This window comes from Nyctereutes procyonoides, unplaced genomic scaffold, assembly GCF_905146905.1.
Source record: "Nyctereutes procyonoides isolate TBG_1078 unplaced genomic scaffold, NYPRO_anot_genome, whole genome shotgun sequence".
Taxonomy (NCBI): domain Eukaryota; kingdom Metazoa; phylum Chordata; class Mammalia; order Carnivora; family Canidae; genus Nyctereutes; species Nyctereutes procyonoides.
Genome location: NW_026575141.1, coordinates 4,054,752 through 4,112,672, shown reverse-complemented (window position 1 = coordinate 4,112,672; position 57,921 = coordinate 4,054,752). Strand labels below are relative to the sequence as shown.

Below are 57,921 nucleotides of genomic sequence, written 5' to 3'. Positions count from 1 at the left end.
TCTTTGAGGGGTAGCTATTTAAAATCCTTACCAACAGGCAAAGCACTATGGAGAAACACACATAAATATATTCAACCCGCCAGATGTCTCAGCTAAATGCACAGCGATTCTAAGAGGTTTGGCTACAGTGACTTCCACGTATATACAGTAAGTTCTAACACTCTAAGGGGGTTTGGTGATCGGAATGCAGAGGAGGAACAAAGGGGGAACTACCATTGTTTTCAAAGTAGAATTGAGTGGGGGAAATCTAAACTCCTGACTAGTCAACTTTAAAATGGCATAAACAGAACTTTGTTACAGAGAGAAATGTATATGCGTCATAAATGGCTGAAAATCTTGTCCATGCCAGGAGAAAGTGGAGTGTGGAAAAATTTGCATTTTTTAAAATCTATGCCGTAAAGAAAATAAAAAGCCAGAGCATTCTGGCATTAGCAAAAGGCTGAACTAAGTTCTCAGGCAATAAATTTATGGGGAAACATGACAGGCTCCTCATTAAAGCTATGTGTACGTTGGCTGCATTTTATACAAGATTCTTGAATCTTGTGGAAAATTGGGCACGGCTTGACATCTGAACAATGTCCCTGGTTTGTTTGATTTCTAAAGCATCGGAATATGTTGCACTTTGGAAATCAAGTAGAGAAGAATAAACACACTAAAACAGAACTGGGCTGAATCTGAAAGTTATTTTTCCATATGTCTCTATGAGATATTCATTACCTTTATTTCTCTTACAAACACAGCCCCCCACGCTAGAAATACTGCAGTACTTTTTTTCTTTTTTTTTTGGTGGAGAGAAAAATAGTCCTGTTAAGGCAAATCTTACCCGGCAGCAGGAACCACCTAAGGATAGGCAATTTTCAGTTGGCTTTTCAGAAGCTGGTTGCCATGACAAAGGGCGCAATTTATTCCTTGGTCCCTTATCACAGCTGCAGATCACAGACCATAAAAATTAACAAGGCTCTTTCCCTTTGCCTGATCATTTCGGAGTCCCTCATCCTTACCTGCGGTCTTTTGTTCCCCCCAATTAAATGGAATGAATGTCAGTCACCTAGCAATTCAATTAATGCTGATTCAAAATTCTGGCCTAAACCAGAATCTATAATCACAACCTCCTAATCACAGCTCAGTCATGAGAATGAAAAGTAAGCAGGAAATTGCACTAATTACTCAATTAGACTAATACTGTATTTTTAAGCTGGGGCTCAAAGGGACTGTCAGCCCTGATGGAGGACCGGGACACGTCCTCACCTTGTGGGCCGGCCGCTGCCCAACTGAAGCTATGTTTTCAAGTGGCCGTAATTCCGATCCATCTAGGATGGACCGACCGGATGGACCAACTGAAGCCGGAATGGAAGTTTACCACCAATGAACTGACAGCAGACGAGGGGCAGGTGTGGGGGGGAGGGGGGCAGCGGAGTGGGGGAAGGGGGAAGGGGGAGGGCTTCCCGGCCCTTCACAGCCCCACACAGTGGACGGGCTTTCCTGGGAGGGGCCCTCGTGCCCTGTGTGAAGGCAGCTGAGCACACATCGTCAGGGTGCTGGTTCAGGAAAACATCCGGGGAGGAGGAACACTTGAGGAGGGTGAGAGTCGCTCAACCAAACCTGAACATTGAGCAACGCTCCAGGCACCAGCCTCACAGAACCTTCATGAAACCCAGAACAGTGAGTGAAAAAGAACTGGTTGGGAAGAATGCACAAGATGTGAATGAAGAATGTATAAAACAATGCTGGACATCAACCAATACAGGCTGGACCTTATTTTAAAAGAAAGGCCTAAAAAATTAGACTCTTTTTTTTCTACTCAGTTTCAGAACTTAAATATTCTGTAAACAACAAGGAAGACACTAGAGCCTGTCATGCCTCTGGTTTTTTGTAAAACTCCTTGTGAGCTGGATGCAGGAAAGGAGCTGGACCTGGGCAGAGGGAGGAGGGCCTGTCACACATGGCGTGCGTGGTCTGTCCTCTGCAGCAGTTTCTGAAAATGACCAACTTGGGAACTGCTCAGGGATTCCGAAAGGAGAAGAAAAGTATTTATTCATCTAAGACAGACAAAGTCTTTACTTCCAGGGTTTGCCTTGCAGGTGGCCACTGCTGAGTGAGCGGGCATTCGGGGGGCCGCCAGGGCCCCCGGCCGGGAGGGTCTGACCGCTGCGGGGGCCTGGAGCCTTGGAGTCTCTTCCGGAGGCGTTAGCGTGGCTCAGCCGGCCTGAAGGGAGCAAGAAAGCAAGGCGCAGAGCTGCAAGAGTGACTCTAGGCACAACCTGCCAAGTATACTTTTAAGCTAATGAAGTCTTAGGGTACAACCACTTTTAAGCTAATGAAATCCTATTCAGCGTCTACTTTAGGCTAAAACCTACTCTTTATCCTTGAGATCAACTTGAAGGTGGGGAATGTGCAAGGATGAAAGGAAGCCTAGAGAGCTTTTTTTTTTTTTTTTCCTCGCTCTTGGTTATCCCCAACCAACCTGGCCTGGCCTTCATTCCTTCTTGGAGCCGGTTACAGGAGGGATTAGGGGAAAGAGAAAGGAAAGTGGTGTGCCCAAGGGAACTCTGGGTGGGGTTTCAAGGTGCCCAGAAGCCGCAGAGGGGAAACAAAACTCATCGGAGAGGGAATCTGGGCACCTCAGTTTAGCCCCTCAACTCTGCCTGAAATACACGTTATCTGACTGATAAATCCTTTCTCTTTCTCTATGTGCAACATCTAATTCTTCCCACAACCTGGGGTCACCACCTCGGCTTCCACCTCTCCCCACATAGCACCTGCACACTGCCCCTCCCCCTGCAAATATTTTAAGAACCTGAATATAAGAGATCAAACTTTTCACATGATGAGGTGATAGTCAAAGCTGCAAATCTCCAAGTTCTACAGAAAACATTATCTCTAAAGGTCAAAATATCTTACTAGGATTGTCCGTAGGACCCTGATCCTCTTCCAGGTAATATTCTATCTTTTTTAAGTCTTCTGGGGTAAATCTCCACTTGTTCTCAGCTGGTGGGGGTGGCACTTTGGGGCTGGATCGTTTCCGGGCAGAGCCAGGAGGAAGGGCCTGCTGGCAAGATGCTGGCAGGGAACCCGTAATCAGTCCTTCTGGGAATTTCTGAGCTAAGACTTTTAGACCTAGGTGTGGAAGAGGATCAGAAAAAGCAGCATTAACATGGTGAGGCTAAGGCAAGACCTGGAAAGGAAGCTGCATGTCTCCTCATCTTTGGTCTTCGGGTCCAAGCCAACGCAAGGACGTGAAATCTTAACTGCTTCACCATTAAGCAAATTACACCAGAACATGTCAGTGGTTAAGCGGGATTCTGAGAATTCCACCAGAAATCCTTTTGCTCCACTCTTCAGCATTACAGCTTTCTCACAGAGCCCTAAAGCAACAGCATTATTTTAGGAATTAAAAACATGTGCTGTTAGAGCTAACGGAAGTTTCACATAACTCCTGACCCCTTGCAGCCAGCATGGTTTTCACTCTTTCCAGAATTCTAAAATCTGAGCGTGGACAGGAAAAGGGTGATAGGGGAGGGGGTTGAAGGATTGTGAGCCCAAATATCTGTCCTGAGCAGAATATAGCCCACTCACCTCCAGAAAGCATGAAGAGGTTTTCAAATCCCCGCTCACACATGGTGGTGGCCGCCTGGCTGGCCAGCCTCTCGTCATCGTCGTACAGAATGATGACCTTGCCATGGGCATTTTTCTAAGAGTTACATGAGTTAAGGTTGGACTACATTAAACTGTGAGACGGCACCCCCCACCCCGCCCCTTCGCCCCATGGAACAAAGAAATGTCAAGGTTCACCTTCCTGAGTTCAGAGAGGATGGGACAACCCCACTCCTTACCCAGCACACCAGCAGTTACTGGATTTTTTTCCTGTCATGGAAACCACAGGAGTTGGTGGGGTTTTGTTTGTTTTTATTTTTTTTATAAACTAATATCATGGTCCACGATGGCACTAGTTCCACAGTTTACACACTTTAGCTCTTTGATTCTTACGACCCTGAAAGGTATTACAATCTCCATTTCACAGGTGAGGAGACAGAAAACTTGTTTGTCCCACGTCTCCACTGCAGCCTTATTTATGATGGTAAAAAAGGGAGAACCACCTAAAAGCCCATTAGAGAGGAAGAGTTTAGTAAATCAATGTGGTATATAGTAAGATAAGAGAATGCACTACATCAAAAATGGGGTTTACAAAGAGCTTGTGTTAGCATGGGGAAATATGTTGTACTGAGGAAAAGTCAAAATGCTAAATTATATATACAGTATGATTTTCACTTTGTTAAAAAGAACACAGAAGACAATCGGAAATAAAATATGTGAAAAACATAATTGGAGTTGTTCAATTGTGTGATTATCAATCTTCTTTTTTCTGTTTTTCAGTGCTTAAATTATTTTCCATTTGTGTAATTTTTAGGAGAAAAAAAGTAAAATTTTAAGAAGGAAAATACTTAAAACAGAAGTACAAAAATTTACTACTTAGGTCTTACTTGGGAAAGCTTTCTGGAGAGAAAAAATCTTAGAACTAACTCTCAACAGATCACAGCCTTTAACCTAATGTTTTTTTGGCCCACTGCAGGATGGCTTGGAAGCATCTGCCAGGATGGCCAGGATACTCAGCAATAGCTGAGAATCCAAATTCTAAAATATGCTAAGTGAGCTAATTAATAGCAAAGGTCCTTTAGAGAGGTTTTTTCCTTAGGAGCATGATTCATGATAAGTTTGACTCTTCAGGTCCTCAAACGACCCAACTCCTTAAAATGCAACAAAGGATACATATTCAAGAATGTCATTTGAATAAGGGTTCATTGTTCTAGACAGAGTTGCAATTGGATAAGTGTAAGCTGCAAAGAGAAGAAAAAAGCTTAGGAAGTTGGTAGCTCTCAGTACAATTTGGCTCCAAATTCCTGAATGGTTTAAAGTCTAAGAGTTCAAAGAAACATATTTGCAAAATCAACGCACCATAAACCTAAATACTTTTTGGACAGAAAAGAAACAGGATGCTATGAACAAAATACGAAGCTTCATGTCATCATTTCTGACATTTATTAGCACTGGGCCCCAGAGCCACCTGAGAATGTCGCCACCCTCTTTGAGAGCATTTCCGTAGAGCCAACTTCCAGGTTCCCACGATGCATCCGGCTAACATAAAATGTCCTTAACTGCTGACTCTGGGATGTGGCTCAAGCCTGCCTGGACTCCAGAACGGGCTCTGTTCTTGGCAGTGAGACACCAGAACGCCTTCCTCTCTCTTACCTCCAATAATGTGGCACTGCTGGTAAGAATCTCTGTCTCGCACATCTAGTAGCAGGAAGGGGCAGTCGGGATAAGGTTTGTCTTTGGTGTTGGGCTCTGCTTTCTTCACTAGCCCTTTGTCTAGATCCAGTTCCCCAACACCACTGATGACGCTGCAAGTGAAAAGGAGATGAAAAGTAGATCGGCAGAAACTAGTTAGGGGTGAGTGTCTTCAAGGTCAAATGTGCTTCTTCAGAATAGCCAGAGAGTGCTCAGTGTCTTTTCAGAGGATACTTCAAAGAAAAAGGAAAATGTATATGGTGTCTCAGTTCTGCCTCTGAATGCTCGACTGTTGCAGGACCGTATGGATTCCTATTCTATCACACTGGACCCCGAAGAAGGGACCCACGTGTCCATCCATACTCACCTTTCAGAGAATGTTAGGTCATTAACATGGCTGAGGGGCAGAAACTATAGGACACATGCCACCTCCAGCAAAAAGGACAGCATTCAGCAAAAGAAAGAGGCCAACAGTTAATCTAATGGAATTGTAAGGCATGTAAGAAAGCAGAGCAGAAGGGGAAAGAGTAAGGGTGACAGGACAAGAAAAATGAAGACTTCCTATATACATTATGTAACATAAAACAATGATAATGTTTTGATGTGTCTCATATACTTACACAGCTACCTATCCGTATTTTGAACCTTAATGTTTTCAATGGTTATCTGTACTTACTCCCAGTTTATAGGTTACAGTGTGGAGGTTGAAGAGGCTTTTAGATTTGGTGGCATTCATATAATGAGACAGATGAAACAAATGAATGAGTTTGCTACGACAGTTCTGTTTCAGAGGTTGTAAAATTGGTTGCCATATTAAGATTACAGGCAAAATGTGGCAAAAAACATGAATTGAAGGAGTGGGTGTTATGAACAAAATGGCAAATAGTGAAATATCTGGATTGGAATAGGAAGAAGATGCCTTTCTCAGGCAAATAGGAAGACATGCGTGCCAGACCACACACTGGTGGGCACCAATGGCTGCACACCCAGCACTGCAAATCCAATTCTGCATTTAAATCTGAAAGATGCCATAAAGTGCATATTTTATTGAACCAAAGGAGAAGAAAATCTACTTCCTATGAAACTGCATCTTTTTTTTTTTTAAGATTTTATTTATTTATTCATGAGAGACACACAGAGAGAGGCAGAGACACAGGCAGAGAGAAAAGCAGGCTCCATGCAGGGAGCCCAATGTGGGACTCGATCCTGGGACTCCAGGATCACGCCCTGGGCCGAAGGCAGGTGCTCAACCACTGAGCCACCCAGGTGTCCTGTGAAACTGCATCCTTAATGGAAGTCTTGTTGGTCTGTGTCGCTAATTCCAATTTTAGAGTCTTTGCATCAAATAGTTATAAAAGAAATAGTGGTACTGATGATAGCAATTCTTTCTCTGCAGACACAGTTTCTCTGGTACAACTGTTTTGCCAGTAGAAGGGACAGTTGTGTGCCGAAAATCAGCACCATCTTATAATCAACACCTAATATCTGTGAGAAAGTGTTGCATTATAGTCTATGCAGAAAGGACCAGTCACGACCAGTTTGAAGACGGACACCAAAGGCTGCTTTCATGCTCCTTTGCACCTGTGCAATATCAGAGCATGGCGTATGGCACTCTATTTTTCTTCTGATTCCAGACAGGGTAATTATAAGCTGCAGCAGACAGAAAAGGGGGCGGGAGCGGGAATCAAAAGATAGTGGTTGTAAAGCTAAGTCCTAATAGCAAACCTGCATACAGAAGGCTGAGAAGGATGGAGTTAAGGAGTGAAAATTAATGCTCTCCTATCAATGTATTCTTACCTTAACTAAGATGCTGTGAAAAGATTCAGATGGTGGCACTTATATCAAGAGAAGATAGAAGGGCTGGGGGGGCGGGGTGAAAGTGTGGGACTTGACTACTGCCAGTCTGTTTTTAGAATGATTAAATCACTGAAACTGGTATTCAGATGCATATGAAGTAAAATGCTGGGAGAACACAAATTCGATCAGCGTACCTCTGCAGGGTCGAGCGACTGGAATCTCCAGCTCCCGCACTGGTTATGAACTGCACGGGGCTTGGCGACTGCTCCCCGGGGCTCCCTTTCCCATTGGTCCTGGCACCGACTTCCCCATCCGGCTCTGAAGTAGCAGAGTCATTGTCTAAGATTTGCAAGTGGATACATAAGTAAATTTGACCTCAGAGTTTATTCACTTTGTGCAGCAGTCACGATTATTAAATTGTCCCAGAAGTTCTAACAGATAATGTGCTCAAAATGTAGTCTGCGGACCCCAGGAGTCCCTGGGACCCTTTCAGGGGAACCCGCAAGGTCTCTTTACTGTGCTGATATCTGGATTACAAAAGTACAAAAGTGCTTTTGTACAAAAGTAAAGGTGGCTAAAACCGTGAGCGCTGCCGCAACAATCAGGGAAGAGGCACCAAGTTTTATTAGTGATCGTCATATTTTTCACCAACATGAACGTGCTCGGTTAATAAATACAGCAGTCACATTTTTAAAAGTCCCTGATGGAGCCATAATCATAATTCTATTAAATCTCATCTTTAAGTACACATCTTTTTAATATTCTGTGTGATGAAATGGGGAGTCCACATCCAGCAAGTCTGCTACATACCAAGAGACCTCTCGATGTCTCAAGGGAAGGTATTAGTGTGATTATTCCTGCTTTTGCCCTGAACACCATTTTTACTTGGAAGGAAAACTGACAGAAAAATTATAGTTACTTAGACTTGTGCATGTGGCAGACATTTTCTCAAAAATGATCTAAGTGAACTGTCATTTCGAGGAAAACAACTGATGGTATCATTGTAATGATTCAATTTTGAACAAAAATCAGAATTTTGGAAACTGTGTCTGCCATCAGGAGCTTGACTGCTTTCCTTGTACTTAATGACTTTTGTGATAAGATAGGTGGTTAGATTAACAAATATGATTTTTTTGATACTGGGTAATGAATGAAATTTGTCAATGTTTGGAAGATCTTCATAACTTGGTGAATCAATCTCTTCCAAGTGACCGATGAATGATGTTATAAAATCACGCATGGGTAAAAAGATTAATTCAAAGTACAAGACAGACCAGTGGGCTTAATTTAACAGAGGTATGAAACGTGCATTGATATGGTTTCAGATTCTGTTACAAGTTACCTTTAAGAAGCTACAAATTGTCAAGTTTTGGTGTAGTATCAAAGAGGTGTGTCCAAAAATTACCTGAAAGGGCTATTAAAAGATTATCCCTTTTTCAACTACAGGTCTGTGTGAGGCCAGATTTTCTTCATGTACTTCAACCCAAAGAGCATATTGCAACAGATTGATTGCAGAAGCCATGAGAATCAGCTGTCTGCTATTAAATCAGACACCGAGATTTACAAAACAATGTAAAACAATGCCAGGCTTGGTAAAAAATTTTTTTGTTTTCGAAATACGCTATTTTGCATAAAAGTGTTATTTATGTTTGCAAAGGATTTAGTATAAACAAAATAGTAAATAAATGTTTTTAAGTTCTCGGTTAAAAATTTTAATACCCTAAGTATTAATAGATATAATGCACATAACCCAAAATTCTTTGAGGTGCTCAATAATTTTTAGGAGTGTGGAGGGAGACTGTACCAAAAAATTTTGAGAATTTGCTGTTCTAACTGGTACCGTAAGAGAAGAAATAGAAATAAAAGACCTAGTTATTAAAGAGGATACTAACATTTATTTTGCATATGATATACCTAGAAACTTCAGGAGAATCCTATAAGAATAAGGGAAATAAGTATGTGGTTAGATAAAAAAAGAAATACTAACAGGCAAACTATATTTCCTATACGCCAATTAGAAAGGAACATGATGAGCATCTCATCTACAGTAACAACTGCAAATATATAAGATATGCTCTCCTCAAAAACAAGCCTATTAAGAAATGTAAAGGACCTGTAAAAATTTAAGTCCTTTATAAGTCTTATAAAAATTTTTACCTAAGAGATATTAAAGAAAACTCAAATGAAGACAGTGATGTATCTTCACATTCCTGACTCGGTGATTAAAAGTGAAATATTAGGGATCCCTGGGTGGCGCAGCGGTTTGGCGCCTGCCTTTGGCCCAGGGAGCGATCCTGGAGACCCAGGATCGAATCTCACATCGGGCTCCCGGTGCATGGAGCCTGCTTCTCCCTCTGCCTATGTCTCTGCGCCTCTCTCTCTCTCTCTGTGACTATCATAAATAAATAAAAATTAAAAAAAAAAGTGAAATATTAATCCTTTCCAAACTTAATTTTTAGCCTTAATACATCCCAATGGGATTTTTGAAAAGTTTAAAAGGATTTTAAAGATGAGAAGGAAAAAAAAAACTTTTTATACACACACACACACACACATACATACATGTGGGTAATTTGGAGACTATGCCTTAGTGAATAGTAACATATATTGCAAAGATAAATGATCAAAAACAATGCTGGGCCATAAACCAGAACAATGGAATATAAAAGACAACACAGAAACAAATCCCAGAATATATATATAAAAAGCTAATACATATGTTAAAGGTAACATCATAAACCAGTGGGTAAAGGGAGAGTGACTGAATAAATAAATGGTGGTGGGATAATGTGCCAACTATCTAGATTTGAAAAATCAAATTTATAAAACCCCTTCACATCATATACCAAAACATTAATAAGTAGATTGATGGGGGGGGGGGGGACAACAACAACAACAACAAAACCACCAAGCAAACTAATAAAAGAAAATATAGGTGAATAATTTATCTTATTTTGGATTTGATGGGTCTAAGGCAATAAAGGAGAACACAACAGGAAAGGCTAATAGATTTAATCATGTAAAAATGCAAACCTCGTGTATGTCAGAAACCAACCCAAAGAAAATTAAAAGGTGAGTAACAAATTAGGAAAAATCTCTATGACCTAGATGCATGAGAAAAGGTTAATATACTTAATTTAGAAAGAGGTTTTTTTAATTAACTAGTGCTTTAATTGAAAAAAGATCATATGCACAGTAAAAATGCAAAGATAAAAACATTAATATAGAAACCACTGCAGACCCGTAGGCCCTCAGGCCTCCTCTCCCAAGGGAACTACCTTCACTTATTTCTGTCTCCTTCCAGAAATAAAACAACTATGGACTTTTGCATATAGTTTATTTCCTTCCCTTTTTACATATCAGGAGAATGCCATTCATACTGCTCTGGTTTTTTGTATTGTTGTTTTATTTTTACTTAATGATAAAGCTTGAAAACTGTTCCAAATCATTAAGTAAAGCTTTTTCTCATTTACTTTCAAGGCTGTATTGGCTTCCACTGTTTAAGGATATCCTAATACACAGAGCTTTTACAAATCAGTAAAGATGAACGTTCCATAAGAAAAAAAATGGGGAAGGACATGTAAGGTCTCAGAAGAAAAAATAGGTATGACCAATAAACACACACATACACACAGCCCAATTTCACGATCAGGAAGATTCAAAAGAAAATTATTAGATACCACTTTTCATCTATCAAATTGGCAAACACTTGCAAAAATGATAATTATTCAGCATTGGCTAGGATGGGGAGAAACAGGTCCTCTCATTTATTCTCTGGGAATGCAAACAGGAAGAACCAATCTGGAGATAATGTGGAATCAGCATCGAGCATCTTAAAATGGTTCCACCCTTCGACCATCTGCAGCAATTTATCTTCAGGGAATAATCAGAAGCACAGAAACGTGTATGTATTTACATTACAGCATTGTTTTATAAACGTGAAAAATTTAAAAAGCTATAATGTCCAATAGGAGAATAATTAAATTATGGTATATCCAAAGGACAGGCATTATATGACAACACAACCTTCACAATTCGGCTTGTGAAGTCCATTTAATGATATGGGATAGTTTGCATGATAAAATGCTAATTTGAAACAGCACAATTCAAAAGCATACACAAAGAGTATGAATTTGGGGGAACACAGCAAAATGTTAACAGGGATTATTATTATAATTTTCTTCTTTATATATTTTTTGCAGTTTTCTAATTTTCTAGAGATACACTTTTAAGTCAGGAAAAAACAATACACATTACAAAAGGAGATTTTTTTATTCCTTCAAAAATAGCCAATATGCATACAATCTGTTCCACAGGCATTCCTGAGTGAGTTATTATTCTGTGTAGAGCACTAGAAAAACACTAATATTACTCACACATTATGGTGTCCTACTTTACAAGAGCCTATTTTGCTGTGCAAATTCATTTCAGAAGAGAAAATTGCATGTGCCCATATGTTCTGGTGCTGCAATTGCAATGAATTAAAGGACCAAATCCAGGTACTTATATAACCAGGTTAAAATTGGGAGTAGTTCTATGAGGAGACTCAATTATCTCTGTTACAAAGAGCCCTTACTTCTCTGCCGTGTGAGAGGCATCTGTCAAATATAAATTCCTGTCTTTGTCAGATGCTCTTTATCCTCCCTAACAAAAACAAGCCAGGGAAATGACAGCTAAGTCGCACAAAACCAGGGTTTGGACTTCCTGAGAAACTTGTCTCGAAATCAGAAGTCAAATTCCTGGCCTATATCAACCTTTACAAAACACATGTCCCTTCAGTAAAGAGCCACGCATTGATGGCTGAGTACCTCAGGATAAAATAAAGACCTTAACTCTGTGAATTCTTTTCACGACAGTACTAAGAGATTTTTTTTGGCTCAATGTTTCAGGAAGGAAAGCTGGAGCTAGAAGCCTACCTTCCTAGCCCCATCTCCATCCCAGCACCCAGGCCTCCCCTAGATGGCCCACCAGGCTGGGTGACATATACCCCAAACTCGCTTGGACCTTTACATTCTCTCCCAGATACCTTTGCTCAGGTTGCAAGAACCTCACCCTTAACCTGCACCTGTAGAGATTCTACCCTCTTTTATGCCCCAGTATAAAAGCTTTAAGAAAGCCTACCTCAGTTTTATGCCTGGAAAGTACCTTTCCAGCCTCAGAACTCCCACAGTAAAGACTTTGGTGGTTACTGGACACCTGTAGATCTGTATCCTGTGCCCATTCCTTACTGGCTGTATCACCTTGGGCAAGTAATTTAACCTCTGAGGCTTGGGCTTCTCATCTCTAAGGTGTATTTTTCTTCTAGAATTTTTCATAAGATTAAATAAGAAAACTCGAGGGAAGTGTTTAGCATATACATTTGACAAAAGATAGGTTCTTTCCAGTCCTCCATTATGAATTTCTGACACGTTTGTGATTTTTGTGCTTCTGTTATCATTTTCCTCAGTCAACACACACGTGTGTGCACGAGTGCACACGGGGCTACCAACTCTGTGTAAGCAGAGCTGTGCATTATTCATTCACCTTTGTAGTCTCTTAGCACTACATACTATGACCTGTGTGTATATCCAAGGCACTAAAAATATTTGTTGGAAAAGAAGTAATTAGTATATTAAACACATCAAAAACATTTAAAACTACAAATGTTAGAGCCAGAAAACCAGATGGCTTTTGAAAAAGAAATAAGAATTAACAATTAAAGCACCAGATAGCATTTCTCAGAGTAGCCATCTAATTACAAATAGATCCATCAAAGTCCCAATTCCCTGTGAACACAACAGCAAAGACAGACAGGGTGAGTACTTCAGTCAAATGGTCAATTGCTTATTTGCCCCACATCCTCAATTCTCATTACCTTCTAGCCTTTGAATCTCTTCAGCTGTCACTTCCAGTGTTTGATCAGATAGGGAAGCAACTTGGATGACCTGATAGAAGAAAGAATGAAACGTGTAGATGGCGTGTATGTTTGTTTGTCTTTAAGCAGAGGCAATTCTGTCTTTTATAAAAGACGAGGAAACATCAAACATCAAAGATCTCTTAGTTTAAAGAACTGTCAGCATCCTCCACTGGGACTAAATCTCAGGCCTCCTTACTTTGGGAGTGTTAATTATGCTGGAGATGATGGTTAAAAAACAAAAAAATTTATTTAAAACATCACATGATAAACTTAAAAGACCAAAAGGATAATTTAGGACAATAAAAGTGAATGACAATCACCTATATTTCAGTCTCAACATAATATGCAAAACTTACAATGACAGAATTGACTCAACAATTCCATGTGCAATGAAAAAATAAATGTAATTATGAATATATTTATCACAATGCTGTATACCTACACACAGTGTTTAAATAAGCACTTTTCACTGTTCATTTCCTAAGATCCAAGATCCACCTTGAGGTACATCAATGAAACTCATGTTTGAGGGCCAGAGAGATACTTCTTCTGTAATTTTCAAATGAAAGAAGAAAGTGACTTTCCCAAAGTAAGAAAATGGCCTATGGCAGAAAAGAGCTCAGCTGTGGAAGAGCAAGCACCTGGTTTCATGGAGAAACATGGCCAAATAATCCAGAGACCAGAATTCTAGATTCTAAATATCAAATTAAATAAAGCGTGCAAGGAGGGATCCCTGGGTGGCGCAGGGGTTTGGTGCCTGCCTTTGGCCCAGGGCACAATCCTGGAGACCCAGGATCGAATCCCACGTCGGGCTCCCGGTGCATGGAGCCTGCTTCTCCCTCTGCCTGTGTCTCTGCCTCTCTCTCTGTGTGTGTGTGACTATCATAAATAAAAATTAAAAAAATAAATAAATAAAGCGTGCAAGGAAAAATTAAACAAGTGTGATGATTTAAAGGTAGAATGTACATTTTACTTTATAAAAGCAGGCTCCCTGTGGGGAGCTTAATTTGGGACTCATCCCAGGACCCCGGGATCATGATCTGAGCCAAAGGCAGATACTCAATCACTGAGCCACCCAGACACTCACTTTATAAAGTTCTTATCAAAGAAGACTGTTCTTGGGATGCCTGGATGGCTTAGTGGTTTAGCTCCAGCCTTCAGCCCAGGGCGTGATCCTGGAGTCCCGGATCAAGTCCCCATATTGGGCTCCCCACAGGGAGCCTGCTTCTCCCTCTGCTATGTCTCTGCCTCTCTCTCTGTGTGTGTCTCTCATGAATAAATAAATAAAATCTTAAAAAAAAAAAAAAAAAGAAGAAGACTGTTCATATTACCCTTGAATGAGCACACACACCATACATCAGTCCTCCTACAGGTGAAATGTGAAAAATCCGAAGAAACCCATCCGCAAACATTACCTTGCCTGGAATTTAGAAATATAACTTACCAGCTGGGCAAAGGTAGTAACTTTTAGTCTCTTGAAGAGCTCATCCTTTCTGTATCTATAATCTGAAATGCAAGATGGGACAAATAATTCTCTAGGAATGTTTTTCTGTCTTAGAGTACTCATTCTTTCCAGTCCTCAAGTTAGATAGTGCCATTTCCAATGATGTATATGCTTTTATCTATACTATCTCCTATTTGATTGTCATAGTATCCTCAAAATTAAGTGTGCCAGGCATTCTAAGCATCTCTTCATTCCTTCCCCCGCCCTTTGCTTTGGCTGGTGGGAAGCCTAAAGCTGAATTTACAAGCTGTCCTTTTCTGTCTAGTAACTTTATCCCTTGCATTTATTTTAATGACTTCACTCCTCGCATTTATTCTATCCACTCACCATTTTTCCCTTTTACTCTGCTGTCTTTCTTTTGCCCACCTTTGTGCTGCATGCATTTTTTTGTAAGCCACTTCAAATCCTTTTCAGAACAGAGCAGGGAATAAACCTCCGCGTTTTGCAAATGAGGACAGAGACCCAGAGAAGCTCAGTTGCCCCAGGTCAAACAGCTGGTAAGATATTCACACCCTATTATTCTAACTCTGCCCTGTAGGGAGAACGGTTCTGTTCCTGAGGTTACAAATTATGCTGGAGACACACAGGACAACCCTCGTCTCGGGGGTACCATGCTGGGCACAAAACCAGGGTTTTGCCTGGTCCTGATAATCTTTTCTATCACTTTCTCGGCAACTCCACTTTGGTTAAAAATCCACCCAGTGTTGCAAAATGAAAGAGTTCCCGAGATTTATTGTGCGGCAGTGTCAAACTTAAAAATGGCGAAGATGGGATGCCTGGGTGACTCAGCGGGTTAGCGCTGCTTTCAGCCTAGGGTGTGATCCTGGGGACCCGATGAGTCCTGAATTGGGCTCCCTGCATGGAGCCTGCTTCTCCCTCTGCCTGTGTCTCTGCCTCTTTCTCTCTCTCTCTGTCTCTCATGAATAAATAAATAAAATCTTTTTTAAAAAAATGGTGAAGATGGTAAATTTTATGTTTTTTTTTTAACCACAATTTAAAAAAAAAATTTTGAAACATCAATACTTATTCAGCTCTATCTTGAGCTGGCAGTCCCGAGAAATACTCAAATGTCAGTACTTCTGTGCCTGTTTGTGTCAACAGCTCTTCATATCACATGAATGGTCTTTTAAAATTCAGCCAATCTCACTTGACCTCATATCTGTCCCACGGAGGCATGCTAAAAGTTAGCTTCCTTAAAATTTCCTTAAGGTGATTGCCAATTCTAAAGAGTTTTCAGCATCGAACTCCCACCCACCCTTACGCTTCATTTCCCTTCAACATTTTTTATATTGGCGCCCATAACTCCTTAAGTGCTTCCTCATTATTTCCGAATTACTAAAGGTTAGGTGGATAATTACTATGGCCTTCACAGCATAGAAGTCACATAAACCGAGACTCCTAGCAACAAAGGAAGGGATTAAAGGTATTTAAAATTAGTTACCTGGTGTTACTAATCACTTCCATGAATTTTCTTTGGAGCATAACGTTAGCTTGGTTGACCAACACCTTACCACTCAGTCAGTAAAGTCAGTACTTTAAAAACTAGACTTTTGTCAATCTGGCAAGTCTCTTTGTTACAATGAATTCAAGCTTCTCTGTTTTCAGACATCTCTGAGAGAGCAACGTGGCTAATAACTTACCATTACTTCTAGAAAATTCTCAGAATAGCTTCTTATGGATAAAACAAAGTAACAAACCTAGATGCAAAGGAGTTTCTAAGACCTGCCAGGATGCCAACCCAAGAGGCTGACCAGAAGCTTTCAAAAGTGCAGCGGAATAACTACCACCTCCTTTCAGGAGCCACCAATCTTCCCACCAAAGTCATTTATGTAAATCACAATGGCAATAAATCAGCCCATAAAGAGAGTCAACAGCTTTCAAGTAATTTGCACTGTGGCCTTTATCCACTGATATTCTTTTGGTATAATTACAGAATTTGAAGTACTTCTCCACTTCTTCACATTCCCATTACAAAATGTACACGAACGAATCCCCTTTGACTAAGCAGAAATGATCTCAAATGAAAAAACAGGCTCTACTATATTCTACTGATTGGCATTTCCAGGATTGTCTCTTAGGCACTAGACATCCCACCGCACATTTGAGCCTGAACTCTACATACCTGGTTCTTGTTTAGAAGGACAGCCATCATTAGGACTTTCTGACATTATTACTCAGAGATAAAAGATCAAACTAGACGTTTTCCTAGTAAGTTTTAAATTTTATAAAAAAGGAGGACTTGGAAAGCTCTGGCAGTCTGTCCTCGCAAGGGCGAAAAGAGCTTTAAGAATGGAGCTTCTGCTCCTGTCGCTTCTCCCAAACTCCAGGATGGAGACAAAAAATCCTAGTTTCAGATATGTTATCAAGGTTTGCTTCTCCGGTGAGTCTGGAGTCTCAGTCTGGCTCTCTCGAGTTACTGAAAGGACAGAGACCTAACTATCTAGGATGCTTCACACTGGGTCCAGCGAGTGTCATCTAACCACCAGAAGCCAAGAATAGGCTTTGTGAGCAGTCAATAGACACAGAGTGTCCATTTTCCTGAGACAGAGTAGAAAGAATATTCAGATTACAGAGGAATGCTGCGTTTTCAGGGTTCTGTTAAAACATGCTGTTAGCAAAGGGAAGTTAGGCTCACAGTGGAAGACAAATCAAAGGAAGTAACAGAACAAGGTTTGTGATTTCACAGAAAGACATGGCATCTAAGGTAACCCGAGAAAAATGACGGGTGTAGGGTGACATGAAACAAGGCAATATTCTCCTCCCTTTTGACCTGAAAGAACATCTACAATAGAAAGTGGGCAAAAAGAAGGAAATATCTTCCAAAATGTAGATCTCAAACCCGAATCTGAAGTAATTCTAGTCAGGGAATCAGCACAAAGTGTGTGAAACAAGGTGAGAGGAGAAGAGCCTCCTGTTTTGCTAAAAGGAAGTCCAAAAAATAAAAAAACAAAAAATAAATAAATAAAAGGAAGTCCAAAGCATCTAAAGAGGGAAGCAAACATTTTCAAGGACTCTATTCTAGAGGTATTTGGTGACGGTGGTTGGGGGGGCAAGGGGAGAGAGGGTGGTAGAAACAAGCTCCATTTGAAGTTTAGATATCAGAGAAACCACATTGTGCTTTTAAGAAATGTTTTAAACAGGGTTCAGCAACCTGGGTGGAAGAGGACATTTTTAGGGAACAAATTTTGGTGTGGACATGTAAGCTTACAGTAAGTTACGAATGGATAGGAGGCAACAGAGATGGCAAACCCAAACAGAAGCAAGCCAGCTGAATTTTACCTGCTGTGGATGAATTAAGGACGACAACTGTGAAGCATGGGTGAGTTGATGAGATTTTTTTTCAAATAGTTTAAAATGGCCAATATATACTTAAAATATATATACTCAACGTAATGTAAAACATAATAAAAGTATAAAATCTAATATATCAGATTGAAAAAGATAGCATGACATTACACATGAAAAGACAAATGTCTATTACATGAGCCCTTATAGCTGAACATGACAACTAACACAGCATAAAGCTGCTCCTGAGTTCCACACTACTGGTGGGGTTTCTCAATGCCGCAGCAAATCAAGAGAGGCAGAAACATTATCATTTAAATTAAAAGGCCTGTGTTATAAAAACAGAAGTTCTGGTGAATTCTGGGTTTGTGATATTCTCTTGCCAAAAGATGTAGATTACCAGAGTGAAGTCCTGAATTGTGAACCACCAGAGTGCCTCTCTACTACCATTAGCTAACTACTCCCCTGGCACCAGATTCTTCTACTGAGGATATGAACAAATCCATTTTAGGAAAGGGATGTTTCTACTTCTTTAATTCTGGAATTGGTGTGTATACTATACATCCACTTTGGACGCAGGTTGAAAAATTATGATTTTGTGCAAAGGCAATGCATTTGGTGACTAGTAGCATATCTTTGAAGAAGATTAGTTTGTAAAAAGGATGTGCATGAAATAGGATTTTTAATCAAAGGAAAGCAGACTGCAATGGATTTGGAAGGCATAGCACCACTTTAATAATAAGCTCGTTTTCTCTCCTCGATGTCTTTCATGAATACTGACTAATTCATACGCAAAAGGATGTTATGAAAGAGGAGACGATATTATTCCTATCTTGGGCATAGAGAAAACGAAGAAGATGGGAAAGATCATGACCTTGGAAAAAGGCTGTGGAGACTGCAATACAATGAAACCAGAAGCCTGGCCACTTGCTGCCTAACGAGAGAGCTCATTCTACATTCCAACACTAACATCTCCTGTGGGATCAGTTGGGCAGAACTCGGCCCTCAGGCAACAAGCTCGGCAGCTGGCTGGGATGGTACACGGTATTTCCCACATCCTCCCAGGCACCTGCCGGGCTCGCCCACCTCCCATCGTTCTCTGTGCCCGTGGCAGCTGTAGGATGGGGTTAAGGTTGTTAATGACCAACTTCTAGAACTTCAGGGCCCCATTATCCCAAACGATCACTAGTGTTACTCACTTTTTTTGATCTCTTCTAGCTTCTCAGTGTATTTAGTTATACTGCTACCTAAAAAGAGAATAAGATAGGTTTTTAATGGAAGAAAAAGAGTGAACAGTGTAAAAACAGAATGGAGTACAAGTATTCCCTAAGTCTTCCTATCCTGTTCTTACAGAATTAATAGTAGGCAAATGGGCCACATATTAACAGTCTTTTGGTTTATGCAGCATCATTAAAGGATGAGGAATCAGGGAGAAGGTATTGACCCAAGGTATTGAAAGGGTACACACCCAATAAACACTAGGGAGTCCCAGGCAGTATAGATGATCACTGTGTGTGTGTGTGTGTGTGTGTGTGTGTGTATATATATACACTATACACACACACACACACACACACAAATATATTTTTTTTTCTTATTTTCCTTTTTTGAGTCAAGGCTTTCCTCCTTTCATTCCTCCATAATCTTTCCACAGAGAGGTACTGTGAAGAAAGAAGTAATGATCTTTGAATGTCTAAAATGTGCTGTTGTGGCTACCCAAGCAAGCCCTCACTCTCTTAGTCTTTGTGGTTTCTTTCACTTTCCTGGACTTAGTCTTAAACTATTCATGCTGATGTTGCAGCCTGAACTAGACCACACAGTCTGTATGCTAGTATTCACCATGGATTTGATCTGCTAAGAAATAACAGCAGATTCCCACCATTGTAGAGAGCCACTGAGCCCTCGTGTTCCCCAGCCTGGTTCTACAATACCAGGCGCTAGCCAAGGTGGTTTGGAGAGTTTCCATACACTAAAACTGGGCCAGGATCGTTTTGGTTTCCGAATGAACTAAGGTCTAGTTCCCAAGCCAGGGGCTATTATTTTTTACTGGGCATGCTTCAATTTGATTCAACACAGCAAGCTCTGCCTGGCATCTGAAAGATACAGCAAAAAAGGGAAAACTTTCAAAGTTTCTTGTTTCTAAAATTGTGCTCCTAACTTTTAAGCCTTGAGAGGAGCTAGTCAGATTCAGTCCCAACTTCAGATAAAAGAAATGCTTCCAATTAATGCCATGAACTGATGTTTTTAAAGACTCTCCTGAGCTTCTCTTCATGTTTTAGGTCAGAAGTAGAGAAAATTCTTGTTCTGAAACCCAAAATACATTTAAAAAAAAACAACTTATATCACATTATTAAGTCTTTATTTAAGAATTCATCAGGGAATAATATTCTGAGTTAAAAAAAATCAGTCCCTGCCCCATCTGAAGACACACACTTTCTGGATCAGTAGGAGACAGCAGGATGCAGTGTCGCCCAAGAGCCAGACTGTGCCCTTCCAAAAGCTCAGAGACATGATGGCAGTCAGGGCTGCTGAAAGGCCTGAGCCTTGTCAAGAGAGACAATGAAAATGCCTATGAGGTCCTAAATAGCACCAAAGACCAAGAAGAATCAAATGTGATTTTTTCTAGATTCTTTAGGCTTGGATTGACCTGAGAGGTGACCAGATGGATCTCTGGAGTGGGAACCACGAATTCTTCCTCAAGGCCCATCTCTCTCCCCTGCCACTTGATCTTAGGGAGAAACCCACTGGTCAGTACAAGGGGGTAAGACGGGCACATGGTGTGCTCTTCGGTGTCCCACCATCTGATTCTTAAGCTATTTTACACAATAGCTTTCAGTTACGTGTTCCTGAGTCCCCTACATTTTCCCGTTGATTTGGCAGTTAGCATCTTTTTGGCCTGGCTGGCTTCAGGCAGTCTCTTCGGAAGGCTGAGGCACAAAAAGGATCGCTGGCTTGTTCAGTGACACAGCAAATTAGTAACTAAGCCGAGATGAATATTCTCAACCTTTTGGTTTATAATATGGCTCTCACAAGAACATACTGCTTCTCTAGTTGTGCTGTTTTAAAAACACCATTTCACTGTGAGGTAAATATGTAGGAAGTGTTACTTCCCTAATAGTAGCAGGTGGGACCCATTTTATGCTCTAAGTTTCCCCGAGGCATACCACACATGGAAAACAATAGCCAGCCTTATTAGATGGTCTTTATTACGAAAACATTGCACTTCCAATCTACAGTGGTTTCTATTAACAAAACATCTGAGGTCCACTTCTTAATCGATTATCAACATTTTCCGAGTATTTACACAGCACTTCATCTTTGTACCCAAGGGGCCTCACAACAACCCCCGTGAGGTAGGCCATCACTCCTACTGTTGGTTTCTCCCACTAAAGGAGAAAGGCAGGCAAGCACAGTCTTTTGCAGGGGTATATGAATATTTGGCAAAATTAAGAACAAATCTGAGAGGGCAACCAGTAGGAAAGTCTTTTCATCATAGACATTCATTCTATCAAAGTAGGGAGGGAAAAAGAGAAAATGGAGGATTTCTGCATTGTTTCAGCTGGAGGAATCACTAGGATGGCTAATTGACACAAAAGATCCTTGAGAATGATTTTGGAAAGTATGAAATGTAGTATTTTACTCCACTTCATAGACTGCTTATATCTTAACTAAGCAGCTTATCTCCTGGATCTAATTGCATCTCAAAATAGGCTTTTGACTACCTTTTAAAAAGACTAGAAATGAATCAATTCTGTAATTGGCTTATTTATAAATGCAGCTTTGTTTCATACAAAAGGAGCCTAAAAGACTATCAGCAAGTCAGTTTTTTTTTTAACTGAAATTACACATTACTGCCAGATAAATTTTCCTAGACAAGGCTTTGATTTAAAAAAAAAAAAAAAAAGTCAGTGGCTCCCCATTGCTTCCTGACTGAAGTTTAAACTCCTTGCTCTAGAGCTGAAGGCGCCAACATCTTACCTGCCTCTTCAATCTTGCCTTAATTACTAAACTTGACAAACTCTCTGTTAGTTTTCTGTTCTCTAACATGTCATCTTGTCCATGTAATCATAATAGCTCACCCAGCTGGAAGTGACCTTTCCCTTGTCTGAACTTCTACAGTACTCAGCTCACCACTCACAAGACATTTATCATTGTACTGCCTTATTTGTGTGCACGTCTTATATCTACCTTCTCATACTGAAAGCCAAAGACTATTCACACAAACACACATAGAATCTTTCTCTCTTCTACTGTCTAGCATATAAAATACTTGGAATTATTTGCTAAGTGAAATATACTATGAAAACCTATCTGAAGAATCCTTATAATGATTTATTTTATAACACAAATAATCACACCTTGAGTTGGCTTGAGTTTTTGTACACCCGATCTTCTTTAAGCTATGCACAACTTGATTTATTACAGTACATGTACTACCTATGTGACATCTACATTATTTCAAGATTCAGGTAACCTCAAAATGTCTAAGGTGGTATTTAGCTTCTACTTAGTTTATAATTTAAGTTGCAGCAAGATATGTGCGTATATACATACATACATATATGTATGTGTGTGTGTGTGTATGTTTTGCAATAGAATCAAGAGAAAGAGACAATCCAACTCTGCCAATAGTGCTATGCAAGACAGAGAGCACAATCAATACACTGAGTGACTCATTCATTAGATTTTTTTTCCTTGGTTTTTCTATAATTTAATAACATTATTTGCACTGAGCCAGTAAGGCAAGCAAGTGATTTTGAGCAGCAGTAATCTAAAGTGGGCAAGATTTATAAGGCATGAACTCAGTTGCTAAGAGACAACTCCATTGCTTTATTTTTCTTCAATATTTCCCTCCTCTATGGAGAAGTTCTTTTGGCTCAGAAGGAGCAGAAAGCGTGAAAAGAGGCACAGTGGTCCTTTGTTAATTTCAATAAGTTATATGAGTGTATAGTGCTTTCTGGTTTATAAAAGGCTTTCACATACATTTCTTCCTTTGACACAAAAAAAAAAAACAGAATTAAATGCCAAATGAAAGTGAAGACTACCTAGTCTGTAATGAGTTTGCATGTTTACGATCAAGGCTATTAACATATATTCAGGAAAAGTAGAGACTAAAGAAGAAAAATGGAAACGACTAGTTTGTATGGAGATAAGCATAATGTGAATTTTTAAAAAATTAAAAATAAGGCCAGAAGAGATGCAGTAGAGAAAATCTACAGAATTTTAGAAAACTGAAGCTATTTGAAATTAGGTTGGATAGAGATTGAAATGAGAGGTTCATGCAGGCGGTGAAAGAGTGCAGGACACTGACAAAGGGAGAGCCCTGTGGTTTGGAAAGTGTCCCTTCATCAGCCTGCGGCGCTGCAGAACGGAAACCCAGAGAGGGTGCTTGAGAATACACAAGAACCCTGTGGTGGAGACTGAACAAAACGCTGTCAGAGATTTCGTCAGAAGCATAATCCATTCATGGCACAGTCGGGCAAGGCTGGGGAGCTGGTAAGAGACACCCAGGCACCTATGAAACAAAAGAAATATTTGAAGTTCAAAATAATGCTGCTATTTCTAGCCATGGCTATACATTAGTGTTTGAGTTTAGAGAAGTAGAGTCAAAAGCAAAGAAATAAAAAATAATCTTTACCCAGGAAGAAGACAGTGGTCTTTGAAGAACTCAGGAGGTGATTTGGGAGAAGACTGGAGATACCACACAATTCTTGATTTCTTGTGATTAACTCTGAATTGCTCACTGTTTGGTAAGAAAAGATTAAAGACCCATCTATTTACCCTAGAAATGAGGAATGCTCTCTCATACCTGTGCCTATTTCCACTGCTCTGACTGCAGAGCTTAAAAACATACCATAGACAGGGGCTCTTTACTCTCACTGGGGCTGTAAGGTTACTCTTGTGCTCTCTTAACCAGGACCCCTTACCCTTTGCACCTGTTGGCACATATATAAGTGGTAATATTTGAACAAAATGCTGGTGTAAATGCTGGCTGCCCCAGCCACACCCCCTCATGGTTACTCAGAGAGTTAATGGGATGTGTATAGTGGCACATAACTATTAGGCCATGGCACATCAAGTGGAAACTCGCTGAATACACAGAGAGGTTTAAGTCACAAAAATGCATAGAAAAAAAAACCATTAAAATAAAGTTATCTTCTGAAATTGACTTTATATATATATTTTTATATATATTTTTAATGGGAGTTTGATTTGCCAACATATAGTATAACACCCAGTGCTCATCCCATCAAGTGCCCTCTCAGTACCCGTCACCCAGTCACACAATCCCCTGCCCACCTCCTCTTCCACTACCCCGTGTTCATTTCCCAGAGTTAGGAGTCTCTCATGTTCTGTCTCCCTCTCTAATTTTTCCCACGCATTTTCTCTCTTTTCCCCTATAATCCTTTTCACAATTTTTTATATTCCCCTTATGAGTGAAACCATATAATGATTGTCCTTCTCCTACTGACTTACTTCACTCCACATAATACCCTCCAGTTCTATCCGCGTCAAAGCAAATGGTGGGTATTTGTCATTTCTAATGGCTGAGTAATATTCCATTGTATATATAGACCACATCTTTTTTTTTTTTTTTTTTTACATCTTCTTTATTTATTCATCTGTCGAACGGGATTGTCGCTCCTTCCACAGTTTGGCTATTGTGGACATGGCTGCTATAAATATTGGGGTGCAGGTGTCTCTGCTTTTCACTGCATCTGTATCTTTGGGGTAAATCCTTAGTAGTGCAATTGCTGGGTTGTAGGGTAGCTCTATTTTTAACTCTTTGAGGAACCTCCACACAGTTTTCCAAAGTGGCTGTACCAGTTCCCATTCCCACCAACAGTGCAAGGAGGGTCTCCTTTCTCCACATCCTCTCCAACATTTGTTGTTTCCTGTCTTGTTAATTTTCCCCATTCTCACTGGTGTGAGATGGTAACTCACTGTGGTTTTGATTTGTACTTCCCTGATATCAAGTGATGCGGAGTATATTCTCATGTGCTTGTTGGCCATGTGTATGTCTTCTTTGGTGAAATTTCTGTTCATCTCTTTGGCCCATTTCATGATTGGATTGTTTGTTTCCTGGGTGTTGATTTTAATAAGCTCTTTATAGATCTTGGATACTAGCCCTTTATCTGATACGTCATTTACAAATATCTTCTCCCATTCTGTAGGTTGTCTTTTAGTTTTGTTGACTGTTTTTTTTTTTTTTTTTTTGCTGTGCAGAAGCTTTTTATCTTGATAAGCCCAATAGTTCATTTTTGCTTTTGTTTCCCTTGCCTTCATAGAAATTGACTTTAAAATAATTTCTAAATTTGAAACCACAAAAAAATTGAACACTAGGATAAGATTTCTCTCCCACACTGACTTTATTTATTTATTTTTAAGATTTTACTTACTTATTTGAGAAAGAGAGAGAGAGAGCAAGCCAGGGAAAGGGAGAAGCAGGCTCCCCACTGGGCAAGGAGCCTGATGCTGGGCTTGATCCAAGGACCTTGGGACCATGACCTGAGCTTAAGGCAGCCACTTAACTGACAGAGCCACCTAGGTACCCCAGCCCACATTGACTTTAAACTATTTTGAGTTTTAAGCAATGAAGTACACTTTGGTCCTTCTAAAAGCTATTATAGAACTAGTTTGGTAGACTTCTGCTTCCAGGAAGATGATATAGATGTACTTTACTCCAACTAAGTACAACAAAAACACTGGGCAATCTACAAAATGCGAGAAAGTGTTTGCAAATCATATTTCTGATAAGGGTCTAATATCCAGAATATGTAAAATAACTCTTATAACACAGTAACAGGGGGGAAAAAAAACAAGCACAAACTGTGCCAATGATTTGAATAGACATTTCTCTAAAGGAGATACACAAATGCCAATAAGCACATAAAAAGGTGCTCAACATCATTAGTCATTAGGAAAATGCAAATCAAAACCACAATACGATACCACTTCATATCCACAAAGATGACTATAATCAAAATGATGGACAGTAACAAGCATCATCAAAGATGTGGGGAAAAAGAGCCCTCTTACATTATTGGTGAAATGCAAAGTAGTGCAGCTGCTTTGGAAAAACAGTTTGGCAGTTCCTCAAAAAATTAAACACAGAGTTACCACATACAGTCCTATGTGACTCCTAGGTATATAAGTAAGAAAATTAAAAGCATATGTTCACATAAAAATTTGTACACTCATGTTTATAGCAGCATAATGGCCAAAAAGTATAGATAACCCAAATGTCCATCAACTGACAAGCGGATAAACAAAATGTGGGATATCTATACAATAGAATATTATTTGGCAGTAAAAAAAATAATGAAGTATTGATATATGTTAGAACACAGAGAGACCTTGAACCCATTATGCTAAGTGAAAAAAGCCAGACATAAAAGGTCACATAACATGATTCCATTTATATGAAATGTTCAGAACAGGCAAACTCATAGATACAGAAAGTAGATTAGTGGTTACCAGGGACTAGAAAAAGTAAGGAATGGGAAGTGATTGCTCTTGGACATGGGCTTTCATTTTGGGGTGACAAAATGTTCTGCAACTAGAGTGATGATGGTGTCACAACCCTGTGAATGTACTAAAAACCTCTGAACTGCCTAAAAGGTTAAAAGAGTGAATTTTATGATATATAAATTACATCTCAATTTAAGAAAAGAATATATCAATTATTAAAAAGATTGGATAAAAAAAAACCTTGGACATTACGTATAAAATATAAAAGAAGACTGAAAGGTTGGAGAGAGGAAGGAAGACTGGGTAGGGACCTCAGGACCCAAGAAATGGCATGATAGCATGATAGTTGAGTTACTTGGGTTTTTGTTGTGTTTGTCTGTCTGTCTGTCTCTGTGTTTGTCTCTTATATCTTAGATTTGGAGCTAAAGAAGCCAGCAACCCAGAAATAGCAATGGACAGGAAAAAAACAAATTCCCCCAAAAAGTCTGCTATCTTCACCCAAGGGCTCGAAGAAGGGGCTGCCAAGCAGCCAGAAAACTGTTAAACAATTACTGCTTTACTCCAGCCAAACACCACCAACACTTATCAGCAAAAGTTGGGGTGGGAAGAGCTTAATTTCTATGCCTGCTGGGCTGTGATGAGGTGCTGTCAAGGTACTAGAAAGAGGATCAAGGAGGTGAGGCTGGGAAAGCACTCAAAGATATACGGGCTGAAAACTTCCAAATTTGACAAGAGACATAAACCTAGAGACGTTCATAGAAGTGAATGCCAAACAGCATAAACCCAAAGAAATCCATATGAAGACACATCATAATCAAACTTCTGAAAACAAAAGAAAAAAAGAACCTTGAAAGCAGCAAGAGAAAAAAACAACACCTTACCTACGCGGGAAAACAGTTCAATCGACAGCAGATTTATCATCAGAAATCATGGCGGCCAGAAGAAAGTGGCACGATATTTTTCAAGTGCTTAAAGAAAGTAATTGACAACCTAGGCTCCCACATTCAGAGAAAATATCTTCAGGAATTAAAGGAAATCAAGACGTTTTGCAGATGAAAGGAAAGCAGCAGACCTACAATAAAGAACAGCTAAAGAAAGTTCTCTAATCAGAAAGAAAAAGTGGGGGCACCTAGCTGGCTCAGTTAGTGTTGTGTATGACTCTTGATCTTGGAGTTGTAAGTTTGAGCCCCACATTGGGTATAGCGATTACATAAAATAAAATCTTTAAAAAAAGGTATTAAAAAAAAAAAGAAGGAACAGCAAAAGAAAGAACCTTGAAATCTCAAGAAATAAGAGAATACAGAAAGCAAAAATATGGGTTTGTACATTTTTTCAAGTGTCTATGGAATATATACCAAGATAGATCATATCCTGAGAAGTAAAATGAACTCAATGCATTTTTAAAGCTATTTTTTCAAAGATTTTATTAAAAACAAAAATTTTTTTTAAAGATTTTATTCATTCATGAGAGACACAGAGAGAGGCAGAAACACAGGCAGAGGGAGAAGAAGGCTCCCCACGGGGAGCCTGGTGTGGGACTTGATCCCAGGACCCGAGGATCATAACCTGAGCCAAAGGCAGATGCTCAACCACTGAGCCACCCAGGTGTCCCTCAAACATCTTATTTATTTAATTGAGAGAGAGTGAATGAGCATGAGCATGGGGAGGGCAGAAGGAGAGGGAGAAGCAGACTCCTTGCTGAGGGCTGAGCACCAGTTGGGGCTCGATCCCAGGACTCTGGGATCGTGACCTGAGCTGAAGGCAGATGCTTAACCAACTGAGCCACCCAGGTGCCCCCATCAATGAATTTTTTTTAAAAAACTGAAACATATAATGTGTTCTCCAACTACAATGGAAGCAAACTGGAAATCAAAATAACAGGAAAATCTCCAAACACCTGTAGACTAAACAACACACTTCTAAATAATTCACAGGTCAAAAAACACAGTCTCAAAGGAAATAAAAAGGTACCCCGAACTGAATGAAAATGAAAATACAACATATCAAAATTTCTGGGACACAGTTAAAGCAGTGCTGAGAAATACATTTATTTATTTATTTTAAGATTTACTTATTTATTCATGAGAGACGCAGAGAAATAGACAGAGGGAGAAGCAGGCTCCATTCAGGGAGCCCAATGCGGGACTCAATCCCGGGACCCCAAGATCACATCCTGAACCAAAGGCAGACCCTCAACTGCTGAGCCACCCCAGTGGCCCAGTGCTGAGAAATTTACAGCACTAACCTATATGCATTAAAAAAGAGGAAAAGTCTTAAATCAATAAGCTAAGTTCTGACCTCAAGAATCTGGAAACAGAAGAAAAAATAAAACCAAAGCAAAAGGAAGGAATAATAGAGATGAGAGCAAAAATCAAGGACATTTTATTTATATTTATTTTATTTATTTATTTTTTAAAGATTTTATTTTATTTATTTATAAGAGGTGCAGAGAGAGAGAGAGAGAGTGAGAGAGAGAGAGAGGCAGAGATACAGGCAGAGGGAGAAGCAGGCTCCATGCAGGGAGCCCGACGTGGAACTCAATCCTGGGTCTCCAGGGTCATGCCCCGGGCTGAAGGCAGCGCTAAACCACTGGGCCACCGGGGCTGCCCTCAAGGACATTTTAAACAGAAAAACAAAAGAGAAAACTAATGACACCAAGAGCTTATTCTTTGAAAGTATCAGTAAAACGGGCAAATCTATAGCAAAAAAAAAAAGGGAAGAGACACAAATTAGCAGTATCAGGAATGAAACAGGGCCTAGCACTTCAGACATCAGGCTAATAAATGAAGACTACAAAGAGTCCTACACACGTAAATTTGAAAACTTGGATGAAGGGGATCCCTGGGTGGCGCAGCGGTTTAGCGCCTGCCTTTGGCCCAGGGCGCGATCCTGGAAACCCGGGATAGAGTCCCACGTCGGGCTCCCGGTGCATGGAGCCTGCTTCTCCCTCTGCCTGTGTCTCTGCCTCTCTCTCTCTCTCTCTCTCTCTGTGTGACTATCATAAATAAAAATTAAAATAAAAAAAAAAAAGAAAACTTGGATGAAATGTACTGATTCCTCAAAAAACACAAACTACCACAACTCAACAGGAAACAACTAATTTGAATATCCCCATAACTATGAAAAAATTGAATTCGAAATTTAAAAACTCTCAGGAAAGAAATCTTCAGGTTTAGATGGTTTTTAGAGAATTCTACCAAATGCTTAACAAAGAATTAATGCCAATTAATCAAATATAAATAACACCAGGGTTTTGTTTTGTTTTCTAGTCCATCTTTTTTCTAATGGTCATGTTATCTTCTTAAACTGAGGAATAATTTACATATAAGAACTCACCCTTTTGTTTAAAAAAAAAAAATCTTTTTTTTTAAGAGAGTGAACGTGAGTCCAGGATGAGGGAGGAGAGGGAGAGTCTCAAGCAGGCTCCACACCCAGCACAGAGCCCAACACAGGGCTCAATCTCACAACTCTGAGATCATGATCTGAGCCGAAATCAAGAGTCGGACACTTCACTGACTGAGCCACCCAGGCATCCATAAAAGTCATCCTTTTAAAGTGTGCAATTCATAAAACTAATTCCAAAAAACAGAACAAGAGGAAATACTTTCCAACTTATTTTATGATGCCAGTGTTAACTCTGCTATCAAAATTAGACAAAGACAGTTCCTCCAAAATAAAATTACAGGGGACGCCTGGGTGGCTCAGCCATTGAGCATTTGCCTTCAGCTCAGGGTATGATCCCAGGATCCAGGATCAAGTTCTGCATTGGGCTCCCTGCATGGAGCCTGCTTCTCCCTCTGCCTGTGTCTCTGCCTCCTTCTGTGTCTTTCATGAATAAATAAATAAATCTTAAAAAATAAATAAAATTATAAAACAATGAGCTTCATTAATAGAGACACAAAAATCTTTCACCAAATAATAATAGAACCGAGCAATATATAATAAGAATTACACACCGTGACTAAGTGAGGTTTAGTTCATGGATGCTGCAATCGTACAATATTTGCAAATCATGGTAATCCACTATATTAACAAGCTAAAGACAATATCATATGATTATCTCAATTGGTGCAGTAAAGCCATTTGTTAAAATTCAATAGTCATTCATGATGGAAAAGTCTCAGAAAAATAGGAATAGGTGGAATCTTCCTCGATCAGATACAGCTAATATTGTACTTAATGATGAAAGACTGGATGTTCTCCCCATAAGATGAGGAAAAAAACAAGGATGTTCACACTGGCCACTTGTATCTGACAGTTCTGGAAGTCCTAGTCAGTGCAATAAGGAAATAAAAGACATATTTAGATCGGAAGGGAAGAAATAAAACTATTCTTTTTTTATAAATGACATCACTGTCTACCTAGAAAAGCCCAAGGAATCTGCCAAAAGCAAACAAACAAAACAAAAACAAAACCGAAAAACCAACCCAACAAACAGGCAAAGAAACTCCTCTTGTACCTAATAAGTCCTAGCAAAGTCCTAGGATTCAGGAGAAACATGCAAAAATCAGCTATATTTCTATACATTAGCAATGAACACAATGCCACCAAAATTAAAAAGACAATACCATTGACAATTGCTCAAAAAAATGAACTACTTAGGTGTAATCTGATAAAACATGTAAAGGACACTTATGCTGAAAACCATACGGTGTTAATGAAAGAAACCAAAGAAGATCTAAACACATGGAGAGGGCAGCCCCGGTGGCGCAGAGGTTTAGTGCTGCCTGCAGCCTGGAGTGTGATCCTGGAGACCCAGGATCGAGTCCCACATCGGGCTTCCTGCATGGGGCCTGCTTCTCCCTCTGCCTGTGTCTCTGCCTCTCTCTCACTCTCTCTGAATGAATAAATAAATAAATCTTTTAAAAAAAATAAATAAACACATGGAGAGACTATAATGGTCCCCATTCCCCTTTATCCTCAGGGGATATATATTCCAAGACCCCCCATGGACACCTGCAATGATAATACCAAACATAATATACTATGTTCTTCCTATACATACATACCCATGATAAAGTTTATTTTATCAATTAGGCACAGTAAGAGATTAATAACAGTAACTAATAATAAAATAGAATAATTATAATACATACTATAATAAAAGTTATGTGAAAGTGGTCTCTCTCTCTGTTTCTCAAAACATTTTATACCCTTCTTGTGATGTGAGATAATAAGATGCCTGCTGACGAGAAGTGAGGTGAATGACACAGGCATTGTGGCATAGCATGAAACTACTATGACCTTCTGAGATCCATCAGGAGGAGGAGCGTCTGCTTCAGGACTGTGGATGATGGTGGGTAACTGAAACTGGAAAGTGAAATCCCAGATGGAGGATTGGGGGAGACTACTGTCCTATAGTTATGGATTGGAAGAATCAACATAGTAAAGTCAATTTGTCCTAGGTTGATATATGGGTTTAATGCAACTCCTATCAAAACCAGAGCAATGCCTTTTTTTGTAAATGTAAATGAGATAATTCTAAAACTTTCATGGAAAAGCAAAGGAATTAGAATAGCTAAAATAATTTGTAAAGAAAAACAAAATGGGGGATCCCTGGGTGGCGCAGCGGTTTGGCGCCTGCCTTTGACCCAGGGCGCGATCCTGGAGACCCGGGATCGAATCCCATGTCGGGCTCCCAGTGCATGGAGCCTGCTTCTCCCTCTGCCTGTGTCTCTGCCTCTCTCTCTCTATCATAAATAAATAAAAATTAAAAAAAAAAGAAAGAAAAACAAAATGGGAGTAATCAGTCTAACCAAAATTTTTTTATTTTTTTATTTTTATTTTTTATTTTTTATTTATTAATGATAGTCACACACAGAGAGAGAGAGAGAGGCAGAGACATATGCAGAGGGAGAAGCAGGCTCCATGCACCGGGAGCCCGACGTGGGATTCGATCCTGGGTCTCCAGGATCGCGCCCTGGGCCAAAGGCAGGCGCCAAACCGCTGCGCCACCCAGGGATCCCACCAAAATCTTTTTAAAAGATTTTATTTATTTATTCATGAGAGACACAGAAAGAGAGGTAGAGACAGGCAGAAAGAGAAGCAGGATCCCTGCAGGGAGCCTGATTCGGGACTTGATCCCAGGACTCTGGTATCCTGCCCTGAGCTAAAGGCAGATGCTCAAACACTGAGCCACCCAGGTGCCCCAGTCTAATCAATTTTAATCAAAACTGAGAAATACTGGCAGAAGGACAGATACGGATCAATGGACCAGAATAGAGAACCCAGAAATGGATCCACATAAACATGTCAAACTCGTTTTTGACAAAGGTGAACATGCAAAATTCAATGCAGGAAAGGTAGTCTTTTAACATATGGCGCTAAAGCAACTGGACATCCATACACAAAAGGCTAATCCTGATCTAAGCTGCACATCTTATACAGAAATTACCTCAAAATGTAGTGTTGACTTAAATGTAAAATCTAAAACTATAAAACTTTTAGGAAAAAACCTTGATAGAAAATTTCTGGGATCTGGGACACCTGGGTGGCTCAGTGGTTGAGCATCTGCCTTTGGCTCAGGGCAGGATACCAGAGTCCTGGGATCGGGTCCCACATATGACTCCCCACAGGAAGTCTGCTTCTCCTTCTGCCTAGGTCTCTGCCTCTCTCTGTCTCTCATGAATAAATAAATAAAATCTTAAAAAAAAGAAAGAAAAGAAAACTTCTGGGATCTAGTCTCAGCAAAGAGTTCTTAGACTTGACAGCAAAAAAAGTATGATTCAGAAAACAAAACACTGATAAAGTGGACTTCACCACAATTGAAAACTTAGGCCATTCAAAAGACCCTGTCAGGAGAATGAAAAGACAAACTACAGACTGAGAGAAAATCTTTGCAAACCATGCATCCAACAAAGGACCCATAGCTCGAATGTATAAGGAACACTCAACAAGCAAGTTAAAAAGCACACAACCCAATTAGAACATAGGCAAAAGACATGCAGGTATACTTCACTGAAGAAAATATACAGATGGCAAATAAGTACATGAAGAGTTACATCATTACCCACTAGGGAAACACACCCTAAAACTGCCATGATATGCCCCAATTCGTCTATGGGAATGGCTAAAATTTAAAATGGCGATACCACCAAATACTGATGAAGATACAGGAAACTAGAGCATTCATTCATTGCTGGTAGGAATGTAAAATAGTTAGTTACTCTGGGAAATAGTTTGGCAGTTTGTTTATTTATTTTAAAGATTTTATTTATCCATTCATAGAAACACAGAGAGAGAGGCAGAGACACAGGCAGAGGGAGAAGCAGGCTCCATGCAGGGAGCCCGACGTGGGACTCGATCCCGGGTCTCCAGCATCACACCCCAGGCTGCAGGGGGTGCTAAACCGCTGTACCACCAGGGCTGCCCTGGCAGTTTCTTTAAAAACTGCAAATGCAGTTTTTGACCTAGTAATTGCACTTTTGGGCATTGATCCTGGAGAAATGAAGTCTGTTATTCAAACAAAAACTGAAACATGAATGTGTATAGCACCTGCATTTGTAATGGTCAAAAAGTGGAAACAATCCAGACGTCCTTCAACACACAAATGGTTAAACTGTAGCACTTCCATACCATGGAATACTACTCAGTAATAAAAAGGTACCAACTAATAAATGGAACAACCTGAATGAATCTCCAGAGAATTATGCTGAGTGCAAAGCCAATTCAAAAAAAAAAAAGTGGCATTATTGTATGATCCCATTTCTTCCATTTCTTTTTTAAGTTTCATTTATTTATTTGAAAGAGAGAGAGAGAGAACACAAGCAGGGAGAAGGAGCAGAGGGAGAGGGAAAGCAGAACCCCGATGAGCAGGGAGCCCAGATCTTGACCTGAGCCGAAGGCAGATGCTTAACTGACTGAGCCACCCAGGGGCCCCTGTATGATTCCATTTCTACAGCACCTGTGAAATGACAAAATTACAGAACCAGAGAACAGATTAGTGGTTGTCAGGGGTTAAGGAGGGGATGACAGTAGAAAGTAGATATGCTTTTAAAAGGACAACATGAGGGATCCTTGTGATGATGGAAATTTTTTTAAAAATTATTTATTCATGAGAGACACAGAGAGAGGCAGAGAGACACAGGCAGAGGGAGAAGCAGGCCCCACGCAGGGAGCCCGACATGGGACTCAATCCCAGGACCCCAGGATCATGCCCCAGGCCGAAGGCAGGCACCAAACCGCTGAGCCACCCAGGGATCCCCAATGGAAATGTTTTGTATCTCCACTTGTATCAATGTCAGTGTCATGGTTGTGATACTGTATAATTTCCATAAGATGTTACTATGGGAAACTGGATAAAGGGTATATGGAATCTTTCCATAATATTTCTTAAAATTCCATGTGAATCCAAAATTACTTCAAAATAACAAGTTTAATTAGCAAAAACACTAGTTAAAAATTCAAGGACATAAAAGGATACAGGCAATGACTTCTATGTATTATAAAAAGCAGACTTAAGTATCTCAATTTCAAACTTGAAATTAATTTCAAGTACTATCTATTATTAAGTAAAATTTTTGGTTATGAATTGAGGAATTGAAGGGAAAGAAATGGGTTTTCAGACACAAATCCCAATTCAATTTCCAGGAGAAAAACCTATGAAGATACAGACAAATTTATGTATCTGAAATAAAGCTCAGCTGTTAAGTTTTCATTTTAAGAAGGTTCCAAAAGAAGTGCATTCCTTTATAGTTGTCTTTTAAATGTTATCTGGACCCCTCAGAAAAAATATGGCATTTTTAATCAAAGTGCTTCCATCACAGAATAGCTTATTCTAGAAGAATGGGTCATAGGTATAGTTAAGGAGGAGGGGGACAGGTAGAGATGGAGATGGTAGAAGGAATGAGGCTGTGGGAAAAGCTGGGACAGCTGGCCTAAGAGACAGTGGCCAGGCTTCACATCAGGTCTCCAGGTGTGCCATCAGCTTCCTAACCCTGCATGCAAATCCTTGTTCTGTCTCCTTTTATTGAACTTCAAGTACATCACAATCTCTCTGCACCACAATTTCCTCCTCCTCAAAAACGGAGATAAAATTTTCTACCTCCTGTCAAACAGGATATTTGCAAGGATAAGTATCTGTACAGCTTGGAAATGTTTGAAAGAAAGGTCCCAAGAAATTGTATCTGCAAAGATTGTTCATTTAAAACATTCAATTGAAGTTTGTTTTATATGAGGAACTTTGCATAATGGAAGACAGTAATTTCAAAGAAGACTGGAGGAAAGGAAAGACAAAATGAATGAGATTTAAATCAGGTCACTATCTCCTCTATATCTCTAGTTGTCCTCAGGTTACCAGTGGCAAATTCAGCATTGCCAAAGGCATGTGGTGCCCCAATCCACTAGCAAAACCATCTCAACAGAATGGATTTGCCACAGCAGACTTCAAACGGTTGAAAAATGAAATGAGTAAGAAACCAAACTCTCACAAGCTTGCAAATCCACTAGAGACCTAGGGAGTGGTCTGCATCATGACACTGAAAAATGTTAAGAGCATGGAAATAAGCAATGCAACTCTTAAATTTCATTTTACCTGAATTGAAGCATGAACTGAGTTTTGTCTGGTATTTTAGTTACTCATTCAGGTCTGTCTGCCTGCACTCGAATCTAAGCTCTTTGACTGCAAAAGTCACAATTCACACTCATCTTTCTAGGTCCCATAGTCCATAACTTTGCATATAGTTGGCACTTTGCAAGTACTGAACAAATGTGCACAAATACTACCTATTACTCTGAATTTAAAGGAATATACTTAAGGTTTCTAAAACAGAGGCCCACCCCCCTGATATTTAGCCTCAGCCTTAAAGCTTATTAAACCATGTTTTCATCAGTTTCTCAATTCATAAGGAGCTAAGTTATGTAAATGGAAATTTTTACTGATGATCTGAAAAAAAAAAAAAAGCTTTCAAAGATAAATCTTGAGCCTTTTAGGCCATGGGGCAAGAAAGTGAGAAACTTTGAGCTTTGACTGATAGCAGGCATTAACAGCCTGCTTCTTGCCAGCAATGTTGCTGAATTTTTTTTTTTAAGTTTTAGTTTTCTAATATTTACTCACCAGTATCCAGTCTTGACTTTATATGCTGATACCTTGGGTTTTGTGGTATTCTTTTGGTCAGATACTAAAAAATAAGAAAATTAACAATTAATTGAGTTGATGTAAAAATAAGGGTGACAGAAGTAGGAAAGAGTCAGATATTTAAAGAACAGAACAGATGCTAAAATGTTATCAAATGTAAAGAAGGAAGGAGCTCTAGACATCCAACTGTCCCTTTAATCTAGGAGCCTTTGCTGTAGCCTTTCCACAGGTGAAGATGGTTACCTTGCTTCTGTCAAAATATCTCCATTTTTTGTCAAAATAATCTCATAGCACTATGTAATTAGGAAAAAAAAAACCTCTTAAAGATTATTTCTCAGTTCTATCCGATCCATTGTCACACCCAGAATGAGCCACCCCCTGACCCCTGCCCTCAAGAAATTTCTGCTAAAATAACTAAAGGCAGCTCTCTTCATCCTTTTTTTAGTTTTACTCTTTAAAAAAAAAAAAAAGATTTTACTTATTTATTCATGAGAGAGACAGAGGCAGAGACATAGGCAGAGGGAGAAGCAGGCTCCATGCAGGACACCTGATGTGGGACCCAAGATCACGCCCTCAGTCAAAGGCAGATGCTCAACTGCAGAGCCACCCAGGTGTCCCAAGTTTTACTCTTTGTATGATGATTTCTAGGCCATCTCCTCTGGACACCCTCTAGATTTTACCCACATATCCCCTGAAAAGTAGCACTTGCCCAGACCTGAGCACTGTGCCAGATGCTGCTAGGCTCGGTTTGGCCAGGACTCCTCTGCTGCTTGTCTGGAGTCTGAGGCTCCATAGATGTCACTCCGATAGCATCTGCTCTGAGGGTAGTCCAGGCTCATCATAGGCCCAGGGTGATCATTAAAAAATGGCTATATCAGGTCTCCCTTGTCCTGTACTCCAGGGGTGAACTCTAAGTCCAAGCACATGACATTTACACATAATAAGTTTCAGTGGCATTTGCAAAAACCATAAAGTGAGGGAAGGCTAGTGAATCAACATTGCAAGATATAGCCTTCTTGGGGCACCGAGATGGCTTAGCTGGTTAAGTGTCCGCTTTCAGCTCAAGTTGCCATCCCAAGGTCCTGAGATCAAGCCCCCACATCAGGCTCCCTGCTCAGCGGTGAGTTTGCTTCTCCCTCTTCCTCTGTGCTCTCACTTTCACTCTCCTTCAAATAAATAAATATCTTAAAAAAAATCTTTTTTTTAAAAATTTATTTATTTTTATTTATTTATGATAGAGAGAGAGAGGCAGAGACACAGGCAGAGGGAGAAGCAGGCTCCATGCGGGGAGCCCGACGTGGGACTCGATCCCAGGACTCCAGGATTGCACCCTGGGCCAAAGGCAGGCGCTAAACCGCTGAGCCACCCAGTGATCCCCCCCCAAAAAAAATCTTAAAAAAAAGATGTAGCTTTCTTGCTCAGGCCTCAAGTATGAAGATCATACATTCAGTCACATGTAGCTGTAGAATATGAAATTAAAACTGGGTAGTATCTTTCAGGCTTCATCTGCTACTCTCACACACGTTCCCATGTTGACATTGCCCAACTGTTCCCCTAATTTGCTATGCTCACTCAAGTCTCCAGGCTTAGCAAATGTCTGCCTAGAATGCCTTTCCTTGGCTTGTCCTTGGGCAGAACCTTACTTCCGCCATAAGCTGTCCAAGGGGGAATCAGGCACTTTCTTCTCCCTGGCTACCAGAATGCCCTGCACCACTGTTTACACCCCAAGTTGTTTCTCTAGATTTTCTCAAAGGCAGGAACAATGACTTACTCAAATAAGTGTTCACCCAGGACCTAGTACTTGATGGGCACATTTACTGAGAGGCAGTCAACAAATGAGTATTTAGGATGCAGAGTATATTATAGTAACTACCTGGTTCCTTGGAAGAGAACACCAAACTTTATTCTCATTATTTTCTAAAATTATTTTTATTTATTTTTAAAATAATCTTTATGCCCAGTGTGGGGCTTGAACTCGCAATCCTGAGATTAAGAGTCTCATGCTCTACCCTCTGAAAGAAAGAAGGAAAAAAAATCAGGTGGAGAACATCAAACTTTAAAATCCGTATCATTTGCCCTTGAAAACGCAATTAACTATAGCATGTCCTGGTCTGGAGTTTTAGATTTCAGAGACCAGGAGGAATTTTTAAAAACTGAGAGCACCAAAACAAACAAACAAACAAACAAACAAAACCTGAGAGCACCTATGGAGAAAAATCAACTTTGAATTTTGTCAAGAAATGTCATTAAAAAAAAAAAGTGCAAAACCTTATAACTACCCTCTGCCATTTAATACCTAAAAAGAAAGGAAAAAAAATCCTAGAATAAAGATTGGTCTGTTAGTGTTATTAAAAAACTCTTGACAACAACTGTGTTTTTTTTTAAGATTTATTTATTTATTCATGATAGACACACACACAGAGAGAGAGAGAGAGAGAGAGAGAGAGAGAGAGAGAGAGAGGCAGAGACACAGGAGGAGGGAGAAGCAGGCTCCATGCCGGGAGCCCGACGTGGGACTTGATCCCGGGATTCCAGGATCGCGCCCTGGGCCAAAGGCAGGCGCTAAACCGCTGAGCCACCCAGGGATCCCCTCAACTGTTTTTCATTTCACTCCAGGCAGGTAAAACCTTTGTTGTGAATGCTTAGCATTGGGCCTAGGATGTGTGCAGAACCCTTGAGCTATTTTACCCCTAGAGAAAGACAGAAAAGCTTCGGTCTCCATCTGACCACTCACCTGCTGTCGTTATTATTTTTTTAAAAAAGATTTTTAAAATTTATTAATGAGAGACAGAGAGAGAAAGAGATAGTGGCAGAGACACAGGCAGAGGAAGAAGCAGGCTCCATGCAGGGAGCCTGACATGGGACTCGATCCCAGGTCTCCAGGATCAGGCCCTGACCTGAAGGCGGCACTAAACCACTGAGCCACCCAGGCTGTCCACACCTGCCCACACCTGCTGTCTTTAAAAGAAACTGACTGTAACATCAATTCCAACTCCTTCCTAGATTAAGACAGATAAGATTTTTAAGTGAGAGAAGGGAAATATTTAAAGATTGAAAAGGGAAACTTTAGAAGATCCCCAAGAGGAAGATAAGACCATAGCAAAACAAAAGACCAAAAATGCAAACCAAAAAAAAAAAAAAAAAAACAAAACAGGGAAAACGTGTCTGGTAAACTGAGTCAAGAAAAGCTAATAGTAAAATTCAATTATCTTAAGCTAAGAGATTTTCTTTCTTCACTTATTTTTCTTTTTGTACTTCTATTTTCATAATTTCTATATGGTATTTCCTGTTTTTACTTTTGTTTTGTTTTCCACTAGTTTCCTAGCAAAGTGTCTTTTGAAAAACTACAGGCTAGTCTCTGCTGAACCAAGGGGATTTGTCCATACCTAAGCCAACATAGCTAAGAAGTGAGGGTGTCCCTGGGGACCAGGTGTGGTGGCAGCAGAACGATGGGGGGAGAGAGTGTGGACAGCTGCAGTGGCTGGCCCCTTCCCGCCCCCAGTTTTCCCTTACATAGACTAATGAGAAATCCATATGCTGCAGTAGAAAAATGTAGTGTCTCTTTTCCACTTTCCCATTTTAGCCCAACTTCTTGCTCCTGGCTTTCTAGTGCCAACCACAACGTAAAACTTTGTCCTTCACTCTAAGCAGACTACCATAGATTTTATGGAACTGCCATACTTTATTCCTTAAGATTCTTGCTGTGGGGGATGGTGGGGGAGGTGTCTGTTTCTTGACCTACTGACCAACTGGCTTTTTTCAATTACATAAACAGGATGGAATGGTTGAAAATGAAAGAGCTGAGAAAAGAAGTTGTTTCAAGGACTATTCATTCATTCAACAAAGACTTACTGAGCACCAACCACTCAGTTGACATTTACTGGGTGCTTTCTAGTAGTAAGCCACTGTGCTGAGGACACAGCCAACCACTCAGTTGACATTTACTAGGTGCTTTCTAGTAGTAAGTCACTGTGCTGAGGACACAGCCATCCAGCTCTCTCCATGGTGCCGGGGTGGGGGTGGGGGTGGGGGGGCCTAAGCCAACAAAGAGATACCACATGATGAACAAAGAGAGGGAAGCAGGGAGTTCAACAAGAGCATGCGAGATTGGCCCCTGATCCTGACTAGAATAGTCAAGAACTATGTCTGAGTGGGGACTTCTGGACTAAAAGCTGAGGGTCAAGAAAATGAGTCAAGCTAAAGGAGTAGCGGGTGGAAGCTAGAGGATTTCCGGATAGACCTAGTGCACCGGGGCAGTATGGGGTTGGATGAGGCTGAAGAGGCAAGGAGGGGTTAGTTCATAAAGGACCTTGTATCCATGCTAAGAAACTTGGGTTTTTTCCCTCCTATAGATGACTAGTTCTCGAATGGGCAATTTTACTCTCCATGCTCCCGGGGACAACTGTCAATGTCTGGAGACATTCTAGGTTGTCTCAACTGGGTGGTAGTGCTGGGATGCTACCGGTATCCAGTGAGTAGAGGCCAGGGATGCTGCAAAACATCCTACAATGACAGAGAATACCTCCACAGCAAAGAATGAGCTGGCCCACAATGTCAGTTATGCCAAAGTTGAGAAACTGTAGTATAGATGATTGGGGAGTCACTGAGGAAAGTTTACAGACAAGTGATGGGATTATCTTTCCATTTTAGAAAGCTCACTCTGGCGACATTCTGGAGAATGAATAGGATCATAGTCAAGGATGGAGGCGCAAAGATCCGTTAAGAGGCAGTTATGCTAAGACCTGTGGTGCTAAGGAAGTGGCGGTAGAGACAAGGAAGAAGAGACAGTTTCAAGAAATCTTTAAAGGTGGAAAATCAATGATTGAAAACTAGTATAACAGGAGGAGGAAGTGATACCATTCCCCAAAAGAGAGACTTAGGGAGGAAGCATATGTTAAAAAACATGATGTTTTTCAGGTTGAGGCATGTCAAGTATGAGGTATCTGTGCATTATCCAAAATGGAAGTGGTGAGCTGGCTATTTGGGTCTGAGATCAGGAGAGAAATTTGGGATTGCAGAAATTAAAGTTTGGGGGTTGTCAACAGATAGGTAGCAGGGGAAGCCATACGAATGGACAAGATCAGTATCAGAGATTGTGTAAGACAGAGAAGAAAAGCCCCAACACTTAAGGTCAGGTAGAGAAAAGCACCATGTATGAGACTCATGAGAGGCCAGAAGAAAGTGGGTCATGAAAATTAAAGACGAATTTTAGGAAGAAGGGAGTGGTCAACAGTGATCAATGTTGTCAAGGCCGAGAACAAGAGGTCAAACATGAACCAGCGAGCAAGAATGCAGGTCAAGAAAGAGAATAACAAATTTGGACTGAACAAACCAGGACCTTGTTGACGACTCTGGTGGACGAGGTTACAGTGAATTGACAGAAGCAGAAGCAAAAATAGCAGGTTGTATGAGACGGGGAGGCAGGAAAGAAGAGGATAGTAGCCAGATGGCCTTTTTTTTTTTTTTTCCCTTGAGAGTTGCTAAGGAATTCTTCTTTATTGTTGCTTTGCTTTGTTTTGGAAGAAAAGAGAGATTTGAAGATGTTTAGAGGCTAGATAAGAGGTTGGAAATGAGGCAGGAAGGTATGGAAAGGAGGGAGTGGGAGAGGAGGTGGCCCAGAACCCCCAGGGGAAGGTTCAGCTTTGGGTATGTATTTAGGGTAAAGATATCAGGTAGGTGGTCAGGATGAAGTTCATCAGGAGGAGGGAGCTGAGAAAGTTCATGTTTGTATTATTATCAGAGAGCGATTAAAAAAATGTCAAAGACCCTTTGAGGGTTTACAACCCCCAGAGAGGGTCCAAAGATAGGTCTTCCCTTTCTACCCATGCCATCCCAGCTACTTCATTTCTACTCGGCTTTCAAGACCCGGCATAAACATATCTTCCAAGAAGACTCCTGTGAGGGCCCCAGGCAGATGGAAATTCCTTCCCTTCCTGGACTGTCACAGCGCTTTGTACAAATCACACTCCTCACTTCTGGCACTCGGGACATGGCTCTGCCTCCTAGATCTCTGGACCTACTGCAAGGTCTCACACCAGTGTGAGCAGTAAGGATGCCTTATGGATGAAGATGGCTCTGAGCCCTGAGCAGCACACAGTGTGCACGCCAGCACCACATGACGGCTCTAGGACTCTGAAGCTTACACTCTGGGGGTGATGTGGGAGACTTTGTGGAAGAAATGGCAATGGAGCTGTGTTTTAAGGGCTGAACTTCTATGGATAAAAAGACAAGGAAAAAGGATTTCAAGTGGAGAAAATTACAATAGCAAAGCCACTTTAAAAGCATGTTGAAAGAACCTCACGTTGTTTGATTTGCTAGAGAAGGTACAACAACAATGAAGATAATCCCTGCTAACAATTACTGAGCACTTAACTATGTTGTTAGGCACTCAACTAAGTATTTTACCTACATTATCTCACTTAATCCTCACAGCCACTCATGATGTAGATACTAGTATTTACTAGTATATCTTCATTCTCCATAGCAGGTAACAGGAGCACAGAGCTGGGGTGATTTTCCGAGACTAGTCAGCTGGTGATAAGGGTGAAACCTGGAATGAAGCTGGTAGTCTGGCTCTAGAGCTTGCACTCTTCCACACTCATTTTAGGCATTCTGAATACCATATCCACCAATGGGTTTTAGATGATCCACGAGTCCCGTGAAACTATGAAAAATTTTGTGTATGTGCATTTTTTCTGGGGGAGGGACCGTGATTTTCACCAAATTTTCAAAGGGGCTTATAACCCCTAAAGGGTTAAGAACCATAGGTATATGAAATCCCATGTATGGTGGGACGTGGGCATGTAGGCTCCAAGTAGAAGCCTGAATGTAGACTGAGGGTCTGGAGGAGGCTCTTCACAAAGACAATGGAAGGTACCAAAAATACCGAGCTGTGAGGCACATAATTGCAAGAGTATTTTGGCAGGTTACTAACATATGCAAAGTAGGACTGGGCTTTATGAATTCATGGATGTCAGAGAAGGGAGAAGAAAGAAGTCAACAATGGGATTTTTCTGAAAGAAAATCACTAAAAAAAAAAATGAGTGAGAATGTCTGAATTTCAAATTGTTCAAACATGAATGAGCTTTTCTGACTTCCCACCTCTCTCAAAATGAAACTCTCAAGGTTGGTTGTATTTCAATTGCAACATATGTAATAAGATTTACATTTAAAGGATTTTTAAAAATACCATTATACATTTTGTTCAGAATTTCTCTACTTATCTCCTTTGTATACACAGGAGGTCCATAAAATGAGGGAAATGAATTCAATCTTGAAAATAGCCTTATTTAAGGCAATCTCACATTTAACATGGGTCTTTTTTTTTTTTTTAACGGCAGTTTTAATCTGGTCCAATTCTACTGATCTCAAACACAAACCCTGAGCCTGTATGCACATGTAGCAGCCCTTTTGCTAGCTTTGCTAGCAGCTACTACCTATGGCTGATAGTATTTTTCGAGATATTTGCAACAGAATTTCCCATCTCACACTGTGATGTTGAAACTCCTCCCACTGGTTGGGTGGGACCAATGTCTCCCCAACCCCCACCCCACAAACACCCCTGCTCCAATCTGGATAGGCTTGTGACTATGATAGAAGTGCTGTCTTATGACTTCTGAGGCTAGATCATAAAAGGCAATACCACTTCCACCTGGTTCTCCTGGGATACTTGTTCTTAGAACTCAGTTACCATGTCGTGAGGAAGGCCAGGCCACGCCACATAGACAAAGCCATCTGCAGGTGGTATGGCCAACAGCCCCAACTGAGGTCCTTGCCAAAAGACCGTATCAACAGCCTTGAAGAAGCCTTCAAGATAACTCTAGCCCCAGCTTCTGTCTGCCTGCAAAACCACTTGAGATCCCAAATAAGAAGCACCTAGCTGAGCCTGATCAACCTTCAGAATCATAAAGATCATAATAAAATGACTATTACTTTAAGCCACGGAACATGGGGTGATCCATGACAAATCAACATACAGCCAGAATATATATCCTAATATATAACTGGAACACTTTCAGGGTATTTGCACTTTACTCCTCAATCCAATACAGCATGGCTACTGTCCCCACCATTGTACTATGGTTACTGTGGCAGCTATCCAACATCAGAGATCCCCTAACTGCTGAATATAACGGTGACTTTCCATTCTTTAACTTGCTTGACCTTTCTGTGCCATTTGACACTGTTATACAGCCCCACCTTCTTCAGTTTCCACTCCTTTAGCTTTGGTGATATCTCCCTTCCCTGAGTCTCCAATGACACATGGATCATTTCTGTCATCTGCTTAAACACTGCATTCCCCAAGATTCCATCCTCTTAATCTACAGGCTCTCTGTGAGCCAAACATTTAGGTTTAATTCCATTTATATATGCTTGACGTCCAAAATAGGGAACTTGAGCCTGACTTTTCCTCCCGGCTCAGGCATATATTCACTGACTTATTCAACAGATGTTTACTGCACGCCAGGTCCTTGCATACAAGGACCCTCACTTAAGTTCTTGTAAATATGCCAGAAATAAATGATTATAGATTACAAATAAAATAATTACAGATCATGATCTACTGGGTGAAGATAGCATATTGAACACTCCATTTAATTTCACTTCCTTCCAAAAACCTCAATTTTGTCTTCTATTTTAAGGACATAAAGCTCAAAAAACCAGAGAGAGTGGGAGAAGTGACAGCAATAGATTTTTGAATTCTAGAAAGCAGATCAACAGTGAAAATGACTTGAGTTATTCAAGAAAGTCAAAGGGAAAGCCAAGAACAATTCTTAAAAGGCTTAGGAATTGACAGCCTCGGGCACTCCAGAAGTGGTGGGGAGGGTGTTGGAGAAGTGGCTAAAATAAGGAAGACTGTTTGAAAGTTGATTGAAAACCACCTTGGTCTCCAAATCCCTGTCCTCTCTGCTACTGTCCCACCCACCATAGTAGCTCCCTATAGATTTATTACCTGAGAAGCGTTTCTGGACTGGGAGGTCTCTAGACAGAGAATGGTGGAGATAGCATTACCAAAAAAGGGGCATTAAGTGTATGATGCATACTAATGTTGAGATTTAACTGCTAGCCCTAATTCCTCCAGGAATTCAGATAGGCTTTTACTCTCAGGAGAGTGAAGTGATTCTCTGAAGAAAATAACCAGCCTAAGAGGAAAGAGCTGAAGGTATAGATTTAGGATAGTCACCCAAATTATGGCCCAATGAGATCTTCCTATAATGAGGCTCACCATCAGCAAGACCTTCTCAAATATACAGATCCCAATCATTTGTTTAAGTTTCCTACTCAAAAACATAAATTAATAATTTAGGATTAAAAGAAGCCTGAGGAATGCCTGAGTGGCTCAGGGTGTGATCCTGGGATTCTGGGATCGAGTCCCACATTGGCTCCCTGCGGGGAGCCTGCTTCTCCCTCTGCCTATGTCTCTGCCCCTCTGTGTCTCTAATGAATAAATAAATAAAATATTTTTTAAATAAATGAATAAAATAAAAAATAAAATAAACCTGAGAACACCTGTGCGAATTTTGGGGAGGACGCAATTTACTTCATAGCAATGTTCCAAGGCTTCTTTTAATTAATTGATGTTTTTGCGTTACACTGAAGCCCTAATCTCCAGTGTAACTCTATTTGGAGACAGGGCCTTTAGGAGGCAATTAAGGTTAAATGAGGTCATAAGGGTGTGGCATGAGTGTAATAGGATTAGTGTCTTTATAAAAAGAGACACCAAAGAGCTTTCCCTCTGTACAAGTATACACAGAAAGAAGTCTAGTGAACAGTGAGAAGGCAGTCGTCTGCAAGGCAGGGAAGACCTCTCACCAGAAACTAAACTGGCCAGCACCTTGGTCTTAAACTTCCCGGTACTCCCAAACTGCCAGAAATAAACCTCTGTCATTTAAGCAACCAGTCTTGTGACATTTTGTTATAGCAGCTTGAGTTAACTAATACAAATATCTCCAACAAAACAAAAAGAAAATAGACAATAGGAAGGAAATAGACTGTTGAGGAAAAAAAAATTTTCAAAAAACTATCACTAGAGAAATGAAAACACACATCCATATAAAAACATCTCCATGAATATTCATAATAGCTCCAAAAAAGAAACAACGCAAATGTCCATCAGAAAGAACAGACAAGGGCAGCCCCCGTGGCTCAGCGGTTTAGCCAGCCTTCAGCCCAGGGCGTGACCGAGATCGAGTCCCACATCAGACTCCCTGCATGGGGCCTGCTTATCCCTCTGCCTGTGTCTCTGCCTCTCTCTCTCTCTCTCTCTCTCTCTCTCTGTCTCTCGTGAATAAATAAATAAAATCTTAAAAAAAAAAAGAACAAAGTAAATATGGTCATGTAAAGGAATATTATTCAGTAATAGGAATGGTGTATTAATACACGATATAACATGGATGAACCTTTAACACATCATGCTAAGTGAAAGGAGCCAGACACAAAAGACCACATTTTGCATGACTCCATTTATATGAAATGTAAACACAATAGGAAAACCTATAGAGACACGATAGATTAGTGACTGTCAAGACTAGACTGGGGAGACAATGGGAAAATTGAGGAGTGATAGCTAAAGGTTACAGAATTTCTTGTTGGTGTAATGAAATGTTCTGATCAGTGATGATTGCATAACTCTGAATTGTACACTTTAAATAGGTGAATTATATCTCATAATGTTGTTAGTAAAAACAGTTAACCTTAACAAGTAAAAAAAAAATTTTTTTAAACTTTTGCCCTAAACCAGACCAGGTACTTATGTAAGAGTTAAAAGAAAATAATTAAGTTGACCTATATTTGTCTAACATGGAAAAGTCTCCAAGATTTATTGTTAAGTGCAAAAAGTAAAAAAGCCATATATGCGATGTTATAACATTTGGGTAAAAGAAAACCACAAAATAAAACTCTCTATATATTTATATACACACAAGAGCACGTGAGCACACACACAAATGCGCAGAGAAATGTTTTGGAAAGGATAACTGAAAAGGTGGTAAACAGTGATGTAGGAAAAATTTCCTACATTATTTATGAAAATTTAGAAATAGTACAGAATAAAACTAAAGGCAGACAGAAACTCCAGGAAAAACAAAAAGGGGTATGAAAGAAAATGTAACCATAATTATCACTGCTTTGGCAATAATCAATACTTACACAGTCACAAACACACACACAAGCAAAACAATAGTAAAAAAAATCCAATTAGAAATTAGGCAAGATAGGGATGCCTGGGTGGCTGAGCAGTTGGGCGCCTGCCTTCGGCTCAGGTCATGATCCTGGGATCCAGGATTGAATCCTGCATTGGGCTCCCTGTGAGGAACCTGCTTCTCCCTCTGCCTATTTCTCTGCCTCTCTCTCTCAGTCTGTCTCTCTCATGAATAAATAAATAAATCTTTTTTTTTAATAAATAAATCTTAAAAAAAGAAGAAATTAGGCAAGATACAAAAAGATATTTTGTTGAAGAGGATATATGAATGGTAAATGAGCACATGAAAAAAATGTAAGATGTTCAACCTTGTAACCACTGGGAAAATGCAAATTGAGACCATTATGAGATGTCACAGTGCACCTATTAAAACAACTAAAATAGTGGCACCTGGGTGGCTCAGTCAGTTAATCGTCCAGCTCTTGATTTTGGCTCAGGTCATGATCTCAGTGTTGTCAGATCAAGCCCCATGTTGGACTCCATGCTGGGTGTGAAGCGTGCTTGAGATTCTTCCTCCCTCTCTCTCAATACCCCTCACCTCTAAAAATGAAAAACAAAAAAACCCAGCATAAAAACCTGAATACCAGATGTTGCCAGAAATGTGCAAAACTTGGCCTCTCGTTCACTGGTGATAAGAATCTTAAATGGTACAGTCACTCTGGAAAATAGTTTGGTAGTTTCTAAAAAACTAAATGTAAGCTCACATACAATCCAGCAACTATACTCCTAGGCATCTATTCTAAAGAAATGACAATTTCCATACAAAAGCTGTACCTAAAAGTTTGTATCTTTATTCATAACAGCTTGAAACTGAAAACAACCAAGATATCTTATAATAGTTGAATGATTAAACAAACTGTTACATACCATATATGGTACATACATACCACAGAATATTAATCAGCAATGAAAAGGAGTGAACGATTGCCGTAGGCTACAACTTGGATGTGTCTCAAGGACACTATTCTGAGTGGAAAAAAAGCTAATCTCAAAAGGTCACATATAGTATCATTCTAATTATATAACATTTTCAAATGACAAAACTACAGAAATGGAGAACACACTAATGGTTGCCAGGGGTTAGTTTGGTGAGGCGGAGGAAAGTGAAAATGACTAGGAAGGGACAGAATGAGGGAGATATTTGTGGTGATGGAATAAGCTCTATTTTGATTATGACCTAAACATGTGAAATCTTGATATTAAATCTACAGTTGTGAAAAAAATAACCTAGAATTATACACACAATATATAAATGTCAATTTTATGGCTTTGCTATTGTACTATGCTCACATAAAATATAATCGACGGGGAAAACTGGGTGAGGGCCATGCAAGTGTACTATTTTTGCAACTTCCTGTGAATCTATATTTATTTCAAAATAAAGTTTTTTTTAAAAGAACATCTGAGGAGCACCTGGGTGGCTCAGTCCGGTAAGCCTGCCTTTGGCTCCGGTCATGATCTCAGGGATCCTTGGATCAAGCCCCACATCAGGCTCCCTGCTCAGTGGAGAGCTTGCTTTTCCCTCTCTCCTGCCCCACCCCACCCCCCAACTCATGCTCATGCTCTCTCCTGCTATCTCTCAAATAAATAAATAAGGACACCTGAGTCCAAAACAGAGGTTTTAAGAATTAAAAATGCAATGTCAGAAGTTAAATAGAAGAACTAGAAGATAAAGCTAAATAAACATATCTCCAAAGAGAGCAAAAGACAAAGATGTGGAAAATGGGAAACAAAGTTTAAGAAAATAAGAGAACTAGTCTTACAGAGAAGCAACATGATATATAAAAAATTCAATAAATAGGGGGTGGAGAAAATAGGAAAGATGTTAACAACCAAATAATCCAACAAAATTTCACATTATAGAAAGACATGAATTTCTGGTGCCCACCAGAAAGAGTGAAAATAGACCCAAAGCAAGGAATACCTTTGTGAAACGTAACATTGGCAACACAGAGAAGATTCTACAAGCATCCAGAAACGAAAAAAATCGAATCACATACAAAGGTATAGCATGGCTTTGGCCTTCTCAACAGCAACACTGGATGCTAGAAGCCTATAATGCAATGTTTTCAAAATGCTGACAGTTTCCAATCAAGAATTCTACACTCAATCAAATTTGTAGGCAAATTAATGTCAAGGTAGAACAACGTTTTCAGACATCCCTAACATTTTAGACATAAGTAAAAAAAAAAAAAAAAGAGTTATTTCTCATGCACTCTTTTTCAAGAAACTACTAGAAATTGTGCTCCACTAAAATAAGAAAGTTGGACATCTCCCTCTGGGACACGAAAGTATGACCGTATAGAGGAGCATCTCTGCTCCTATCCCCCCACGCTCCTCTTTCTCTTACATTCCTGATCTCGTTAATGGCATCGGCACTGATCAGCAGCCCAAGCTGGGAAACTAAGTCATCCATTTCGCAAGCTGATCACTGAAGTCTGAATGGTTTAACTGCCTCCGTATTTCTCATTTTTGTCCCTCGTTCCATGACTTTAGGTGTGTATCATACATACCAGCTTACCAACCTGCCTATTTCCAGCCCTGACCTCCTCAGATCCTTCGCCACTACCTGGCTACAGCCATCTGCCTAAAATGCAGATCTGACCACATCCCTCAGCTACTTAAAACTCGTCAAAAGCTTCTCAAATTCCGACCAGCAGGCAAGATAAACATGCGGCAGAGCGTCCACTCTCCACACCCAGCTCCCCCACTCTCGCCGCAGAGGCTGCCTTTGACCAGGGCCTTCTCCTGCAGAGCCTGAACTCAGCCTCACGACTTTCTCGACACAGCTCACAGACCTCCACCATGAAGGAAACGATGAGCAACGACGGCCGGTGACTGCGGACCTGGGGGGCTCAGTCAGCCAAGCATCTGCCTTCAGCGCAGGTCATGATCCCGGGGTCCTGGGACGGAGCCCCATTCATTCCGGGGGGCGGGGGGGGGTTACTTGGGCGAGGCCCGAAAGGCCCTTCCAGACTTTTGCTCCAGCCGTCCACTGCCCCTCGCCTGCTCCTCTGTTCATGCTGTCCTCCCTCCCTCCCTCCCTCCCTCCCTGGAGGCCCATCCCTCCCCTCCGCTCTCCTAAGGTCCCCGACCTCACTCTACTCCGACGGTTCCAAGCCTCCCACACAAATGCCTGGTCTTCCTCCGTATTTCCAGCCCCTGCTGCCACGTGGGGCTCCAAAGGCCTTCGCTGAAACCACGTGACCACGAGTGCAGCAGGGCCCTGGGAGGCGGGAGCCCAGGCAGGGGGAAGAAGGAAAGCCGGAGGTCACGCGCCCAGTCGGCGCGGCCTTTCCGGGCGGCCCACCTGCTTATCCCTACTCCTCCCGGGGCCCCGTGACGAGACACGACGGCCCCTCGGCCGTGCTCCTGGAGCGCCGGCGGGCGCGCGCGGCCCGAGCCCGCGGGGGCGGCGTAACCGCCCGCCTGGACTGAGCGCGCCCTGAGGGCAGGGACTGCCTTCGGGCGCCCGGCGCCGGCGCCCAGCAAGCACGTGCCGGGGGCGGCCCCTCGCCACGCGACCGCCGCCTCGCCTCGCGGCCCCTGGCCCGCCCCGCCTCCCGCGGCTCTCCGGACCCCTCCTCACGCCCGCCGCTTCCCGCCTTCCGGCCGGCGGAAGTCGCCGGCGGCCCTTCCCTGCCCACGTGGAGCCTTTTCCGGCGCGCCCGCCCCCTCCGGCTGCGCGGGCCGGGCCGGGCCCTCACCTCAGGATTCCCAATGTGCCTCCGGACAGACATATTTGCTCCAGCCGACCACGCTGGGCTCCTAGCCTCACCGGGAGCCTCTAACCCTAGCTTCCCACCCCCACCACCTCTCCCGGCCGCCTCCTTCCAACCTCTGCTCCGATTGGCCTCCCTTCTCCGGCTGGCCAATGGAGGCCCTGTTTACTCTCCCACTGCAGGGTCAAGGGCGAGCGAGACGCCGCTCAATGGTTGCCACGGGCAACGGGGGGCACGCCGGCTTCGGAAGCCTCCGGCGCTCGCGGCGCGGCCCCGCGGGCTGCTGCCCGAGCGCGGGAAGACGGGCGCGGGGGAGGGGCAGGCTGGCGCCTGCGCGGGAACCGCTGCGCAGGCCCCAGGGAGGGGGAAGGGCCGGAGAGCTGGAGAGCTGGAGGCGATGGAGGGGGCCTCGGCGGGGGACGAGAATTGCAATCAGTGTGCGAGCAAATATGTGACCCACGGCACCCTCCTCCCCTCCTAAGGTCATCTTAGGCCAACGCCTGGGCTTCCCTAAGACAATAGGGAGAAGATAGGAGACAGGGTGGTTCCGCGGGAAGGGGAATCTAGAGTTTATTATTTTCGGGTTAAGTTAATATGCAAATTGTGCAAAATACCACGCGTAAATACAGTAATTATTGTAGCTTTAAAAGCTTTTTAGCTAGCTAGAGAACGGCAGCCTTAATTGCAAAGCGCACGCACCATTCTGTGATTCATCATTCATTTGACAAATATTTAATAAGCACCTTATGAGAAAAGCTGCAGTAGGTTGTGTGGAGGATGGGAGGATGACTAAGAACCAGTCCCGTTGTCATGGAAACCATTGTGACTCCTGCCATCAGCTGCCACCTGTTCTTATTCCAGATCTGAAAATTAAGTCCTAGCACCTTTACAAAACAATCACACACACAGTTTGACTTTGGCTTCAAAATGTCCCACCAAATCCATCAAAATTATTATTTACCTTTACATGGGAGAACAACACAATAACCCTTTGTCCTTTGCTCTAAGTTGTTTTTCCAGGAATGGGGAAAGGTTACTCCGAACTGTTCATATTCACTGGCTCTCAGCTTGTGGATAATAGCATGCAGCTGAGCAACTTCGGGTCTGTGCAGAGGACCCATTCAACAACATGGCCTCGCATGCCCGTGTCCTCTCACACCCTCCAGCATCCCACCCGTAGGACCACACCTTAAATCGTCTTGCTTGACCGCCAGGAGCTTAAACTGGACACAGCTGTCCCTTGCACATTCATAACCACCGAGTTTGTCTGAAATTCCTTAGGGTTCTCCAGTTCTTTAACCACTCTAAAATTCCCAGCTTTTCACCCCTCCATTACAATGAGGGAGAGTTTAGGGGCTGCAAAAAATGAGAAGGGGGCGGTGGGGAGGATATCTTACTATGCAGAGGCTTCTGGACACATCGCTACTTAAAATGCTTACTGGTGCAATGTGGAGGTGGGATGATGATGGAATTTATGGGGAGAATAAAGAAGAAAGGACAGAGAGTGAGAATAGGGACTAAACTATATGATGGTAAGAAAGAGAGGCAGAGAGTCCTAAAGACATCTGTAGGTCAAAGGAACAGTTAGTTATATACATGTGAGGAAGTAAGGAGTGCAAAGAATTGGAAGGCATCAAAGATGGCTATAATTTCTAGCTTCCAGGACCAAGTAGATGAATGATAATGCATTAACAATGGAGGTCAATAAATCAAGAGAACAGAAAGTATAAGACCCAACACCTATTGGAGTAGGAAGCTCAACTTCCCTTCTTCAATGTTTGGGCTCACTTCTCTGTGTGATCATCTCCCTTTTTCCCAAGAGGGGATGGGAATACCAGCTTTATTTGCCTCGGTACTCATTTCAGTTGTCAAATTTGGGCTGCATATGAAGCATGCACATGCACAGAGATAGAAAATGTGGGTTCTTGGGTCTAGGGAACGGTTGCTGATTCTGTGTGTCTAGGGTGAGGGTTTAGGATTCTGTCTTTTAAATACATATTCTCCCACTCTGACTCCTTGATTTTGATGCAGAGTCCAAGGGCCACACCTTGAGAGGTTCTGCTGTAGAACCACCTCTCATTTTGCCTCAGTGGAATCCTTAGAAAGCTTAAAGCTACAAATCAAAAGGCTTTTAATATAATGAAATTCGCTTCAAGATTCCTTTTGGATGTATAGCAAAACTGCATCATAATTAAAGCAAGGTGCTTACTTCTAATATGGAAAATAGATAAATGTCAAAGATAATTCATAGAAGAAAAGCATTTAATAAACATATGAAGAAATGTCCAACTAATAATGAAAATATAAAAGCATGCAGCTAGATCTCAGTTTTCAACTAACAAATGGACAAAAGTTTTTATTTTCTTTTTTAAGTGATAATGCTCAATATTGGCTAATGCATGAGACAAGCGTGCTCAAACATTATTAGTGTGACTAAAAGGAGTATAACCATTTTGAAAAGTAATTTGAGAGTGGGTATCAAGAAGCTCAAATCTTAATATTCAAAGAATTTCTTCTAACGAAATAATCAGAGAGATACACAAAGATTACACCCATAGACATTTACTGGAATCTTTTTTTTTAAAGAATTTATTTATTTATTTATTTATTTATTTATTTATTTATTTATTTATATTATATTTATTTATTTATGAGAAACACAGAGTGAGAGAAGCAGAGACACAGGCAGAAGGAGAAGCAGGCTCCATGCAAGGAGCCTGACGTGGGACTTGATCCTGGGTCTCCAGGATCACACCCTGGGCTGAAGGCAGCGCTAAACTGAGCCACCAGGGATCCCCTGTTTACTGGAATCTTATTTAAAATGACGAGAAGTCGAAACAACTTAATTCATCATCGGTTTAAAAATGATTAAAGTAAGTTAGAGCATATCCATTAAAAGTAATATTATGGAACCATTGAAAAGCAAATTTCAAGGAATAATTAAGGCAATGGAGAACTGTTCCTGATACAGAAAAAGAAAAGAGCTGGAAACACTTTTTTACTTAATATAACCGTGATTTGTGTGGAGAAACATAAAGGTACCCACAGAAAAAAATTGGGGAAAAAATGTAATTGTAAGCCATCTCTGGATGATGGTATGTGAATTTTAAAAATTCTTTATACTTTTATGTATCTTGCACATTTCCTCAGTGACTTTGAATTAATTTTATACTTTGACAAAAACCTTCTGCTCCTAAGAAACAAAAAAAAAAAAAAAGCACCTGATTCTGATTTCAGCCCGAAAAATGGTCTGTGGCCTTTGTCTGGGCTAATTCAGACCTGAGCTGTATTCTGTTCCTTTCTGCTCTGTGAAATGCGGCAGCTCTCCCGTGCTTGGCAGTAAAAGACCCTCCAGGCACTTGAGTCAGATCCTTGCAATCAGAGTCCTGATTGCTAAGAGGTTCAAGCTTTGTTTGTAAGAGAAGAAGTTCTGATTCTTTTCTTTGAAAGTTCCTACTTCCACTGATTAATCTTATTTTTCATGAAGTTAGAAGTGCTCTTATGAACTTCCATTTGTTTGATGTCTTCTTTTTTAACCCTGTAGGTGTTCCAAAAAGCTTTTAGTTTCTACTGAGTTGATGGGAGTCCCAGATAGGTTAAGTGTGGCTGGCTTAAGAGTAGCTCATGTTTTAGGTATTGCTGTGCTTGGTCAGTCCCTTCCCCCTTGAGCTTCCCTTCCTGGGGAACTACGTGGTGGTTTTGGTGTTGCAGTCTGATTCTCTCCTGAGCCTAAAACTCTCTGGACCCACCTTCAGCCTGAATCTGCACAGCCTGAATAGAGCCTCATACCATCCAACTACTTCTCCATCCCCCTCATCCTCAGCTCTCAGCCTTCTTTGCTGTTCAGAGCCCAGCACCTCCCCCTCAGATCTGTCTCATGACATTGCTTCTCAGATATGGGCCTTATCTCTCTTCATTTACTTTTCTTCCCTAAATAAAGGGCTTCTAGGTACTTAAGGAAAGCAATTCTGCCCAATCCAGTCCAGTCCTGGGGTTCTTTCCTTTTCCCCAAGAAATGGATCTACACCTGCTGCTGCAAACCCGCAAATCCACAGGCCCCACCCTGTGATAAATTCCCCGAAGTCCTGGTAACAATTTAGTGTCACTCTGTCTGGTGGTAGAATGCCCAAGGAAGTAGTAGCACACCAGCCTCTGAGTGGAGGGCTGACCCTTACCTGTGCTCAGCTTAGGCCAGAGTTGAAGTGCTTGGCGGGGCCCAGAGGCATCAGCCATCCCTACAGCCCCTCCCAGGAAAGTAATACCCTCCACCAGGATTTCTTTGGGATCACTACTGGTTACACTGCCTTCTGGTGAAACAAAAAATTGGCATCCTGGTTGCTTACGTAATGGAGTTGGCATTCCCACGTGTGCAGTTCTGCAGCCACTTCTGAGTGCCACATAGAATGTCAAGTTGTTGTAGGAAGGATGTATGATGTCCCCTCCCAGGCAGACCCATGGCTTCGTTTACCTGCTGTGATCCCATCCCAGGGCATTCAGTTGTCACATGCCACATTCTGCTTCTGTCTTGGGATTTATATAGAATAATGCTCTGCCACAGCTCCAGATCCAAGAGGACTCTGAGGAGCCAACCTGGATCTCAGAATGGTCTGCCCCAAGGGGATCGGGGAGGAGTCAGTGTGGAGGTACCGTGGCCACTTTGGGTACAGCAGACAGCTAGAGACCCCATGCTCTGTGGAAAGGTCAGTGAATGTGGATTGAGTATGTCAGATAGTCACATTTTCCAAAATAATATAGAAACCTTGGTTTTCAAGTGAAATCCATAGGCTATCAACATACAACCCCTGTGCTAGACTCTGCAAATATAATTCCTATCCTTCATGGTTTTTAAATAATCAAGATCATACCCATGGTAAAAGCAAACAAACAGAGGTAAGAGTTCTACTTTAATTTAGAATGTAGAAAGTTGCAAAGAACATCACTCCTTTCCTATCAGTAAGAATAAATAATCTACAAAATCCATACATTTTCTTGAATGTATGAACTGAGATCACAAGGCAGCCACATAACCAAATGCCAAAAAGTGGCAAACTGTACTGAGGAAAAAAGAGACATACAAACTGTTTCTCATTTGGCAGAGCACTGGAGAAAAGGTGACTGCCATAGATGTGAATATGAAGAAATCAAACTAAATCTTCACTAATTTCTAAAGGCTGGATTTGAGCTAGTGGATCAGTTTAGAATAAATGGGAGCCTGTGATGGTTAATTTTATGCATCAACTTGGCTAGGCACAATACCCAGGTATTTGGTGAAGCACTATTCTAGATCTTTCTGTAGGTACTTTTAAGATGAGATTAACATTAAAAAAAAAAAAAACAACTTTATTTATTGATTGAGTGAGTGCCTGTGTGCATGTGTGTGAGCTGGGGGAGTGGCAGAGGGAGAGGGAGAGAGAATCTCAGACGTGCTCTGGGCTGAGCATGGTACCTGAGGGGGGACTCAATCTCATGACCCTGAGTTCATGACCTGAGCCAAAATCAAGTCAGATGCTAAACCCACTGATCCAATCCAGTAGCTCAATAGATGAGATTAATATTTAAGTCAGTAGACTTTGAATAAAACAGATTATTCTTTATCATATGGTGGGCCTTTCAATAAGTTGAAGACTTTAAGAGAAAAAGACTGAAATTCTCTGAGGAAGAGGGGATTCTCCCAGCAGATTGCCTTTAGACTACAGCTGGGTCTCCAGCCTGCTGGCCTACCTGCGGGTTTTGGACTTATCAGCTTCCTGATATATAAACCAATTCCTTAAATCTCTTTTCCTCTCTCGCAGGTAGATAGGTATAAATATGCATTTATATCTATATCTCTCTGTATATTTATGTTGGTTCAGAGTCACAGACACAAGGGAGGTTTATATTCACTTGCAAGGTATTGTCCAGGTACGTCCATTGGGTGCTCAAAAGAAAGAAGTGGGAGAAAGAGGAGACCAGAGAGAGCCCCCGCTTGGTGGTGCAGGTTTATAAGAGGTGACTGCCTGCTGTAGGGGACAGGCACAAATCACTTGTGTCTTATGACTTATTTTTTATTAGAGCCAAAAGGTCTTAAGTCACTAGGGGAGGGAAAGCAGACCCTCCTGTCCCCAAGGTCACCAGAGGAGGGATAGAAGCAAATCTTACTGCATCTGGGGGAGGGCAGGAAACCATCCCTCTCACTCTCAAGAACCCAGAAAATATCTTTTACTTCAGGGGGAAGGGTAGAAGCAAAAGCTGTGGTTCTGGGATCCCTGGGTGGCGCAGCGGTTTAGCGCCTGCCTTTGGCCCAGGGCGCGATCCTGGAGACCCGGAATCGAATCCCACGTCGGGCTCCTGGTGCATGGAGCCTGCTTCTCCCTCTGCCTGTGTCTCTGCCTCTCTCTCTCTGTGTGTGTGACTATCATAAATAAATAAAAAAAATTAAAAAAAAAAAAAAGCTGTGGTTCTGTGGTAGGGTGGTAAAGTGGGGGGGAGGGGGAGTGATCATGAAAACCTCTTGGGTCCAAGAACCTGCACCAATATGAAGCAGAGGTAGACTACCACTGGATGAGAAACAGGTACCTTTTTCTTGCACAAGGCCCACCAAAAATACAAGACAGAGTTTGGTTACCAGGAGGAGAGAGGAGTAGGGGAGTAACATTGAAAAAGTCCTACTCCCCAGGCCAAGAGACACAGGACTTGCCTCAGACT

At 41.2% G+C, this 57,921-nt stretch overlaps 1 protein-coding gene across 2 annotated transcripts; it reads right to left on the bottom strand.

Annotated features, from left to right (window-relative positions):
• Positions 1-669: 669 nt before the first annotated feature.
• Positions 670-51,311, bottom strand: CEP41 (centrosomal protein 41). 2 transcript variants are annotated; one of them, XM_055307414.1, is made up of 11 exons: positions 51,223-51,311; positions 36,295-36,358; positions 18,968-19,015; positions 14,424-14,485; positions 12,938-13,007; positions 7,278-7,422; positions 5,248-5,399; positions 4,768-4,835; positions 3,577-3,691; positions 2,902-3,117; positions 670-2,206 (listed from the first exon to the last, which is right to left on the bottom strand). In XM_055307414.1, the coding sequence occupies exons 1-11, from the start codon at positions 51,253-51,255 to the stop codon at positions 2,058-2,060; spliced, it is 1,122 nt and encodes a 373-aa protein (XP_055163389.1). In that variant the 5' UTR covers positions 51,256-51,311; the 3' UTR covers positions 670-2,057. The 2 variants fall into 2 exon arrangements, with proteins under 2 accessions (XP_055163389.1, XP_055163390.1); XM_055307415.1 differs by lacking the exons at positions 2,902-3,117; positions 51,223-51,311 and adding an exon at positions 37,031-37,434.
• Positions 51,312-57,921: the final 6,610 nt, after the last annotated feature.

Coding starts and splice junctions, on each gene's coding strand:
- CEP41 (XM_055307414.1), bottom strand. CDS start 51,255: ATGTCTGTCCGGAGGCACATTGGGAATCCTGAG. Junction 19,016..36,294: donor AAAGTCAAGACTGGATACTG/GTGAGTAAATAT, acceptor TTCTCTTTTTAG/GTAGCAGTATAACTAAATAC. Junction 7,423..12,937: donor AGAGATTCAAAGGCTAGAAG/GTAATGAGAATT, acceptor TGCAAATCTTAG/ACAATGACTCTGCTACTTCA.